Source organism: Rhamphochromis longiceps, linkage group LG3, assembly GCF_057381845.1.
Source record: "Rhamphochromis longiceps isolate RC_006_pf linkage group LG3, R_longiceps_female_GT1.1, whole genome shotgun sequence".
NCBI lineage: Eukaryota > Metazoa > Chordata > Actinopteri > Cichliformes > Cichlidae > Rhamphochromis > Rhamphochromis longiceps.
Genome location: NC_140559.1, coordinates 67,715,097 through 67,776,666, shown reverse-complemented (window position 1 = coordinate 67,776,666; position 61,570 = coordinate 67,715,097). Strand labels below are relative to the sequence as shown.

At 42.6% G+C, this 61,570-nt stretch overlaps 1 protein-coding gene across 12 annotated transcripts; it reads right to left on the bottom strand.

Annotated features, from left to right (window-relative positions):
• Positions 1–12,806: 12,806 nt before the first annotated feature.
• Positions 12,807–58,757, bottom strand: ehbp1l1a (EH domain binding protein 1-like 1a). Of its 12 annotated transcripts, none has more exons than XM_085400771.1 (30): positions 58,464–58,757; positions 50,777–50,834; positions 50,373–50,468; positions 50,238–50,291; positions 48,977–49,155; positions 48,503–48,648; positions 45,086–45,154; positions 43,941–44,186; positions 43,351–43,413; positions 39,814–40,029; positions 39,553–39,696; positions 39,262–39,435; positions 39,084–39,143; positions 38,897–39,002; positions 30,381–35,650; positions 30,240–30,294; positions 29,842–30,045; positions 27,285–27,611; positions 25,392–26,978; positions 24,999–25,149; positions 20,707–20,873; positions 18,994–19,042; positions 18,383–18,895; positions 18,256–18,283; positions 18,108–18,151; positions 17,885–17,996; positions 17,684–17,783; positions 15,408–15,481; positions 14,346–14,460; positions 12,807–13,787 (listed from the first exon to the last, which is right to left on the bottom strand). In XM_085400771.1, the coding sequence occupies exons 1-30, from the start codon at positions 58,565–58,567 to the stop codon at positions 13,694–13,696; spliced, it is 10,605 nt and encodes a 3,534-aa protein (XP_085256897.1). In that variant the 5' UTR covers positions 58,568–58,757; the 3' UTR covers positions 12,807–13,693. The 12 variants fall into 12 exon arrangements, with proteins under 12 accessions (XP_085256897.1, XP_085256898.1, XP_085256900.1 ...); XM_085400772.1 differs by having other exon boundaries at positions 43,941–44,132; XM_085400774.1 differs by lacking the exon at positions 29,842–30,045.
• Between the last annotated feature and the right edge of the window lie 2,813 nt (positions 58,758–61,570).

Here is a 61,570-nt window from a genome sequence, read left to right as displayed (position 1 = left end):
ATGAACAAAAGCATAAGGAACACAAAACACTGAGTCCTCAGACTCAGGACCATGACAGTACCCCCCCCCTCAAGGGCTGGCACCAGACAGCCCAACAGAAACACAAAAACGGACCAAAGCCAAAAAAAACCCCCACGAACCAAAAAACAGAAAACGACCCGACCAGGGCGGGCGGTGGGGGTCCAGGACGGAGGGACATAGTCCGAAAAGGCCCAGACGGACAAGGTCAGGGGGCCGACCCGGAGGCCAAAACAGTTCAGTTCCGGGGGCCGACCGCGTGAAAGGCAGCAGCAGTGGGGCAGGTCCGGAGGCCGGCCACGCAGTAGGCAGTGGTGTGGAAACAGTTCTGGGGGCCGACCGTGCAGACGGCAACAGCGGCGTGGAAACAGCTCTGGGGGCCGACCGTGCGGACGGCAACAGCGGTGTGGAAACAAGTCCGGAGGCCGGCCACGTGGAAGGTAGTGGCGGCGTTCAGGAGGGCGTTCAGGAGGGCGTCCACAGTGGCGGAGATGCCCAACAAGCGGCCTGGCAGATGACCGACGATGTGGAGGTGGTAGTAGGGGACCTGAAGGCTGCGTGGCCCCTGCAGCCCCAGGCGAAGCGGAGGCTGGACCAGACGAGGCGGAGGCGGAGGCTGGACCAGACGAAGCTGATGAGGATGATGAGGATGCGGAGGCTGGACCAGGCGAGGCTGAAGCAGAAGCGGAGGCTGGACCAGGCGAGGCTGATGAGTATGCTGGAGCCGGACCAGGCGAGGCTGATGAGGAGGCTGGAGCCGGACCAGGCGAGGCTGATGAGGAGGCTGGAGCCGGACCAGGCGAGGCTGATGAGGAGGCTGGAGCCGGACCAGGCGAGGCTGATGAGGTGGCTGGACCAGACGAAGCAGCTGACGAGGATGAAGCAGTGGCTGGACCAGACGAAGCAGCTGACGAGGATGAAGCAGTGGCTGGACCAGACGAAGCAGCTGACGAGGATGAAGCAGTGGCTGGACCAGACGAAGCAGCTGACGAGGATGAAGCAGTGGCTGGACCAGACGAAGCAGCTGACGAGGATGAAGCAGTGGCTGGACCAGACGAAGCAGCTGACGAGAAGGAAGCAGTGGCTGGACCAGACGAAGCAGCTGACGAGGAGGAAGCAGTGGCTGGACCAGACGAAGCAGCTGACGAGGAGGAAGCAGTGGCTGGACCAGACGAAGCAGCTGACGAGGAGGAAGCAGTGGCTGGACCAGACGAAGCAGCTGACGAGGAGGAAGCAGTGGCTGGACCAGACGAAGCAGCTGATGAGGAAGCAGTGGCTGGACCAGACGAAGCAGCTGATGAGGAAGCAGTGGCTGGACCAGACGAAGCAGCTGATGAGGAAGCAGTGGCTGGACCAGACGAAGCAGCTGATGCTGAAGCGGATGCTGGACCAGGCGATGCTGAAGCGGATGCTGTACCAGGCGATGCTGAAGCGGATGCTGGACCAGGCGATGCTGAAGCGGATGCTGGACCAGATGCTGGACCAGGCGATGCTGAAGCAGATGCTGGACCAGGCGATGCTGAAGCGGATGCTGGACCAGATGCTGGACCAGGCGATGCTGAAGCAGATGCTGGACCAGGCGATGCTGATGAGGAAGCGGAAGCTGGACCAGGCGAGGGTGATGAGACTGCAGCTGGTGATGAGACTGCAGCTGGTGATGAGACTGCAGCTGAGGGCTGGACGGGCTCCTCGGGCCCCCCAGCTGACGAGGCAGAAGGCTGGACGGGCTCCTCGGGCCCCCCAGCTGACGAGGCAGAAGGCTGGACGGGCTCCTCGGGCCCCCCAGCTGACGAGGCAGAAGGCTGGACGGGCTCCTTGGGCCCCCCAGCTGACGAGGCAGAAAGCTGGACGGGCTCCTCGGGCCCCCCAGCTGACGAGGCAGAAGGCTGGACGGGCTCCTCGGGCCCCCCAGCAAAAACAGTCTCAGAACCAGTGGGCACTAAAGCCCCTGGCACACACAGGACAGAACCAGCAGGTGCGGAGACCTCTGGCAGAGACAGAAAAGAACCAGCAGGCACACGGGCCTCTGGCAGGGACGCAACAGAACCAGCAGGCACACGGGCCTCTGGCAGGGACGCAACAGAACCAGCAGGCGCACGGGCCTCTGGCAGGGACGCAACAGAACCAGCAGGCGCACGGGCCTCTGGCAAACACATGGCAGACTGCAGCTGCACAGAGCATTGGGTCTGCTCAGGCAGCGACGGCCGGGTGTGGTCCTCAGCTGGCTTCTTAACCGCCAGGGGTCCTGAGTCTGCTGGGGGCTGAGACCCAGCCTCTGGGGAGGCCCTGGGGCGAGTAACAGTCTCTAAATTAGCCAGTTTCTGAGAAACTAGAGTGGTTTTAATGCATTTGTCTCTCCGCTCAAAATGGGTGCTAGGAACGAGATTCAAAATGGGTGGCACAGACACAGCCTCCAGTATGGAGGGAACGGGTGATCGGGCTAATGGCATAGATGCAGGCTGGGCTAATGAACTAGCTAAAGGCTGATGTACTGGTTGAAGTGAGACTGGAGTTGGTGGTGGAGTGGATGAAACACAGTCAGCTACTGTTATGGATGTTTTGAAAATGCCAACTTGTGAGAGGTCAGTTACCACGAAGGTAGGTAAACGCCGTGTACTGTCTTTACCCTCCCCATGAACGGCCCCAGAAAACACAGTCCCAGAAGCACCAGCGTCCTTAAAACTCACCACAGCTGGTCGCACAGGAGTCCCTGAATCCGGCTGTGGGGTGAAGCGTCGGTGGCGCGAATGTTTCCTCCCCACCGCTGACGGCTCCGACAGGCAGGGAAAAACCTCTGGGGGGTCGGGCCGTGAAACCTCCGGTGGGTGAATCTGAGACTGATGCTTTGTGGCGGTCGTAGTCCATTGTTGCTGGGCACAATTGGCTACTTCCCGAGCTTGCACCGCTTCCTGGGCTTTATGCAGCTCAGCGATTAAGTCTGTAAATCCCCGGACCTGGTGGAGATAGGGATTTCCGGCCAGGATTGCCTCAACGGCATTTATCCCCACAACTTTCGCTCGTGCATTGGAGGTGTGGGTTACCCAGTCCACCAGGCGTAGGGCACGTGTGAGGTCGCTCTCCCCGGCCAAGACCGCTGGATCCATCTTGTGGTCGCGTCGTACTGTCACGGCTGCACAGCAGTCGTGTGGTGAATTGAGAAAAGGATCCAAGATGCAGGCACTGACTGGGGTGCGAGTGAAAATTTATTTGCAGAGGTGATAAAGTGACAAAACAGGAAGAGCAGAGCGGGGAGTAAACAAACCTAAACTGGGAAAACTAAAGAACAAAACTTAAACCAGACACTCACGGGAGGAGGAGCGAAATGCACAAAGAGAGATGGCAGAGAGACACAGAATGAATACCAGGTAACAGAATAATGCAGACTGACATGGAGTTAAACAGACGACGCGACAGAGAGCACAGGAAAACACAGGGCTTAAATACACGGGGAGTAATCAGGGAATGGGCCACAGGAGGGAGACACAGCTGGGAGCAATAAGGCTAACGAGACAGGGGAGAGGTAAAACTGAACACACTGACATGAGACATGAACTTTCAGAATAAAACAGGAAACTAACAGACACAGAGAACCAGACCGGACACTGAACTTGACAGGCAGACTCATGAGCAGACACAATAACACCATGGACAGACAGAGGGAACACAGAGAAGTGGAAGCAGGCAGGCAAAGAACAGAAACCTAACAAATGGCAAAATCACAACAGAATACACACTCTGAATGAACAAAAGCATAAGGAACACAAAACACTGAGTCCTCAGACTCAGGACCATGACAACACTGGACACTGATGTGTCCCTCCATACCTGCCCCCCACTAGTCAGCCAGTGTTGTCCACCTAAGTGGACATGTAAAAAACTCTTTCAAAAGTATGTTTAGAAAATGAAGTTTAAAAATCTTTCTTTCATGCCTAAAGATCAGTGTTGGGGAGTAACGGAATACATGTACCGCCGTTACGTATTTAAAATACAAAATATGAGTAACTGTATTCCGTTACAGTTACCGTTTAAAAAGGTGGTATTCAGAATACAGTTACTTTGTTGAAATAAATGGATTACACTGCGGTACTTTCCTGTTTCATTTTGTCGCGGGTCAGGACTGTTTGGGTTTTGTTTGACAGCTACGTTCTGTTGTTCCAGGCGGCAGCGTTACGGTTGCCATGGTTACAGGGCGACGCTCTCTCTCTCTCTCTCTGCGACTGTGTGTTTCCTGGGTGAGAGAGCGCATTTTCGTTGTTGTTGTGCTAAGCTAACAGGCAGAATGCTACAAGCATAGCTCTAAAGAATGTAGCATCATGGGCAGAATGGACTGCCATACACGTTATGGGTCTGTGAGTGCGAGGAGGGAGAAAAAGGGGAGTGGAAAGGTACGAGTTGTCATCGAGGAAAAACAGGAGCTGGAAGCATGTAAATATAATAATAACCACTTCAGCCAAGAAGAGTGCCTGACGAGCCCAGTTGTAAGTAAGCTATTAAGACTCGACTGTACACCGTGTTCGTGTTTTCCTCCGAAAACAACAAGTTCCGTTGGAGCAGCCTTTCAACACCTCTCTCTGTCTCTGGCAAGAAAAGTTGACCCACACAACAAAGTAAAGCTATTTTTCGGCTACGAGCCGACAGGGACCCCGCCGTATTAGTCAGAGGTCCCTTTACTACAGTTCGGAGTCGCGGACCTTCAGTAATAGTAATAAATCACACAGCAATAGTACATTCACGTTGTTGTAAAAAGCATGATAATATATTAAGTAATCCAAAGTATTCAGAATACGTTACTGTCATTGAGTAACGTAACGGAATACGTTACAGAATACATTTTAGGGCATGTATTCTGTATTCTGTAATGGAATACATTTTAAAAGTAACCTTCCCAACACTGCTAAAGATGAATAAAAATACTTAAGGAAAAATCCTGATTGAGGTTGTCATAATTCATGCATGAAAAGGTTAATGTATACAAGGTAACAGGTTTACAGATGAGATACAGAAAGCCAAGTGGCCATGGAAAGGTCTGCAATAAGCAGGCAGTGAAACAGCTTTCTCAGGCTAATCTTTAATGGTGTTGAGCCGGCCATGTGCTGCTGATCCAGACCTATTATCTAATTGCAACTGCAGCAACACTGACTGGGCATAACGCATCAATCTTCCCGTTCCCGCTCTCCCCTCTCTCCTTTCCTCTCATATCTGCTGTGTAAGAACAAAACTGTGCACATAACCTTTGTGCACATCATATTTGTTATTTCCTTCTTTCTCTGTTCTGTTCTCTTTATTTTTCTGCAAAATCTTTTTATCTGTGCCTGTCACAGTTTATTACATCTGAAAATAAACCTCGGCAGGCACAAGGATATGTATGTATGCATGATCTAAAATGGCATTTCTGCTTTTTAATCACAAGATATTTGATCTATCTATATTAACTGCTATTTTTAAGTTAAATAATAAGTCCTTTAACTGACATTGCTGTGTGAAGTGCTGCATATTTACCTGAAAGGTACGATACAATATAAAATAGAGCAAAATATGATGTAATGTCTTATTTAGCCACGGTTTAAGCAGTAAAACTGAAATCATCATTCTGGAGGTCAAAGTATAGTCCAGAATTTTTTAGTCTTTAGTCTATAACAAGACAACAGCGACCCCCAGAGACTCCACACAGTATACACTGTAGATTTGTTCAACTAAGTGCATTCACACAAGGGTGTGGACCCATGTTAGAAAACTGTCCGTAGGATTCTTATGGTCAGATTTTTTTAACATGTTGCACCAGCACAAACAGGGTTGTGCCATAAAAACGTTAAAAATAAAAACATAAAATAAAATAGTATGTGTATTTACAAAGTGCTGATTAAACGTAAGGTATGACTTGAAACTGTGACCGGGAATAAACGGACATGGAGACGTGACTGACTGTGGAGACAAAAAAGAGGAAACACAGAGAGATGAACATGGAAACAGGTAGCAAGAAAACAGAGAGACAAACGCATTAACTCGACAAGACAGAGAAAGCACACGGACTGGGAAGATCGGAGCTAAACAACCATGGGGACAAGACACAGAGGTGGGACTAGCAACATACCGGACATGAAAGGGAATTATGTAATCAGGAACCAAGAACTGGAAATAACTGGACTATAAATGATGAAAAGACATTATTAAGAAGTACAAACTAATCCAGTTAGTATTAGTTTAGGGAGGCCTTACATTCCTTAATTCCAAAAGAAAGAATCACAAAAGCAAAACGAAACTCAAAATACTGGAACAAAGATGAGTGCTTCCAAAGACGACACATAATCAGACATTCATTCCAACACACACACACACACATGCAAATAGTTGCAAACTATGTCCAAAAGTGAAGGAAAAGGATTAAATTCAGGAAACACTAATGTTTAAAAATAACTACAATCTTGTTGTTAACATCCTTTGACTGTCGTGGCGTTTATGTTTTGGACTGTTCTGTGTTTGGGTGTAGTACGCTAAGCTGAGTTATACTCTTTGATTGATGCATGGTTGGTTTTGTTAGTGTTTTCTTTTCATCATTTAGTTTCTGTTTCAGTTCTTAGTTTTTCTGTCGACATGTTTAGAGAGTGTTTCTGTTGCCTTCAGTTCTTTGTGATTATATTGTCCCTCCCTCATTGTCTTGTCTCTGTGTCCTCATTCCCCCAGTCATCGTATCAAATCACGTGTCCTATCACGTCTCTTGTTTCCTGTTTTATTTTGATAGTCCTGTGTTAGTGTATTAAGTTTTGCTTAATGACTGCTAAACAAAGTGGATGACTAATGAGTTTGGTTTGATGAACTTGACTTGCATTCAACACAACCTGTCAATCTCAACATGAATAATCACTTACACACACAATAAAAACAATAGCATTACATGAAAGGAAAAATGGGTCCAAATAATGGAAAATAATAAACAAAACACCCCCACAGGGGATTCGACTCTCTGGTGTCATCTCACACCTGTAAGTGTGAGTCCAGCAATAAAGTCTCTCCTTTATTGTGCAAGGGAGCAATGAAGTGCAAAGTCCTACCACTTAAGCAGATTTTGTAAAGACCTAAGCTCAAAACCAATCATCTCAACAAATCCAGAATTCCAGTGGAACAAGTAATCAGATTGCATGGTGTCCGAGTGGAAATAGTGTTTGTCCCCGATTTACTTCTCAGGTGTGGAAGGCTTTCTGCACCGCTCTTGCAGCTAAGCCCTGCCTCAGCTCAGGTTATCAACCAACGGTCAGACAGAACACCTTCATCAGGAACTGGAGGCCACCCTCCGCTGCATCACCGCGCACAACCCGGCAACTTGGTCCACCTATCCTATGAGTATGCTTATAACTCACTCACCTCCTCTGCTACAGACCTGAAGCCTCCTCAGTATCAACTCTCATTGTTTTCAGAACATGAGGTTGAGCTCACAGTACCATCTGTCAAGCACCACCTCCAAGTCTGGAGATGCTGCTTCAGTCCGTCACATCTCTACGCCAATCATCAAAGGGCTCCAGCGCCCACCTACTCTCCTAGACACAAGGCTGGGCTCGCTGCTGAGGACATTCCACTCAGGGCAACTTCTCGCAAGCTGTTGCCACACTACATTGGACATTTCGAAGTGGACAGAATCATCAGCCCTTCAGCGGTTAAGCCAGTGCTTCTGTTTTTCCACAGGGTCGGGGACTCGACCTCTGGGTGGAGTCCAAATCATCACACCTGTCATCCTCACCTGTTTGTGATCCAGTTGGCAGTTTTAAGACCAGCGTACACAACTATTCTTCGCCAGTTCGTCCGCTATCCCACATCTGTGATACTGTAGGCCATTCATGCTTTCATGATTCATCCTAATCTTGTTAATACTTACCCTGTTTTTCCTTGTGCTCTAGTCATACCTCGTCCTCGCAGCTCCCGTGGGAAGAGTACAAACACAATTCACTCACCTCATCTGCTACTAGTCTCTCGTCTTATATCCCTAGGATATCAGCCGCCTCTTTTCCCTGAGGTAGAAGCTGACGTCACAGTTCCATCTGTCCAACATCACCTTTGATGTAGTTGATGCATTTGGGCCCAGACTCAGGAAGCTCTACTCAGAATCGTTCATTGGCAGCGCCACTATTTGGATCGCCTCCAAATGGCCGCTCCCAGATATGAACCTGGACAAAAGGAATGGCTAACAGCTAAGGACATCCCTCTGAAGGCCCTCTCCTCTAAGTTCAGTCCCCATTTTACTGACCCTTCAGTAGTCAGACTCAATCTTCCAGCATCCATGCACATTCACCACATGTTCCATGTCTCCCAGGTCAAGTTAGTCCACAACAATCCATTCCTCGAGGGCAAGCTTGATTGGCAGCTTAATGTCTGACATCATGCTTGTGCTGGGGAGAGACAACAAGAAAAACCACACAGGAATGGTTCCAAACATCCAACATGTACAGTCCTCACTCTCTCGCAGTCAGGCTCAGGCTCACCACACCAGGCATAGAAGTAGAGGAACCTGTTCACAGGGCACAGAGGGCCACAAATCCACAGCAGCAGAGCAAAAACACCCAGCATAACAGGAGCCAAGATTACAACCATTCAGTTCCAGCAAACACTGATCCTTCAGCCACTACCTTAAGTAGTGACCTCCACTAACCCGCGATGAGCACTGCCCATGAACACACACAAAGGAGGAGAGAGAAAAACTAGCATGCGACAAAGCCAGAGATGACTGAGGGACCATGACAGGGCTGAACTTAAACATGCTTACTTAACTCTACATTATAATTATCTAGATCTTTATCGTGTATTATTTTTCCTTATGCTTTGTGCATTTAATTGCAGTCATATACATTGTGCTACAGTGCTGTGTAGGTGTTCGGGGATTTCTACTCCATAAATTAAGACAAGATCGACTGTGGGATTAAAACAATGAGGCAGCTTATTTGCATTCTGACACTTTAAAGTAGCCCAATAATGAACTAAATGCACTGTTTCATCATCTACATTGATCAGAATGTTTTATTCATTCCAGAGGAAATTATTCAAATTTGAAAGTTATATAAGTGAATGTAAAAGTCACCCAGTGGAATTGAACTGGACACTAAATCTGATGAAAAATCTGAGTAATAACATGAAGCTCTTAATAAGATATTTGAAGTTTATACATCTACATTCTCACTTGAAAATATCTCAAAAGTTTATTTTGTGTCACAGAAAGATTATTAAATGAATGCATTTGAGCATATTTTAGAAGTAATCGCTTCACTTTTGGACGTGGGACAGAGTCATTGTGTCTGACGACTCTGTTTGAAACAGGTTGGTTCACATTCTGATGGCTTCAGTTTCAGGCTGCACTTCCTCTTCACAGTCATCTCGTTAGCCAGGGTTCCCAACTGCCTTGGAGGACCTGCTGAGTGACAGCTTACTGGGTTAAGCTGCTGTCCCTGCAGCAGTTACAGGGTCCTGGCTACTGGCCATACTGGTTTATTTTCAAGAGTTCACAGTCTAACTCCAGTTCACTGAGCCTGGCCTCCAAAGCTACAAAAAGGCCACATTTATTACAAGTAACATTAGATTTAAAGAGCATTGTTTTTATCGTTTTGTGTTTTACAATCAGTGAGTTTACAGAGCAGGATTCTTTGTTTTGAGGTTTTAGTGTTTGAAAATGTTTCATTTTAGTTGAGTTTTTATTAGTTTCGGGGGGGGGGCATCCTAACATGTATGTTTGCCTCTTCAAAGCGTGAAATGCATACTCATGCAGAAGTTGCAGTAACAGCAGGGGGAGATATTGTTTAAGTCAACATGAAAATAATCAGAGGAAAGAGTTTAAACACACATTATTTACGCTTTTAGGGAAAAAAAATCTTTGAATGAATCCTTAAACAAACAGAAAGCCAGGGAAGGGAGCCGAGGACGGGACAAATGTACTCGTGTTTGCGAGTTAAAAGACAAGCTGCAGCATCTTGGACAAACAGTAAGGGGATCTTTTCAAAGGTCAAAACAGAGCACATTGCAGTAGTCCAGAGGTACTGTGACAGAAGCATAAATGAAATGTTCAAAGTTTGAAGGTGGATTTGTGCTTGGATAAAAGTCTCAAATGATAAAAAGTAGCTTTGATGATGGATTTTATCTGCGTATCAAGAATAAATCACAGTTTGACACCAAGATTAGTCAGTGTTGGTTTAGCACATGGCTGCAGGGGATCCAGGTCGCAGCACACACACCACTGAACACGATGACTTCAGTATAACTTTCACTGAAATTTTAAAAATATAAAATGCCATTCAGGCTTTGATATCAAATAATTATAAAAAGTTCATGGTGAACTGGACTTTATGCCGAAGCAGAGCGTAAAGTGATTCACGAGCCAGCTGTCCCATGCAGAGTGCATGAGTTTCACATGCAGGTCATATCACACATAAGTGTAACAAACTAATGAGGACTGGAGCATATCCCAGTTGCCACAGGGCAAGAGATGGAGTTCACCCTGGACAGGTCACCAATCTATCGCAGGGCTAACACATCGAAACAGACAACCATTCACATTCACACCTGGGCAAATCAGAATCCCCAGTTAACTTAACCCCGCTAACTGCAGCCTTTCGACTGTGGAGCGAACCCACACAGAGCGAACATGTAAAGTCCACACAGACTGGAACCCAGGACATCGCTGCTGTGCGGCAGCAGTGAGAACCACTGCGTTTCCCCTGTGTTGTATTTATGTCTCCTTATTCATTTCAGTTTTATTCAAATCACAACAGCAGTCACCTCGAGGTGGGGTTGGACGATATGAGGAAAATCTAATATAACAATATTTTTTTGACTATATCACACGATATGTGATATGTTTAAATAACCTCCTAAAACTAATGTTGTTTTCAGCCATATAGTGCTTAACTGGTACACTCATTCAAATAGACCACTCAGTGTTTATTTTCTACTTTAAATACCAAAAATCTGAATTGAAATGTTTTATTTTAACCATTTTTAACCATCAGTTGCAGACAGAGGTTTATTGCAAATGCCTGTACTGTCACACTAAGTCTCTTTCTGTAGTCAACACTGGACCTTTACCAAACAAAAATGGACATTAAGCAATAATTCACAACACAAAATAAAACCATTTTAAATAAAAAGGTGCTCTTTTGTGCTAATAACATATCAAATTTGTAAAATAAAAAATGTGATGAACAAAAATTATAGAAACAAAGCAGGGCTCTGGCATTTGTAGTCGGTGAGGGCCACTTCAGGACAAATGGTAAAAGGCTCCCATAAATACACTTGTGGAAAGAAGATTGGAGGATGTTATAGAAGTAAAGGGCGAGCTGACATTATATTAAACCCTATGGATTAAGAATGGGATGCTACTATGTGCCAAGGTTTTTGAGAGTGTGTCGAGTCATTTGAAGTCGTGCTGGTTCAGGAAGTGTTTCCAGTGCTGTTGGATTTAACTTCCTCTCACATTTCTGTCAAATCTGACCGATTTACAACTTAAAACACTCATAAATATTGTGTTTTACATCTGATTACCTCAAGGCCTTAAAACATCCTCCACACTATGCACTTGAACATATAAAAGTGATGAGCACCACCTTTCATTGAATTTTGAGTGTTTTAATCAACCTTGTTCCATCTGTGTCGTTCCCAGTCAAAAGTGAAATGAATGAGTGACGTCTTTCTTGATTTATTATGTTCACAAGATTATCAAGTTATCAGATTCCCAAACTTTGGGGTCCACACCACTTTCCCGGTGGGGTGACCCTTCAGCCTTCAGCTCCTGAAGCAGCAGCTGAGGGGTAAAAAGGGAAAGTCACCACCACCATCATCACCATCATCATCATCTTTATTTATAAAGCACTTTAAAACAACCACAGCTGAGGTAAAGTCCTGTACATTCTCCCTCGCCCTTCATGTTTCATGTCTGCGTGCCTTGTTTCCTGTTTTATTTTGAAGAGGTCTGGTGTCCTGTTCAGTGTGTTTAGTTTCACTTCCCCTGTGGTGTTATAATCAGCTGTTTCCCCATGTGTTTCCACTTCCGCTGATCACTTCCTGTGTGTTTCCATTCATTCCTCGCCCGTCTGTTTTCCTGCCTTGTGTCCATGCCATGTTTCCAGGGTTTTGAATTCATGCCAGGCCTTCATGTCAGGTTTCTATGTTCTTGTTTCTTTTCCATGATGTTTTTATGTTTAGCCTCAGTTCACCCAGTTTAGGTTTAGTTTTGCCAGCCTTAATAAACGGCTCGTTTTCTGTTACGTCAGGTTTTGTCTCTCTGCACTTGGGTCCACCTCCTCACTCCACACAGTCAGCGTCTCAGCCAAACTGTGACAGTGAGTGTCTGATGAAATTAAAAATAACTTTCATAAACACTTTGATAATGACATGTACACAAAGGTATGTCATTTAGGATTGATATATCTCATTATTACATATGAATTTCTATTATTATCATATTAAAACTTGGGTTGTCTTTGTAGTCGGTGCAAACAGTGTATCTACAGCTTTGGGTTCCTCAGGTTATCTGTAAAATGGCCACACAACAGTCCTAATGTTTGTATGTGAAACAGCAGGTCACTCTATGGTGATGAAGATGACTCATGCTGCATGTTATTGTTCAGTGAGGTTTTACACTGTAATCATACAACTATACATGTATCCACGTACAATTATTTGATATTCTGAAAACCACCCTTGTTGTTTTGAACAAACAAGTCTTTATAAAATCCTCAGCAGTCTTTTACTTTTTGTTGCTAAAGCAACAAGAAGAAGAAGAAAGTGACAACAAAGTAACAAAAGCAGTTTTGTGTCAGGAAGGTTTATTGACGTTGAATTTCTATGGAAGAATGGCAAATATAATCCCACAGTTTAAAACACATTCAAAATTGCATAAAATGTGTATTTAAGCTTTTAGTATTTTCCCGTCTTTACAAATATTTTAAATGTAACAGGTGTTAATAAAACTTTATAAAAGGCACTGCTTTTGGCGAGATGTAAGCTGTAGTACACACGAATGATGAACAGAGAACTGCAAACACAAGATAAAACCTCTGAGACACTTAAATACAAACTTTGATTTGACACGCTGAGCAGCGGGAGAGTGACATCATTCACATTTCAACAGGGCGACTCGCTGTTTCAGTTACATTTGTGTGAAGGCTACTCAGCTCCAATCAGTAGCACCTACATTTGTGAAATTCTCACCTTGACTTTTCTTGTGTTTTTTTTTGTTCAAAGCTGTTGAAAATCACACGTTACACCAAATTCAGCTTGAAACCATTAACTTTAAACAAAACGGACCCACACGGATGCTTTTTGTAATGTTGCAAGGCTGTTGGCTTTGTGCTGCTGGAGCTTCTAGGATCTATAGATCATCCATAGTCTAAGCCAGCTATTCTAGGCTTTCCAACCATTTCCACACTCAAACCCACTTTGCATCATTACAAACAGTTCATGAGGTTTAACTAGTGCATATATCAGGTAACAAAAGGGTTCCTAGTGGCACATGTTGAGACATTAAAAATGCAAAGCAGACCAAAACTTCCACTCAAGCCAAACTTTAATGTGAATTCTGAATCTTCTCAGATTCAGTGTGAATGTGCACTTACTGCTGACCTAAAACCACATCATTCATTCTGATAGCAGGTGACAGAGGAGAGAAAACTGCCTTGGCCCAACATTTGGAAGTTTGCGGTGGTCACTGCATCACACACTTCTCTTTCTGTTGTTTAGCATACTTCCTCCTGCGCTGCTCCAGGCCACGCTCCAGACGCTCATCCTCCTCCACAGCTCTGAGGACCAGAGGAGAGATGGTTACAAGCTGCCTGCACATGCTTTTGTGTTGGGAAAACTGTGGATGTCCATTTTTCTTTAAAAGTGTCTTTCAGTTATTTAGGGTAGTGACTGTGAAGGGAAGGCTGCTGCTGGACAGACCGACAGAGAGGGGGATGAGTGAGGTGACGGCAGCTCGAGAGGAAGAGCAGGTCATCTTCTAACTGGAAGGTTGTGCTTGTATGAACGTATATGAATGGCTGAGACCTTATAAGGCACTCTGACCCAGGTCATTTACCATTTACAACCAGAAGGTGAGGTCAGGTAAACAGGAGTAAATTCCTCATCAGAAACTAGTAAATCTGTTCAAAAACTACTGATGTTATCACCGACTTATTGCTGAGTCAAGAGGTTCAATAAAAATGCAAAAAAGATGGACGTAGAGTTTGAAAGCTGAATATGAAACCGTGATTTGCCTCCAGGCTCGTTGTGTTGTTTCATACAGGCTAATGAAATCCCTTTTTAGTTGAATCTGAAAGTCTAGGAATAGTTTATCATGTGTGTATCGTGAGTCTCACCCTCTCTCCTTGGCATCTATACTGTGGACCAGTTCATCCCTCTGGTTCACCAGTGACACCAGCTCCTGAAGCAGCAGCTGCTCTCTGTGTTTATGGGCCTGAGTCTTCTGCCACTCTGCAGCACACAGACACAGAGGTGGGACAGAGAACAGTTTAGGGAGGAAACGAGCTGTAACGAGCTGCTTCTTACTTTTTTTCTGTATAGATGTGGAACTTACTGTTACAAAGTAAGTTCCACATATCAGGATATCAAGTGGCAACGTTCATACAAAGTCAAGTCAAAAAGGAAATCTGACGTCGAGTTTCACGCTGAATTTAGTGGCTGTCAACTGTGCTTGATAAGACCTGCCAAATGAAAGGCTGACGCTCTGTGCAGGGACGTCACTACACAGGTAATATTTCTAGTGACACAGACACTGAGTGACTCCTGGCTTGGTGTGGAGTGAGAGGTTGAGTGATTAGAGGGTTGTGGCCACTCTGCTGTTGTCGACTCTGCAGCTCTGTTTTGAAAACATGTGCAGTGGAAAACACGTGACGAGTACTGAACTCTCTGAATGCTTCTTCTTTTTTACCAACTGGATTTTCTTGTTGTGCAAATTCTATTTAATTTGTCTCTATTTGTCGAAAAAGTGAGGGAGCTAGTGTCAAAGGTCACAGGAAGCTGTTTGAAGTGAAACATCTTCTGTTTGCACAGCCAAAGTTACTGAGGAAATTCATGTGAATGAGTTTGATGTGATTTAAAATGAAAGCTTTTGTGTCACGGTTTTGTTGAGGTGGGCTGTGAAACATTTCCTCCTGCCAAGTGAGGATGGAAAGGAAAAGTTTACTGACAGGCTAAGTCGGTGGTTCAGCCTGTATGTAGTTATACTGCATGTATTTTGTATTTCGGCTGCCACTACATGTACGCAGCGCACCAAATAGCAGCTGATCTCTCAGTAGAGATTTGCTTTCAAACAGAGGGTGTCAGTTCCCATTTCTTAGCTCTGCTGACACATCTCAGGAGCTAAACTAACCCTAATCAAGGTTTTAACTCCACTATGGGAACATGAAACAGTTTAATACCGTCAATTGCCATCATGTCCCTCAGCTCCTTGTTTAACAGCTCAAATCTTCGTTCCAAGTCTTGTTCTTCAAGCCTGTTAATCAGAACAGATGGAAATGATTTATGACACACAACATTTGTGTTTCATTTAACTTTGTCTTAGGTGGGAACCCCCAGCCAACATGTGAACCAAGATCCTTGCTATAAAGTGTTATGACAGAGTTGACAACTCCACCATCTGCTAATAGAGGTAAAATACCAAAATCCAAGGTGTGTGTGTGTGTGTGTGTGTGTGTGTGTGTGTGTGTGTGTGTGTGTGTGTGTGTGTGTGTGTGTGTGTGTGCGTGTGAATGGGTGAAGGTAGCATGTAGTAAAAAGCACTTTGAGTACTCAGAGTAGAAACGTGCTATAAGAGTATCACTCAATTTACCAAATACACCAATACGACCACCTGCCTAATAATGACGTTCCCGTCGAGACGTGGACTCCACTGCAGCCCTGCAGATGTCCTGTGGTCTCTGCCACCAAGATGTTAGCAACAGATCCTTAAAGTCCTGCTGGGCCTCTGTGGATCTGACTTATTTACTTTCTAATATTTTACACACCAACAGGAGTCATGATGAAGAGATAATCACCTCACCTATCAGTGGTCATAATGTTATGTCTGATTGGTGTACATGAAGCAAGTCAGCAACTTTGTGCTGAGATATACAGTACTATGCAAAAGTCTTGAACCACCCCTTACTCCTTTAAGACTGTCCTGTCATGTCAAAGTGGTTCTTGGGACACTGGCTGCTTTTTCACTTATGTTCAGTTCTGAGCTTGGACCTGACCATTTTCACAGGACTCTTCATTGTAAGGTAAAAACAGACCTACAAAAAATATATTCCTCATATACAATATATCTTAAAGTCACGTCCTTGAGAAAAAGGAAAGATCCCCGTCCGCTGACCCATCAACTGGTTACCAAAGCCTCGTGATAAATGGTGTCAGTGGAAGGCCATGGAGAAACCATTCTTAAGGAAGGAAAACAGGAAGAAAAGGCTGGCATGTGCCAAAATTACACAAGAACTCTCTGACATAGTTTAGGGCTGCATTCAGTAAGTGCTGTCTTAGAGCTCGTCAGAGTGAATGGAATTATTAACACAGATCCACCCTCTGGTAAATGGACTGATTCTTATACAGCACTCTTCTACTCTGCCAGAGTACTCAAAGCACTTCATATAACACGCCACATTCATCTTCTTCTATGATTTTAAGTGCTCACTAACTAACATTCACACACATTCATCAGAGAGCAACTTAGGGTTAACTCATTCACTGCCATTGACGTCTATAGCCGTCAATTGCAGTGAATGAGTCAATGGGTTTAACTCATTCACTGCCAATGGCTGGCAGTGAATGAGTTAATATCTTGCCCAATGACATTTGGCCTGCAGACTGGGATTGATCCACCATCTACCTCGTGAGCTACAGCTGCCTATCTGGAAAGCATCTGTCTGACAACAGCTTCATTAAACAGTAAACCCAAACACACTGCGAGTGCATTAAAAGCATACCTGATAGAAAAACCACACTATCAGGTATGGTTTGGCCTACGCAGAGCTTGGACCTTACTATTATAGAAGCAGTGTGGGATAAGAGAAGAGAACAGATACAACCGAAGAAGAATGTCCTACGTACTAATCCTGAAGATTACATGAAACATTGTGTAGGAGAGTTCAAGCTGTGTTGTAGAATGAAGGTGGTTATACTAAATATTGACTTTCAAGCTTGTTCAATTTGTACAAACTCAGGTTTTTTTGCCTTAAACGCTGTAATTTCATGTATTGTCTGTGAAGGTTCTCAGTCATCCAGGTCATCGTAGTCAAAGGAGCTTGCAAAGAAAACTGGAAAACACTAACATCATGTGGTCTGTTTAGTTGCTATTCTGGAGTTTTCTCAACAACATGGCTACGGTGTGGTGAATGATTATGAATGAACTTTAAAGTTCTCACAGATTAGTACTATTGACTCCTGGTTGTCTGCACCGTCCTGTTATTTTAGGGGAAGTTACAGAGCAGGTCACCTACTAATCAGATAAGTTGGTCGTTTGAACCCTGGCTGCTTCGGCCAGGCACGTCAAATATCCTTGGGCAATATACTAACACATCAAGTATATACATATTTGTAACCTGTCTCTGTGCTGCTAAATGAGCCAAGAGGAGAGATTTTTGTCTTAATGTCAGTGATATACTGGTATTCTACAGTTTCCTCTGCACAATGTGTGCAGTGTGTGTGTGTGTGTGTGTCTTACAGTAGCTGTAGATGGTCCTGCCTCCGGATTAAAGCATTTTTCTTGTTAACCAATGTGAACCATTCCTGAATCAACCGCTCCTCCTCCTCCTTGTCACTGCCTGTGGGGTAAAACCATCATTAATGTCCCGTCTTGGTTATCGTCTTCTTTGTTCTCTTTCTTAGATTAGAACATGGTGGGCAGGTAGAGCGGGTATTTTACCTGTTTCCAGCAACTGTCTGAGTTTCCTCTCCACCACACCTGCTCTGTTATCAACGTGATTTTGTTCTGCTTCCAAGGCTTCCATTTGATTCAGCACGTACTCGCTCGGGTCCTAGATACAACAATAATTACTCACTCTGCAGACGATGAGAGGAGAACAAAAGATTCTCCACAGACTTCCTGACGCACTTTACAAATTACAGTTAAACAGCTGCTTGCTCACCTGGCCCTCTGGTCTTCTGTCCTTTAACGCAGCATCCATTCTCTCTGCATGAAAAAAATGTAAAAATGAGCCACCAATCATTCATCATTATGTCCAAGTTCTGTTGTTGTTGTGTTTTTGCTTTTAGTTTAAGTCAAAGAGAACTAACCAGTTTCTGACTTCCTTTGGGCTTCAGCCTGCAGAGACAAACAACATCCACACACAATGTAGATAAGACAAAGAATGACATTTCAAAGGAATAAACAACTCAGGGGAGGCAACATGAGGTAACATACCGCTGATATGTCTCCTTCTTCGACTGACCCGCTCCTGCGCTGTGACCTACGCTTCTTAACCAGGTCAGCATCTCTGACATGAGAGAAACTAGACTTGAACAGAAAATGAGTCCGTGGTGGCGCCACCGGAGACTGAGCTGCACTCACCCCAGCAACCTGCGAGCGTTTGGTTCTGGGAGGCGGCACCACGTCCCTGCTGGCTTTACTGTCCTTCTCTGCAGTGCTTACACTCCCATTAGTCTCAAGACTTATACCCTCCTCCTGGAGCCTCTGGGCGCAGTAGCGAACAGTTGCCTCGGGGTCGTCTTGGGCTTCCCGGTCCCCTGCCACAGCATAACTGGACTCACTGGTGTCTTTGTCTATGTGAAGCACACTGAGCTCCTGGCCAGTGAAATATGTGCGGATCTGGTTAAGGTAGGTCATGACAATGAGGCGGTCAGGCACTGCAAGCATGACCATGTCTGAAGGCTCCATCAACCTTGAAATTCCAAGTTCAGCAAAGCCATTAAAAGCCTGCAACATGTTCAAATACAAGGACATTATAAGGACTTCCCAAATATTAAGTAATCAGTACTTGTAATTTCATGAGAATATAGGAAACTGTTAACCACCTTTTTGTTGTTTTGCTTGATGTCATATGGATCCAACATTTCAAAATTACTAGAAAAAGACAAAACAGGGCAACATACCACATTTATATCTTTTAAGTTTTCATTGAACCTTTAATTAACCAGTATATGCACTGACAAAGATTATTTTTCAAGGAAACCTCGCCAAGAAAGCAAACCAAAAACTATAAAATCCTGTGCAATGTGTAAAACTAATTTAAAATCAAGCATAAAACGACACGTTAAGACTGAGCAAGCAGTAAGTACAACTAAACAGATAATAAAAAGCTACTCTGTATTGTGTTGGCACATGGGATCCTTAAATTTAGTTAAATCTGTTTCATATAGACTACTAGTATTTTTTTTTCACAGTGTTGTGCAAATAGAAGGCGTGAGTGGACAAGGGATGTGGAATGCTAACATGCAAATAATCCCAGAGGAAGAGGTTGCATGAACGTCACAACGGACATATGGAATCTTGGACACCCAACATCTAGACCAACATCAAAACAACTATTAGTTCAATGTACCAACATTCGAAAGAAGATCACGGGGAGATATCATCATCCCCGCCATCTGAGATTGGGTACCAAGCTCAACAGGTGCGTGAGTGCGAGAGCAGCTGATCTGAGAGATAAGATCGTGGCTAAACTGGAAACCCTCCGTGCCAGATTACCAAGACTATGTAAAGTACCCTCTGATGGACTAGCAGAAGGTGTGAATGCAGCTTTATGGACAATCCCTACTGCGGCCATCACTGAAACCAGCCAGCTGATCTACACCACGGCAGCAGTGATAATTGAGATGCTTGGGTATAAGACACACAGCAACAAGGAGCAGTACCCTCCATGGAGAAGGAAACTAGAGGTCAAGATCAAGGCAGCATGGAGGGAAGTTGGGCAACTATCGGAGATGGGGTGTCTAAGAAGTACAGCAAGCTATTCACACCTGAGGCCTTAGAAACTACCAAGCAAAAACTAATAGCCTTGGCCAGCTGTTTGAAGAGATATACCAGAGAGACAGAATCCAGGAGAATAAACCAGATGTTCTCAGTGAAACCATCCAAGGTGTTCTCTCGGTGGCAGGAGAACAATTTGAGAACAGCTCCACCAAGCCTGGAGACAAATACTCGAAGAGCATATGGGAGAAGGATGCAACCCATAACAACAATGCTCAGTGACTAGATGAGCTAAGAGCAGACCATAGCAACCTCCACGAAAAGAGTCCAGTAACTATCACAGTGGCAGGCATTCAAGAAAGAGTAAAGGAAAAGCAAAGATGCCCCTGACACAATCCAGCACATAACAGCAGGGAGCAAGATGCTAGCAGGCAGGGAATACATGGAACGCCATAACCAAGTGGTCGGAATAGGATACAGGAACATCAGAGCCTGAGGTCGTGAGGTCAAAATGGGACATGCCCATCAGGGCGGTTGAGAATGACCAAGCTTAGATCCAGTAGGACTTCAACATACAGACGGACAAACTGGTGATGGCTAACCAACCAATATAGAATTGGCTGACTACATAACAATCAAAGCACTACATTTTTACATATACAATTAGCATTAAAAGACACAGAGAGGTAGCTAAACATTTGGCCAGTGAGCACCTGGAAAGCTGCACACAATAGCTGTCATTGCTTATAGTCAAGCTAAAAATTAAACTAGCAGTCCACAGTCTATCCAGTAAGGGTGATAGGGCAACTGTTTCTTACATCTTTTCTGGGTGGAAGTGGTGTAAGATGGCACAAAACGCGAGGCCGTTCCTCCAGGAAGTGCTGAAATTGGTAATCTTCACTCCCTTGTGATTCTTTGTGATCTCCTGACACCATTCCAGTAAGGACTGACTTGACGTAACTAAGGTCGGACTTCCCGGTGGATTCTAGAAAACACATTAAGATTATTTTGAAATTATAGTGACACAACTTTTGACATAAAGTGGAGAATTACACATTTTTAATTGAATAGGTTTAATGTGCATTAAACGTTAAGGAGTTTAAAGCTTTTTCAGACACATCCCCCGTTTTTAGGGGTCACATTTATTTAACAACAGTCAGAACCTGTTTTATAGACATGCCGAGGCTACTGTGTCATTAATTAATTAAGTAATTAATTTATTTGGGATTTTCTCCAGTATACAAATTGCCAAAAGTATTTGCTCATCTGTCTCCACATGCATATCACCATAACACCCCATTCTTAATTCATAGGTTCTAATAAGATGTCAGCCCACCCCTTGCAGTTATGACAGCTTCACTTCTTTTGGGCAACCTGGCAACCAACAAACCCAGAGCACATCTCCACTTCACTCTAGAGTCCAGTGGTGCCATGTTTTACACCACAGCATCAAATGGTTTGCATTGCACCTGGTGAGGTAAGGCAAGGATGCAGCGCTCACCCATTGAAACCTATCTCATGACGCTCCCTACGCACTGTTCTTAAGCTAATCTGGAGGCCGCATGAAGTTTGGACGTCTGCTGTGATTGACCTCTGTGCAGTATGCACGTCATTCTCAATCACTTTCACTATGTTATAATATCACCAACAGTCGACTGTGGAATGTTTAGTTGTGAGGAAATGTCATGACTGGACTTGCTGCATGGGTGGCATCCTGTCACACAGCCATGCTGTGATTCACTGAGCTCCTCAGAGTGGCCCATTCTTTCACATATGTCGGTCGAAGCTGTCTGCATGCCTAGGTGCTTGATTACCTGTGGCCAAGGAACACCTGAATTCAATGATTTTAATAGATGAGTCAATATTTGTAGCAATATAAATCACTCTTTTGTTTCTTTAATAGTCTATATCAGGGCAATTGGATTACAAAGATCGTTAGGCCAGATTTTCAAAACAAGGAATTTGTACCAGCCAGTAAGCAGCAGGTTATTATAAATTTCAAACAAACACAATGTTTTGACAAACAAGTAATGTTCTCTCAATGTTTCTCTTTTAAATCTGGTCATAACTCACACGGAAATAAGCATTTTGATCATACCTGACTCAAGTGGAAGTAATACAAACTATTAGTGGTATTTTCCTTTCAAAATAAAATAAATGTTTTGATGACATCAGACCCAGCACATCTTAAAGAGTACTTAACAGAAGTAAAAAAGAGCTATCAATTCTATCAAAGCTATCAGTGCACAAACCCATAGCAGTAACACATAAATACAACATCTACAGCTACACACTGAGGGAACAGGTTTTTTTCTAAATCTACACCTGTGACTGGGCGTGGCTTGTTAGACAAGCCACATTATGTTGATATATAGGATACAGTTACTTTGAAATTCCTAATGGGAGACGTGACAGAAAGCAAATTTTGACTCATAAGCTGAGTCAGTGCAAACCAAAGGAAATGATGAAGAGCACCGTCAGTCAGAGAGCAACGAGAGCTGATTTTTACAGAGTTCATGTGTGAAAAACTCGAGTCACAGCTGGAACTTTCTTAACATCAGGGAACTGGTTTGTGTCAACATCAATCCAAAACTTTATTGGTCCGTTAGCGTGACGCTCTTGTGGAATGGCTCGTCTAGGTAGGGTTAAACTGACGGTTCTCATTCTCAATATTCTGCTTTTGGGTTGACAAACAAATGTTGCATCACAGACTACTTGTGTCACTTGTAGAAATACGTTTAAAACAACACACTGCATTGTGGGTAGAATATTGCACTAAGCTGCAGGAAGTTCTGTTGGAATTACTGAAGGCTTTGAAAACATGTTTTTCTCTGTTTTACTCTGTTTCTGGCAGGACCATGGGCAGCGGCACTTGGAGGTTGCTACTAAGCCACCATTTGAATAGGTTGGGTGTACATACAGCCCAACTCATAGTTGGCTAAAGGTCTTTTAGCTTGGTTGATGGTTTATAACCATCAACAAGCTTCTGGCATAATTCTAACTGAATATTTGGCCACTCTTCTTGTCAGTTAATTTGGTCAGCTTCCTGGCACAGACAGAGCTTTTAAAGTCAACAACTTTTCAGTAGGGTTGAAGTCAGGGGCCAGGGATAACTCAGTAGGTAGCGTGTTCACCCCCATGATCAGAAGATCAGGGGGTCAAATCCTTTGAATGGCTATCCTGAGGTACTCTTGAGCAAGGCAGCATCCCTACACACTGCTCCCTGATTGGTAGATTCACCCTGTCCACTGCTTCACTGAGTGAATGGGTTAAATGCAGATGACTAAACAATTTCCTACGGGACAACATCTTAAAATTAGTTTGCTTTTTCTATCCCAAAACTGGTTTTGACACATGATTGAGATCACTATTGGAACACCCAGTTGTGTGCAAGTGCTACCTATGTACGTGCTGAATTGAGGTAAAGTTGAAGAATTTGAAGGTAGTCCTCCTCCTTAATGTTTACATCCATTTTGTGGAGTGTACCAGTCCCACTGGCAGCAAAACAGTGCTCTTCGGTTAAAAAGCCTCACCTTTAAGCCTCCAAATATATTTCTTATCATTTTGTCCAAGAAGCTCATTCATAACCTCGTCTCACTGTTAAAAAGGGCCTGAAGTTTAGTGGTTCCTTGGTTATTACTGAGCATCTTAACAAGTTTCCTCCCATCTAAGGGTGACAGTTTAGGTCTTCTTCCAGACCTTGACAAAGTGGTATAACTTGTACTAATGTACAGTTATTTGAACTAATAATCTTGGAATCTGCCGTAATTTGGAAAAGGCTCCAAGAGACTCTCCCACATTGAATCTGCAGTTCCTCCTCCTTAGATTCACTAAGTTCCTTCGACTTGGTGAACTGAGTACTGAATATTTTTGTCCATCTGTTTCCTGCACAGGGCAGCACAGTGGTGCAGTGGTTAGCACTATTGCCTCACAGCAAGAAGGTTCAATTTCATGACTTTCTGTGTGGACTCTCTATGTTCTCACTGTGTCTGTGTAGGTTCTCTCCAGCTTCCTCCCACAGTCCAAAGTCACCCAGTTAGTGGGGTTAGGTTAATTGCTGATCAACCACAGGTGTGAGCGGTTCTTTGTCTCAATGTGTTACCCCTGTGACAGACTGGCAGCCTGTCGCATCGGGACCCCGGGACAATATATTGGATAAGCAGAAGAGAATAGGCCTCTGTATTACCTGAGCCAATGCCAGTGACACAATGTGCATTGACCACTGCAGAACCGGAGTACCAAAGGTATCCTCAGTTATCAACCTTGCCCTTGATAGCCTGTGGTAGACCCCTTTATTTTATCCATAACGAGCTGCTTAATCCTCTGGTAAATCTAGTCGTTTAACCTTTAGAGTTTAGAGTCATAATATTTTCACCTCCATGCTTAACTGTGGGATGATGTTCTTTGGGTTATACACAGCATTTCTCTTCTGTCAAACACAGCTGGTCAAGTTGATCCCATGGAGCTCCAGACCAAGACAAATTGATGGTCATTTTATATTTCTTCCATTTTTGAATAACCACACAAACAGTTGTCACCTCATCGCTAAGCTGCAGCACTACAATCTTGTCCTTGACATTTTTTGGCAGCTCTTTGGACTTGTCTATCGTTGTGGCGAGGTTGGAGTGGAAGAAAGTGATTCTGTGGACAGGTGTCCTTTATACACGCGATAAGCTGGGATGTGTCTGTAATAGATGTATTGACTGATTGCAATCTTGATTGTGACCTGCCAGCCAACTGTGGGAGTCACAATTCTAGCTGGGGGTCAAATACTTGTTTATTTCAATGGCATAAATAAGGATTTATGCTTTGGTTGGTGTTCTGTCTCTCTCCATTAGAAACAAACCATAAAAATTTGAGAATGATTATTTCAAATGAGCAACATTTAAAATTCAGCACAGGACCAAATAATTATTTCCACTACCTCATGACTGGCTCGACTACTGGTTGTAGTTTAGTCAAAGGTGCACACCTTCAAACCCAGCAAGAGGCCTTTTGTAAATTTCAAAAGAATTCAGCTAAAATTTCTTTACTCCAAGAAATATATTACACCCAGTTATTTGATCAACTGTTCATATACAAATATACAGGTGAGTAAGCTTAAACGTACCTCCTGAGATGGAGATGTTGTTGGTTTCCTGTCCTGCTTAAGGGCAACAACTTGTGACTTGCTGTCATCTAAGGAAGAACAACTCAAACGCTTCTTATTCCGAGGCATCGGTACAGGCTGACCTGATAATTCTTCTCTTGTTTCCCTTTGCCTGGAATACACACAAATACAAAGCAAATTATAAAAATGTAAGCATCTTTATTCTAAAAGAAATGATCTATTAGTTGCTGATACGTTTCCAGACCATGTTGCTAATTTAAAATCATTTTTGAGTTTAGTTTCATTTTTTTTAAGGGATGCAAACTTTAATGTAAAAAGAGAAAGAAAAATATATACACATCCAAGTTAAAATTTTCCCCCTCACACATCGTAATGCATATTGACTAATCTTACCTGAACTCTGAACAACCTGCAGTGACAGACACAAAGCCAAAGTCCAACTCTTCATCTTTCTTTTCCTTTTTTAGTTCAATTTCCATTTGTTCACTATCTTTATTATCGTCTAGATGCAGCCAGTCATCCTGAGAAGCAACAGTACTTGCAAGGTGCCTATCGGTCTTTGCTTCCTGGACTGTCTCCATTACATACTGTTCAGTTACTGCCTCTACAGCCTTCTCACAGGGATCTGTAAAAACGTGTTCGTCTGTAAAAGTCCAGCCTTCAGTGGTCTCACCGAAAGCGTGCTCTGTATCCTCTCCACCTGACTGACTAAACTCTTCTTGCATTGCTGCTAGAACTTCCTTTTCCAATTGTAATGTATTGTCATATTCTTGATGAATTGTGACAAAACTTAATTCAGATATCGTACTTGAATCCAGTGATGGTGGGCCTTCCTTTGATTCCTTGTTACTGACAGCTGAACTATCTGAGATTTCAGTGTCGTCTGGGAAAAAATCACTAAGACGTTTCTTTACTCTTGGTTTCGGCACTGGCAAACGTGAGAGTTTTACTGGAGATTCTGAAGAATTATTATCCTCTGCTTGAACATTTTCCTCATTGGTTAATCTGCTTTTCCTTAAGTGTACACCAGCCACTACTTCTGGTTGGTAAACTGGGGAAAGAAGAGGAAGGTCTTTATTATGTTCCACCTCTGACAGTTCTTTAGCTGTTGAAGAAATTTGTGAAGGGCTACCATGCCTTGCTGACTGTGCCTGTTCTCCATTATCAGCTTTAGAGGCTCTTTCTGTAGCTGAAAGGTCACCAGAGAAGGTGCCACTGGAATGGATATTCGTACAAGGCTTTGGGATAGAATAAGCTGTTTCTGTTAGGCTTTCAGTTTCTGCAGTGACTGGTGCATCGTCTGACTTTTGAGGAGTTTTAATATTAAGTGCATCAATAGATGCGTCACAAGTTATTGCTGGTTGACTTAGTTCTTGCCTATCACCAACTGCTGCTTTATCAAAGTGGACTGGTTTATCAGAATTCGTAACTGTGACATTTAAATTCTGTGGTGTAATTCCCTTGTCACTCTCAATTGAAGGAAGATGTATCTCCTTAATGAGTGAAATAGTGCCAGTTTTCTCACAAAGCTCTGGTTTTGGGATGATATCGTGAGTTCTTTTGAGTGGGCTTGGGTAGGTAGCAGGTTGTGTAGATATTACTTCCGCATTAGCATCCTTGTTTAATGACTCCACTGGGACAACTTCAGGAAGGCACTTGACAGATACACCATTAAATTTGGGTTTGTGGTCTCGGGTTAAACTATCTTTCTTTCTAAGAGGACGTTTAGGAACTGTGTTTTCACTCTCACACTCGTTCTGTGGCGGGTCTTGAACTTTTCTTCTTTTTGGCTTCTTCCCTCGCTGCGGTACTGAACTGTCACCTTGTGGTCCATCTGAACTAACGTTATGATCACGTGAGGCTTCTTCCAAGGCAACATCCAACATTACTTCTCTATCTTTAGTGGCATCTGTCAGTGTCTCGTTTGATGTGGGCTTCTGGGAGGTAGCATTATTTTCTTCCATGCTTATTTGTTCAGGGCTTAAGAAAAACAAAGGACAAACTTCAGAATCATCTGTTCTTAACTTTGTCACATATTTCTACTGTGCATGCAACCGCCTATTAAGACAAAACCAAATCCTGATACACAACAAGTCATTAGAACAAAGCGGCACATCCAGGAAACAAAGGTTAACCTTAACAAAGCGACCAATATTGCAGTTCCATACTCCAGTGTCAGTACTGGCTGACTTTACCATCACAAGCATCCTGAGCAGTAAGCACTCATAAGCCAAATAATAGAGATGTTATCATCAAAAATGTACACACCATGCAACCAGCACTCACCCTTTTTCCAGCTGACAAGAAGACAACACCACTCTAACCTCATCCTGTTCTACCTCAGTCTGCTGCCTTGGAAGTAAACCTTCAGTGCACATTGGTGTTTGAACAGCGACCTTCCCTGTGAGTAATCTTTCCTCTGTATCCTCCGTAGCATGGCCGATAGAAGCCTCACACCTGTCCTCGATGGGAATGGTGCAATTTGTAAAGACTTGAAAAAACTCATCCGAAGGGGTCATTGTTGCATCCAAAGAAGAGAGAGGCTTGGGTTGGTGATCAGCTTCAGCTAACCCAGAGTTCGATGGCCCCAAGATTGATGCTACAGTTTCGTAACTGAGAAATGAATTCATATATGAGTGAATGAAAACTAGAACTATGTATAATTTGTCTCCTCTATCAGCATGTAGCTCATTACAGAAGCCAGTAAATATTGGCGATGTGTTCCCATGCAAATGCAGCCTAGTAAAGTTTTCACTTCACTTAAAACTACACATTTGAAAATTAAGGGAGTTTAATATTGTGGTGGGATGTTTTCTGTGGCTTGAGTTCAGGAGAGGGGTGGTGGAGTGGGTTCAGGGGTCAGTGCCAGGGGAGGCTGGTTAACCTGGACCTGGAGCGGAGGTGGAGTCAGAGTCACAACGTCACCTGTGCATGTTGGCACAGTGTCAAATAAAGTGAAAACTGCATCAGAAGCACAAGCAGTGTGCAGCATGTCGGGACTACGACAAAACGGAGTATGTTACGGTGGCGCCCAAGTTCCCGACATGCTGTGTACCCATGACCCGTGCAGCCATGGAGATGCTGGCTCAAATGGTAGCTGAGCGAGCAGGACAGGTGCTCTACACCATCGGCCCTCCGACGCCCTCCCCCAGTCCAAGAGCGACGTACAAGGCTGCAGTAAGGTGCTAACGGAGTACACAATGGGCTATGGTGGATTCGAGCTGCAAGCAGACCCTGGTTCACCAAACCTTGTGTTGACCGGGGGCATTGTTGGAAGCAGAGTGGGTGGAATTTAAGAGTGTGGATATCCCTTAATATCCCATAGTGCTGGTGAATTAAATGCACCGACTTAAGGCTGTGGTTAGCTCCCGACTTTCACACCCTGGGACCAGATTTGACTGGATTTAGAAAGCTAATGGGTGTCTGTAGGGGTGACATGTCAGTTTAATTCAATGGAATTGTATTTATATAGTGCCAAATCACAACAACAGTTGCCTCAAGGCACAGCATGCGGACTCTAGCGACATGGAAACAACAGGGCCTTCACTGGAGAACCCGCCGGTTCCAGTGATTCGCTCCATGGAATATTTTCCACTAGAGCATTCTCATAAAGATACTACACTCAGCTTTGACCGAGTGATGAATGGTTTTCTCTGGGTGCCACTTTAGCTCACTGGGATAAGCATGCAGCCATATGCCGTACAGCTGAAAGCAGCTGGCCCTGATTCTGACCCGTGGCCTTTTGCTACATATCTTCCCCTCTCTCTGCTTTCAATTGATACATTAACTGTATCTATTGAATAAAGCCAAAAAAGTGGTCTGCCTAGTCCACAGAATGTCTTCTGGTGAACCAGCCTGATTAATCTGTTAAGGCCAGCGTCTACCACCCTGAGAATGACAAGCTGGTGGAGTCGCTGAACAAGACAAGTCAACGAAGTCAAGACAAGGATGAGAGTAACTGGTATCACTGGCTAGACTCCACCGAGTTTTCTCCCTTTTAGTTGCTGTTTGGCAGAAACCCACAGGGAGTGTTGGACCTGATTAAAGAAAAATGGGATGAAGGTCTCACCCAGGGAAAAATAAAATTCAATACATCCTGGACCTGAGAGCAAGGCTTTAGTCCAGTTTCCACAGGAGAATCGCCCCCCTGCCCAGTAACATCAGCAGTGGCTGTACAATAGAGGGACTAGGCTAAGACATTTTGTATTGCTCCCTTCATCAAGCTCACAATTACTCACCAAGTGGCAAGGACCCTCGGTGGTCACACGGGGAGTGGTTGATATTGACTATGAAGTGGTGCGGTCAGACAGGGGTGAAGCCACACAAATATACCACCTCAACCTCCTAAAAGAATGGAGAGAGGCTGATACTGCTTCTCTGGTGAGCTCGGTTAAGGATTGAGATGAGTTTGAGCCCAGCGTACCAAATTCAACCATTGCCCCAGCTTACCCCATGTCCCAGGTCGACAAACTCCTAGACCAGTTGGGCACTGCTTGCTTTTTCACAATGCTGGATTTAGCCAAAGGCTACTGGCACATTCGCTTGTCTCCAGAGTCTACAGAAAGAAACTGCCTTCTTCTCTTCATATAGATTGTACCAATTTATTACAAGGGCTGGGGGCTTTTAGTCCCAGCAGGTGAGCGGGGTTGACCAACGTGGACGAGGCTGACTAAAAGAGCCAGCCTGTGGATGTTGGCACATAAAGATAAAGTGAAAACTGCACCGTGAGCACAAACAGTGTCACAAGTCTAGAATGACCTGGACACTGAAATATCAGACTCTGTCTAGGATTATTAATAAGCAACCCATGCTTTATGCAGTTGGTTTCAGTTTGAACACTTACCCTTTGTGGAAAACACCCACAATAGCACCCACTAATCCAGAGATATCTTTTTCCTTTTCTGATAGAGAGGATTCTCCTTTTTTTTCTGTTATTGTTCCTTCAGCTTCCAATAGTTCCCAACCTAAGATTCCCACCAGCTCAGATCTTTCCAATGGTTTCTTCACTCTTAGGTCTTCTTCTGCTGTCCTCTCTATTTCAGATTTTCTGAGGACCCGAATATAAAGGATTTTAAAGCCTGGCTGTTAAAACTTAATTAGCACTAAAATTATAATATCATGAAATTCAACGTCATATTTGTTGTCAGTTTACCATGCAATCTAAATTTGCTGGCCGAAGCAGTGCATGTTAGGCAAACACTAAATGCAAAAAACGCAAGAGCATCAGGCACGTCCACTTACCTATTATCTACATTAAGTTCTATGTTTTGCTTGGCACCAATTTTAAGTTTCTCTTCTGTTTAAAAGAAAAATCAAATGGATTAAAATGTATGGCAAAGAAAGATAACTCCGAGCTTTATATTAACATTACAAATGTCTCACCATATGAAAGTTCTGTGCTTGGACTGCTACCAGGTACAAAAGAAACACCAGGATTTCCTGTGTCTTTGAGATATGACTCTGCATGAGGTAATTCTTGCAAGGTTTGCTTCTTAGTTGCAGGTGGCACAGGCATTGTTTTTGCAGTTGGATTCAATTGCAAAATACTGGGGAACCCAGGAGTTTGAGTGAGTTTTGGACACGATGGAGCCATTGCTACCATGTTCTTAACTTCATCTTGCTTATGGTCTTGTTTTGCAGGAAACTCTCCAATGCTAATTCTTTTATTGCGTAGGTTTTTAAACAAGATCTTGTTGAATGTTGCCACGGTTTGTATGTTCATAGATTCAGCACTATGCCTTCTGGCTGATGGAAAACCTGGGATGCATGAAACACATGGAGCAGAAGAGTTTAGGCTGACCATATTTGGTGATTTGTTTGTAATTTGAGCAGACGGAAAACCGGATGCTCTGGCTTTTTTGGGGCAAGACCCCACTTGTGCTATCATGTTTACGTTGAAGCAATCCGACTTGACCTGTTGAGTAAGTACCACAAACATTTCTGCCATTTTCTTCTGAGGTCTTGACAAAATAGATTTTGTTTCACTTAGCCAACCTGTGCTTGGTACTGGAGTCATGGATGCAAATCCCTTGATACATGAAGCACTGGCACAGTAAGGTACAAAACTTATTCTGGATTTATTCTTGGAATTGTAATGGGGCGCAGACTGGAATCCAGGGATTCTGGAGTTTTCTGGGCAAGCTGGCGCCATTAAATGCATAATCTCTGCATTTTGATTTGGAACATCTTTAAGAAAAACTGTCTCCTTTGGATTTTTATGCATAGATCCATAAGTATATGGATCTAAAAGCCACTGGGATTTTAAGCCCACTTTGAGTGAGGCAAACCCTGGCAAACTTGATACTTGCGGGCAAGCGGGTAGGAGAGTTAGGATATTGTATTTAGTGACAGTAGGAAAGCCTGGAATCAATGATGATCTTGTACACGATGGAACTAAAGGAAGCATGTGGCTTGGTTTGTCTATGATCACTGGTGAGCAGATTATGCTAAGATGAGTATTCCTTTGTGGTCTGTGCATCAGTAAATCCGTTTCAGATGGCCATCCCACGTTCAGATGTGATTCAATCGATGAAAATCCAGGTACAGCAGAAATTACTGGACACAAAGGAAGGAGGTTGACCATATTCAGGCCATGAATTTTGGGACATGGAACAGATGGGAAACCAGGAATACTTGAAACTTTGGGACAAGTTGGTAGAAGGAAAACCATTAATTTCATTACTCTCTCATTACTTGTCATTTTGCTCTCTCTGTCCATCTGCTTGTCTTTCATTCTTGGTTCAAACAGTGGTTCCTTGCTTATTATCCAGTCTTTTGAATCATAATATGATGGAAATCCGGCTATTTGTGACAGTTTGGGGCATGAGCATGAAAGACTGACCATATCTGTCATATCTGCAACATTATACAATCTGGGATTTGGCACAGAGGGAAACCCAAAGATGCACGAATTCCTTGAGCAACTTTGTGCAAGAGAAACGATTCCATTCATGTTTTTAGGTATTTTATCGAGCTCCATTACTAACACGAGCTCCCTTTCAGACGGCTTCTTCCACAATGGTTGATGAATGGTGTTCCAGTTTTTGCTGTCAGCTTGTAATGATGGAAAACCAGCTATACTGGAGACAGTGGGGGAAGATGGAAGGAGACTGAGCATTCTAGACTTATTACAGATTACTGTCGGTGCAAAAACAGATGGAAATCCTGGGACAGAAGCTTCTTTTGGACAAATCGAGGCAAAGGTTGACATTGCCTTCATTTCACCATGGTCAAGGCTATATTCAGTCATTATGAGGTTGAGTTTCGCTTGTTTTACTGCTAAAGGTCTAAAATCTGTTATCCAGTTTTTGCTGAAAGGATTCTCCAATAATGAGGGAATGCCTTCAATTAGAGAGATTTTTGGACAAGAACCTAAAATGCTGTTTTTAGCCAATCCACACTTTACTATAGTAGATTGTGGAATCACGGTCATGTCTGTTATTGAGGAATGCTCTGGACATGTTGGCGTCAAAACTCCCGGTTCTTGAATTCCATCCTTCTCTCTTAGTAACACTTCTCTTTCAGTCATGGCACTAAATTCTTCTTGCGACATCTTTGATCTGCTATCAATAACAGATTCTGAGCCAGGTATGCTGCATACATCTGGACCAAAGTGATTTGTATAACTGTATTGAGACACAGATGGGAATCCTGGATTTCTAGCCTTCCTGGGGCAAGAGCGTGCCAGTGAAACCATTTCCTTCTTTTCACTTTCATTCTTCTCTAATGAAGATGGTGGTAATATTCGCTGTATTTGAGATTGTTTCTTCCAGATTAGCTTTCGATCAACACGCCACTGTTTTTCATAATCTGGTGGCATTTTGGATGGCATGCCAGCAATGTTTGTCAACCTGGAACAGGTCCCCAAAAAATTAACCTGTTTATAGCCCGTTTCAGGCGCCACACAACTTTGCACACATTGTGCACTAGGCTGGCAAACATTTTTATCTATTTCTAGATATACGTCTCCTTCTGGGTGAAGAGCAAGTTCTGTGGTTGCAACTTCAAAATCTTTTGATGACTTTTTCCAAGTAGATTCATTGTGCACAAGGGATTCAGATGTTTGTTCAGAAGTAGTAGGAAATCCAAATGTGCTGCTGATGGTTGGGCCAGGCAACAGTATGTTTACGTTGAAGCAATCCGACTTGACCTGTTGAGTAAGTACCACAAACATTTCTGCCATTTTCTTCTGAGGTCTTGACAAAATAGATTTTGTTTCACTTAGCCAACCTGTGCTTGGTACTGGAGTCATGGATGCAAATCCCTTGATACATGAAGCACTGGCACAGTAAGGTACAAAACTTATTCTGGATTTATTCTTGGAATTGTAATGGGGCGCAGACTGGAATCCAGGGATTCTGGAGTTTTCTGGGCAAGCTGGCGCCATTAAATGCATAATCTCTGCATTTTGATTTGGAACATCTTTAAGAAAAACTGTCTCCTTTGGATTTTTATGCATAGATCCATAAGTATATGGATCTAAAAGCCACTGGGATTTTAAGCCCACTTTGAGTGAGGCAAACCCTGGCAAACTTGATACTTGCGGGCAAGCGGGTAGGAGAGTTAGGATATTGTATTTAGTGACAGTAGGAAAGCCTGGAATCAATGATGATCTTGTACACGATGGAACTAAAGGAAGCATGTGGCTTGGTTTGTCTATGATCACTGGTGAGCAGATTATGCTAAGATGAGTATTCCTTTGTGGTCTGTGCATCAGTAAATCCGTTTCAGATGGCCATCCCACGTTCAGATGTGATTCAATCGATGAAAATCCAGGTACAGCAGAAATTACTGGACACAAAGGAAGGAGGTTGACCATATTCAGGCCATGAATTTTGGGACATGGAACAGATGGGAAACCAGGAATACTTGAAACTTTGGGACAAGTTGGTAGAAGGAAAACCATTAATTTCATTACTCTCTCATTACTTGTCATTTTACTCTCTCTGTCCATCTGCTTGTCTTTCATTCTTGGTTCAAACAGTGGTTCCTTGCTTATTATCCAGTCTTTTGAATCATAATATGATGGAAATCCGGCTATTTGTGACAGTTTGGGGCATGAGCATGAAAGACTGACCATATCTGTCATATCTGCAACATTATACAATCTGGGATTTGGCACAGAGGGAAACCCAAAGATGCACGAATTCCTTGAGCAACTTTGTGCAAGAGAAACGATTCCATTCATGTTTTTAGGTATTTTATCGAGCTCCATTACTAACACGAGCTCCCTTTCAGACGGCTTCTTCCACAATGGTTGATGAATGGTGTTCCAGTTTTTGCTGTCAGCTTGTAATGATGGAAAACCAGCTATACTGGAGACAGTGGGGGAAGATGGAAGGAGACTGAGCATTCTAGACTTATTACAGATTACTGTCGGTGCAAAAACAGATGGAAATCCTGGGACAGAAGCTTCTTTTGGACAAATCGAGGCAAAGGTTGACATTGCCTTCATTTCACCATGGTCAAGGCTATATTCAGTCATTATGAGGTTGAGTTTCGCTTGTTTTACTGCTAAAGGTCTAAAATCTGTTATCCAGTTTTTGCTGAAAGGATTCTCCAATAATGAGGGAATGCCTTCAATTAGAGAGATTTTTGGACAAGAACCTAAAATGCTGTTTTTAGCCAATCCACACTTTACTATAGTAGATTGTGGAATCACGGTCATGTCTGTTATTGAGGAATGCTCTGGACATGTTGGCGTCAAAACTCCCGGTTCTTGAATTCCATCCTTCTCTCTTAGTAACACTTCTCTTTCAGTCATGGCACTAAATTCTTCTTGCGACATCTTTGATCTGCTATCAATAACAGATTCTGAGCCAGGTATGCTGCATACATCTGGACCAAAGTGATTTGTATAACTGTATTGAGACACAGATGGGAATCCTGGATTTCTAGCCTTCCTGGGGCAAGAGCGTGCCAGTGAAACCATTTCCTTTTTTTCACTTTCATTCTTCTCTAATGAAGATGGTGGTAATATTCGCTGTATTTGAGATTGTTTCTTCCAGATTAGCTTTCGATCAACACGCCACTGTTTTTCATAATCTGGTGGCATTTTGGATGGCATGCCAGCAATGTTTGTCAACCTGGAACAGGTCCCCAAAAAATTAACCTGTTTATAGCCCGTTTCAGGCGCCACACAACTTTGCACACATTGTGCACTAGGCTGGCAAACATTTTTATCTATTTCTAGATATACGTCTCCTTCTGGGTGAAGAGCAAGTTCTGTGGTTGCAACTTCAAAATCTTTTGATGACTTTTTCCAAGTAGATTCATTGTGCACAAGGGATTCAGATGTTTGTTCAGAAGTAGTAGGAAATCCAAATGTGCTGCTGATGGTTGGGCCAGGCAACAGTATCCCAGCTTTTCTATTTGTCTCCATCTGCGTGTCAGCCATTTCTTTCATCATCTCACTGTCTTTCTGTGGTGCTTTTCTAATTTCCTCTGTAGTCACCTTTGGTAGCTCTTCCCACAGAATGATCCTGTCTGCAGGATAACTTTCTGTAGTCATTTTTGGTAGCTCTTCCCATTGAATGGTGCTACTATTTGGAGGTTTTTGTAGTTGCTGTTCAGCGTTATTTACTTGGGTTTGGGATAGTGGTTTTGCAGCACCAATCGAACATGTTGACTGCAGTAAAACCACGTTTTCATCACTAAAGAAAAGGTAAATACAAAGTCACAGTCAATACTCTACAGTCAAGGAGGAGGATGCCACAATAATATAATAAATATATTAAATCATTTTATTAAAGATCAATGCAATTCAAGTTCATAATCTTCATAATAATACAGTGAAACTCTGGTACAGGGTTACGGTCACTGTGAAGTAGATATAAATCTTTTAAAATCATTTTAAAATCATTTTTTTAAAATAACACGCTTGAATAAAGCACTGTTACTACTCTTTGTTGCTTTAATAACTTCATAATGTCATGCATGGTATTCGACAAATGCATTTCACAACAAACAGTCCAGTACTAAGACACCACACTCAAGAACTGCACCCCACAAACAAAGCACCAAGTCACAACATTTTGCTGATGATGATTCCACAGCGACTGTGCAACTTTTTTTTTTCCATTTCTTCTGACTTTGTTGCAATGCATAGTCTTTGATTACTTTTTTATTTGCTTTATATTCAGTGCTTTTAGCTGCAACCAGTGTTGCTCAGTAACATCACTATTGCTGGAATAGTGACAATAACAACAACTGAAGCTCATCTCATAAAAAGAGCATAATTAATGGCATCCAGAGCAGAGGTCAGGTATCACGCTCACATACACTTACCTGCTCTCACTGTTTCACTGTTCCTAGCATACCAGTAATACCATAATCTGACGTAATGGCAACCAGTGACTCTGAAAGTGACTTCAGTGATCTCAGCTCCTTTGGCAACACTCTCTCTCCTTTGTAACTTTAACTTACTTTATATTTTTAGCAACCACAAAAAAGTTCAAAACTACACAACTGATGCAAACTACAAATAAGAATTCTGCCAGCTGGTGTTTAGCTGTAACAATGTATCACATCACTGCATCACAATGCAAAGCAAGGGACTAGCAATCACAAATAGTGGCCTGTCAGGAATTGAGTGGCACATTTTACAAATCACATTTCTAAAAGCAGAATCAAAAAGCAGAAGTTTCAAAAATTTCACCCAGAAACATCAAACAGGGAACTCAAACACTGTTTTTAAAGCAACCGCTTCATCTTCTTAACATGGAGTCTAAAATCAGATCTAAAATCTGATTGGTCTGGCCTTTTCTCATAACTTTCCAACCCTGTTCAGTTGAGATGATGATTGGTTGACTTGAATTTCAGCAGCCTTGATGGGAAAGGTTCATGACTTCTTATGCAGCTTGATTAGAGACAATATATCAGGCGTAACTCGACTTGACAGAAGCCTTACTAAAGAAATGTTCTTTCAGTGGATGTTGTTGACTGTTTCCTTGAGGTGGATGTAGCTGCTCTGAGGTAGAGCAGGTCATCTACTAAGGTTAAGGAAGGTTAGTGGTTTGATCCCAGGCTGCTCCAGTCTGCACACCAAATATCTTTGGGCAAGATACAAACTCCAAGTTGCTCTCTGATGCGTCCATCTTTCCAAAGCATGCCACGCATTCTGTGAATTTTTTCGGGACTGAAATAGCATGGGGTGGTTTTATATATTGTAATAAAAAATTTCATTTTTGCAATTAGTGCAAACTCAAAAAAAATTTATTGCACTAATTTTTGCAATTAGTGCAATTTATTTTCTTGATCTCGAGGCTGTTTTGTTCATTCTTTCTTGTAGACCGCGTTGTTGCTCAGTAAATACATGTTCTTCTTACAATTATGACACTATTATCATTTATTAAAAGCAACACTTCCTGAGTCACATTAAACATTATGTAATAATAAATAAATACTTTTTTTCTATTCCCCACCAGAATCATCTTCCTGTGTAACTCTTTACAGTTCAGGTGCTATTTTTAAATCACTTAAAGTGAGTCCTGTTTTACCTCCTCTTGTAAAGTTGAATACTTGCAGAAAATAAACTAAATGTGTGTTTTTTCGGTGCAAGATTTCCCGTTGACGATCGCTGCTCATGTGAGTCTCTGAGCTTTCAGCAGGTTATTTGATGAATACATCGTTCCCAGGCCAAAAAAGGAAAATCTCAGTTGCACGGTGAGACCACGAGCATGATCGTTGTTTATTTCAAAATTCACTGGTTTGTTTCCTAAATTTGTCTCACGTGGACAACAGTGAAACTGTTGCATAGCATGCCAGCATGTAATTTTGTTACACTGAAAAATTGGGGATTTGTTGGTCACACAAACACAATCTTTGCACACCTCACTACTCAGATTTGTTTCACTGTGACTTTGTTAAAAAATGAAAATCCAATCAAAAGTTCTGACAAAGCACAAATGGAGAGAACATAACTTCCAGACAATGTCGTTACACAGCAGCTTCAAATAAAGTGGCTCAGAATTACATGAGAATATAACCTTAACCCTCCTGCCATCCTTTAAAAAACTCACACCCATCACCCTAGGGACCATTCTCAGCCACGCCATAAAAAGACCATATATCCATATTTTATTCCACTTTAAATTAGCCAGCCTTGTAAAACTACTTCTCCCTGAAATATTCATGTAAAGTTTTAATTATATTTTCGTTGTTTTAACCCTTCAAATCCCAGTGTTATTACATGAGCGCCCTGTGTTATAAGCCCCAAAAACCAAAAAACGAAACTAAATATTTCCACAAAAAACCAGTTGAAGTAATATGTGATTGTCATTATAAGTAGGCCTTTAGATGGACCAAAGATTGGCACCAACATACATTTTGACCTGCCATTATTTTTTTTGCATTTTTTTTGCAATTTAAAAATTAAAACTTCAAGGCCCTGAGTCTTCATTGACATCCAAGAAAAGAAGAAAAAATAAAATCATATGATGATAATTTGGGGTTGAAAAATAGCGTTTATAATGGAAGTCAATGGGCAGAAAATGGTCCCCAGGGTGATGGGTGTGGGGATTTCTGCTGCTCAGCCATTTTAGGCTGATTTAAGGAATTCACACTGGAATATTAACATTGACAGGTAAAAACTATCCTGTGGCAAGTTTGGTTATATTCCACTGAACACAGTGGAAATGGCAGCCATTTAACACATAGCAGTGGCACAAAAAGGTCCCAAGAAGGCAGGAAGGTTAAAGAGGAAAAACAGTGTTTTTCATTTTTATAGGCCAATTAAACAAGGATAACTACACCTCATGAAGTACTCTCGAAACTACAGTTTGATAGAACCATAAGCAAAAATGTTGTGATATGGGAACGTGGATTATTGTTAGACGATCGTGAAAACACAGCAAATGTTCAGAAGTGCCAAACTCAAGCAGCCTGCAGGAACAACTTACCCTGCTGATGCTTTGGCAGCGTCGAGTCCACACGCTGTATCTCTTTTCCTCTCTGAAGCTCTGACCTTCTCTGACCTTTGGCTGGCTGGGCCTCCAGGGTTAGAGGCTAATAACATACAGTTCAGAGAGTTAGCCATGCAGTCCGTACTGTAGGCCTTACCCCACTGAATGCTGACTTGATGCTTACCTGTGGGTGCTGTGCACTGGTTATCCTCTTCATTCAGGGTGCTCAGCTGTCTTTTGAACTCTAATAAGAAGGAAAAGCAAAGATACGATTTTACAAATCAAGCTAAAAAACGAGGTTCGTGTGCCATCACGCTAGCATAGCAGCTACACTCTTTTCTGTGCTGAACCTAACCATGTACCTGCATCATGTTCACAGACTGAAAGAGAAGGAAACACATGAGCAGAGGAAAGATGTAGAGAAGGTGAGGCGGTCTCTAATGCAGATGTGACCTGAGGTTTCCAAAAAGAAACATATCCAGACCCTCCGCTGGGTTTCTCATCTAAAGGCTGAGCAGTGGGCAGAGAAGATGAAGCTGACAGGAAAGAAAACAAGAAGGGAAAAACAGAGACGAATGAAAGAGAAGTACAGCAAGCAGCCTCTGATCAACATGGCAGAGTACTGGTCTGGGTTTAAAGTAGAGCAGAATTACATGGCATCTCTAGTCTCTGCTTTTTCTGCAGAAGTGCAGCTTGTCCAGGATCACTGACAAAGGGATGCAGAGACGTAGGAGAGTGGGCCAGCTGTGCTAGAGGGACCTGAGATTTAGGAGGCCTCCATTCAGTCTGCCAGGAAGCTGGAAAACAAAGGGGAAAACATGGGAGGACAGAGTAAGGAAAAACCAAAGGTAAAGGTCAAGTAAAGGGTGTGGAAAATATCTGCTTGGTCTACACTTTAATCTCTGTCCCTTTACCTGACTCTGGGGAAAACGGTAGACTGGTAGGTTTGATATGGGCAGACCCCATATCAGACTCTAGCAGAGGTGGGGCAAGCTTTTCAGAGGTGGAGCAGGCTTTGAGAGCAGGACGTGGCGGAGGTATAGGGAAAGAGCTGAGTAGAGCTGAGGATGATGATGAGGAAACAGAGGAAAAAGAAGGACCACTCTGCTCTCTACGTGCACTAGTACAGGCTGAGAAAAGACAAGACAAGAAAAGAAAAGACAAGAAAAGAAAAGAAAAGAAAAGACAAGACAAGACAAGACAAGAAAAGACAAGACAAGAAAAGAAAAGAAAAGAAAAGAAAAGAAAAGAAAAGAAGAGAAAAGAAAAGTTATCGCTGCATTATTGTGATAATCAAGACAGCAAACTTTTCACATGTGAAAATATACAAGGGAAGCTTACCTGTGCATGCAGAGTACTACATATAACATCGGCTGCATGACACACTACTTTGTGTAAAACACTACATTTGGCAGCAGTTTGACAACTTTCCAAGGATACATTTAGTTTTAGTATTTAACATATGAAAGTATTTATTCTGCAGTTATTTTCAAAGCTATGACATCAGAGCTCTGTCAGTGCTTAATGTAATGGTCTGTTCTCAAAATAGATTCAGATCAGTAAGTCTCATTCTCAATATGAAAACTATACTTCTAATGATGGGTCCACACAGGAAGTGACCAGCAGTGACGTGGGGCCAGAGGCCACTGAGACAGGAACAGCCTGTGAAGCAGTGGGTCAACTTTAACACTTTAACCACCTACCAACATGCTCGGCTTCCCTCTATCACATCTCAAGGCCAAACTGGTTTCATCATAGGAAGACATGGATTCTTTGTTTGGAATATTGTGCAAAGAGAAACTGCTGAGATCTATCCTGATTTAAATCCCATGTGTAGGCTGGACGGAGATATTTAAAACACTTTTCAGGTTTTTGGGACTCCTGCCCGTCCCGTCTGCCCAACAGATTGATTTTCCCAAGTGGACCACCACAGCTTTTGCTATAATGGTCCACTTGACTGGCATAGTTTGTTCAATTTTTATTATTTAGATTTTATTACAAACAGAACGTACAGGACTGGGGGGCCAGGAAAGAGAAAGACGAGGGGGAAAGAAAAGAAACTGAAAATCTGCTCGATCACCTGCTGAGAAAAAGAAACAGCACAGCAGGGAAACCACAGCACCAACCAACATGAGCATCAGTTACAGTGAGCAATAAATATCCAGTGTTACTGAGCAGCATACAGAGCTAATAATGCATGATATGTTTAGACCACGATAGTGTGTGTGTGTGTGTGTGTGTGTGTGTGTGTGTGTGTGTGTGTGTGTGTGTGTGTGTGTGTGTGTGTGTGTGTGTGTGTGTGTGAGCTTGTATTCTGCTTGTATTACCACTTGTCCCTTAACCGAATTGATAACTTATTTCCTTGTTAATTTACAGTTAGCCATAATGCTTTAATTTATACATTGCTGGTGTAACTTTGTTTGACACACTATCCTGGGTTTGTTTGTGGTAGCAGCAGTTACATCTATTACATCCATGCATATGTTTTAAAGCAAACACTACTAACCATCAGGTCATTTGAATTTTCTTCTGTTCACAGGCAAATGTCCGGTAAATTATGTTTCTTCATATTGCTTTGGTTATAATTACCATGTTTGTCCATGTATTCAGGTCCTATATTTAAGACGGGTATATGGGAAGGGCCGCCAAGTATTTCCTGTTTATACCCACATAGCAAAGTTGGTATGGCCCTGATCTGGCCCACACAATGTGCTTACACATGGCCCACATGCCGCAAAGAATGACGGCCCTTTGGTGGCCCAGATCTGGTTTGCCAGAGGTGGCCCACACATGGGCCAGCACAAGGCCAGTTGCAGACACACTGCTGGCTCAGATGTCAGCCTAATGTGTACCTTAATCAAGCCATGTAATAACAACATGTGCCGGAACATAATAGTGCAAAAGTAACATAACTCTGTTCTTTTATAGCGCTTTTTTGCTCTCCCAGATTACTCAAAGTGCTCTATGCCACATTCACCCACTTTCTCTAAACTGAGTGCTTCCTAACTGCATTCATTCACATTCACACTCTTGACATGCCGACTGGAGGAGCCAGGGATTGAACCACCAACCTTCCGATCAGTAGCTGACCTGCTCTTCCTCCTGAGCTACAGCCACCCGGTGGTGACCGTGAGTAAACCGTCACTAGGTTTTGCATAAAGTGTAAACTAACAAACCTGTCAAACCTGCATTTGAAACGTTGGCTACCATAGCAGTATAGTATTGCAACAAGGCATTTGGGTCCTCTAACTAAAATAGGAAAACAGGAACATGAATAGTGCCATCATTGCCAGACCTGGCCCACATCTGGTTGACATACACCCTGCCATGACACCAGTCAGTCAGAAGTGCCAGCTTGATGCCGGATCCGGGCCAGACCTGTTTTCTATGAGCATGCAATCACATAGACAGTGCCATCTATGCCAGGCCTGGCCCATATCTGGATGACATACGTCTTATCATGCCAGAGGTCAGCCAGCAGTGCCGGCTTGATACCAGCTCCGGGCCAGACCTGCTTGCTATGTGGGTATAGGGTCATGAGGTCATTAATTGCATCACTGGGTGTAACCAAATGAAGTTTTTTTTCATTTTGTATTGATTATTTTCTTTAAAGTAGCCTTTTGAGTTGTACTTCATGCAGTGTTTTACTTTTCAAACCATTTAGCTGAGTAAATGAGTTTGTCAATTTCATGCATAATCTTATTCCTGTTCTTTGTTTAGAATTGTATTGTTTGGTCCGACCTATTTGTTTCGATGGTAGAGACTAACGAGGTTCAGGTGTGGATAAAATCCTGTATAAAGCAAGTGGGATTTTTTCCTACCAGGTTGATTGTTTTATGGAGATGCCAGAAATAAAGTATATTTAAAAGAAGCTTAAATAGTCTGCTGATGCTGTTTACTTATCACCTTCCTTGCTGCTTACGTTATGCTACTTCACAGTGTCTAATAATGGGCGTGGGGAGCTAGAGGGCACGGGAACTCAGTCCTGAGTTAAACCTTTCTCAATTCCAAGACAAGAAGCAACTGCCAAGATAGCCAGGATAGCATTGGCTGGCTAGGACAGCACATCCATGAAATGGTTACCCAGGCAACCTAAGACAGGAACATCAGCTGAACACCAACTAAGCAACAAAGCAAAGTATCACTTCCTGTGTGGACCCACCTTTAGTTTACCTGTTGCTATCAGATTTTATTTCCTTCATACATTTTATGGTATGTTTGCTTAAATGGATGTTTTACCCTGAAGTGCAGCATTACCCTAAATACATAAATACCAGTTTACATGATGCATCTACTCTAATGTCAATACGAACAGAGCAGAACGGGATTCCTTGCAAACAGCTTTGTTTTTTCCAAAACAAAGCTGTTTGCAAGGAATTTGAGGATTGAGGGAGATAGAAAGATGGATCAGAGGGTAAAGGGGAATTTTGAAGAAATTAAAGAGAGGAAACCTTGGGCCTTCAAGGCTTCAGTTGAAGAGGAGCCAAAATGGAAGCTTTGGGGCCTTTGAGGAGCTGAAATGTCCACGAGACGCCAGCAGAACATGTCCAGGAAGCGCCAGAATCAGAAGAGAAAGGGAGCAGTGTGAAGATAAAAGACAAATAACGAGAGCAAGTGAAAATATGCAGACTGTTAACTACGCTACAACCAGAAGACAGGATTCACAGCATTTATGAAAATGCACATGAGAGGTGAAGGAGAGAGTGCAGGCAGTGGAGATGAGTTTGATGGCAGGAGTAACCTACAGCCTCACCTCAGTTGTTGCAGCATTAGCTATAATAATGACTTCTAGCATTATAATAGGATATAATGAGAAAGAAATATCAACAGTGAGCTGCAGTTTTATCCTAACTTTACTAAGAATAGGTGTAAATCCATGAACATACACTCCTTTAACAGAAAGTGCTTCAGCTCTGCAACTGGTGCAACAGATGCATTGATGCATTAAATCAAATGCAGATAATCCCTTTAAAAATGGGCTCTCAGGGTCAAAGAGAAGAAAGGGAAGCACACAAAACTAGTAACATCTGTTGACGAGTACCTGATCCAACAGTGTGCTGGAAGATTTTGGGGAGTACAGGAAGGTGAGAGTGTGCAAAGGCTGGCAACGAGTAGGCATCGGGAGAGGGCCGAGCTTGCTGGGTAGTGCTCGGTGGTTGTGCGTGGGTTTGCAATGAGAAAGATGGAACAGATGGATCAGGGACTGGCAGTGACAGTAGAGGATAAGATGGTGCTGAAAAGGTGGAAGAAATGCCAGAAGACCTTTTCCTATCAGTCTCTGAGGTCACTGAGTGAAAGATATGACATGCACAGGGATAAGGGAGAAGATGGAAAATAAAGAAATGAAATAAAGGTCAGCAGGAAACAGGAAACAAGCAGAAATGTAAAAACATAATGACATGTGTACTCCCAAACTCCCAAACTGGCTCTAATAAATAAAAAGGTCAGGTTGGACACTGATTTTAACCCATTAAATCAGTTTTAGGCCAAACCTTTAGGTCAAATTAATGTAACTCTTGTTCCAGGGGCACAATCGAAAAATTGCAATGGTTTATAAAAGCACCAACTCTGTGCTTTTCAGTGATATTAGGGTCAGTATGGTCCTCCCAGGCAAGGCGCCACATCCAGATCTTGTCAAATAACACAGAAAACAACAAAAACAAAACAAATTTTTAAAAAAACACAATAAAAAGAACCAAAATGCCTTTAAAATGTCTGTTTTCTGCAGAGCTCCATCACACTGACTCTCTCTTCTTTCAACCAAACTTTAATGCAACACCATGCCTGGCATTACCGTAATTACTCTAATAAAACTGAAAAGCACAAATCGCTGCTTTTAGGAAGCTTTGGAATTTTTTCATTTGAGCAAATGTTTCAGGAGTTACAGATGTTTAAAAAAAAACATTGGAAAATGCACGGCGACAGGTTAGGCTTTAGATCAGGGTGTCAAACTCCAGTCCTCGAGGGATGTTGCAGCAGTGACACATGAAAAGGTTTCAGGACACCGGCCCTCGAGGCCTGGAGTTTGACACCCTGGTTTAGAGGGTTAAAGTAAAGTCGCAGATGCATATATGAAAGTGGGTTTTTGTGTTATTTTTAAGAAAACATATGTGAGTGTGGAAAGTGGAAGAGAGGAACTGAAAGGAGGAAGAGAAATGATAATAAATTCACAGAAGTGAGAATTACCTGTGGGGCCTAATTCAACTACAGGCCTCCAGGCCAGATCATGAACTCTTTCAGTGGGGGAAGCAGAGGCTTTTGTATGAAGAAAGAAAACAGCAGGCAGAGTGATTAAAAGAATGGAAAGCACATTTTATATAGGAAACCAAAAAGGAAGCAGCAACAGTTAAGGAATATAAGTTCAAAGAGAAACAGAATAGAGAGAAGGGGCATAATTTCCTCCCTCCAACATGAGTCTAAGCTAAAAACAGTTTCTAAAATGCTTCGTTCATGTGGCATTGATTCCATATCTACCAGAAACAGAACAAATCTGTTTGGAAGTGCCATGAAAAACATATGAGCCCTTTTCAAGATTTCTTAGTTTTTTCATATTTGTTGTTACAAATCAAGAAAATTTTAATATCAGACAAAGATAAGGAGAATAAATACAAAATACAGTGCAACACAATAAAGTTACGATTTCATTATTGGAACAAAGCCATCCAAACCTACCTGGCCTTCTGTTAAAAAGTAATTGCTGCCTTTATTAAATCATGAATTAACTGCCTCCAAACCTAATAACTGCTCGTGCCACCCTTGGCAGCAAGAACTACAATCAAGTGTTTGCAATAACTGGCAACAAGTCTTTCACATCGCTGTGGAGGAATTCTGGCTCTCTTCCTTGCAGAGTTCAGACTTTTAGCAGATTGTTTTTTTAGTCATTCAGAGGTGGACTTGCTGGTGTGTTTTTCAGATCATAGTCCTGCTGCATTATTCGAGTATGCTTGACTTTCCTGCCCTGAACTGGAGATTATTTGATTTTCTGGATTCATGGTTCCATCAATCATAGTAGTCTCTGCTGGTACAGAAGCTTGAAAGCAGCTCCAGACCATCCCAGTACCACCTCCATTTCTGACTGTTGGTATCATGTTCTTTTTATTAAATATAACACTATATTTAGAGTTTTAGTAGTCAAACCTTCCAAAAAGTTAATCTTTTGTCTCATCAGGTCAGAGAATATTTTCTTAAAAGTCTTGGAGGTCATTCAAGTAGTTTTTTGGCTAATGTGAGACGAGTCGTTGAGGTCTTTGGGGTCAGAAGTGGTTTTTGCCTTGGAACTCTCTCATGGGCTGAGGCAGGTGAGGCCTGCAGTTTTTTAGATGCTGTTCTGGATTCTGTTAAGGCCACCTGAATGAGTCATGATGGTGCACTTAGATCAATGTTGTTGTTATAGGCCGGCCACTCCAAAGAAGGATCGCCTCTGTTGGTTGGCTAGATTCCCAAACCCTTAGAAATGGCTTTGAAACCCTTTCCAGACTGATAGAAGTCAATGACTACGTTGCTCAGCTGTTCTCCAGTTTCTTTCAGTCATGGCATGAAGTCCATTTTTTTCTGGTCAGCATCACTTTGTCACGCAGGTTCTAGTCAAGTGATTTCTTGATTCCTAGGTCTGGCAGTAATAAGGCCTGAGTGTCACGATATCTTACAGCATCCTGCCATGACACTGCGGGGCGACCGTGGCTCAGGGGGTTGGGATGCGTATCTGTAACCGGAAGGTCGCCGATTCGATCCCCGGGCTCTCTGTCCTGGTCGTTGCGTCCTTGGACAAGACACTTTTCCCTACCGCCTACTGGTGTTGGCCAGAGGGGCCGATGGCGCAATATGGCAGCCTCGCTTCTGTCAGTCTGCCCCAGGGCAGCTGTGGCTACAACCGTAGTTTGCCTCCACCAGTGTGTGAATGTGAGAGTGAATGAATAGTGGCATTGTAAACCGCTTTGGGTGCCTTGAAAAGCGCTATATAAATCCAATCCATTATTATTATTTGTCTCTAACCATGAAGAACCCTCACGTTAACTTTTATCGAGTGGAAAAAAGTTAGCATTCATTCTCCAGCTTCGCTGTGTTTATGTTATGGTAGCATAGCTGTGTCGCTAGCGATCACGTAGCACATCATTATATACCAGCTAGCCCAACTTCAGTAACCCTGCAAACGTCACTGCTGTTTAGTTTTCTGTCTTCATTCATGTTGGAAGTGATAGCAGAGCTGTACGTTTGAATTTTGTCAAAAATCTCTCAGTCAGAACATGCTATATCATGTTTAGGTGAAAGCTAGCGAGCTAACTTCCTGCTAGCTTCTAACTCTGTTAAATGTAAATAATCCTGTTTTTATGGATGCCTGGGTGTTAAAATTAATTGTTACACCTGGTAAAGCAGCAATGCTGATCATTTTATTAAAGATGAAAGATTTTAGACAGTTTTTAACTCTCAGTGATGCGGCTGTGTTCGTTTGACTTTGGGACCTGAAGCGGACAGAGTTTAGGACCCAGATTACTCCACGAGGCTCCTGACTACGGTGGCCGTAATGCTCCGACAATCCATCAAGCGGTGCGGCTTCATAGCTTACCAAAGTCGTACTAAAACATTTTTTGACAGATTTTTGAGCGCCGTGTACCACATAAAATCGATTTGAGGTCAGTAAGCACAACCAGAATTCATACATAAGGCGCACTGTTGATTTTTGAGAAAATTAAAGGATTTTAAGTGTGCATTATAGTGCGGAAAATGTGGTATACAGAAGAAAAGAATATATCGCGATATATATCGTTACCGCACGTGCTTCAAATTATACCACGATATGGATTTTAGGCCATATCGCCCAGCCTCAAATGGGAGTAACTACTTGTTCACACCGGGCAGGTAGATCTCCTTAGTTTTTAATAAATGATTCATCATTTAAAAGCTGAATTTTATATTTATTCAGGTCATCTTTGTCTAATCCCAAAAAGTTCATTCTGGTTATCTGGACGTCGCGTTTTCAGTGGGAGAAACATTTCGTCACTCAAACATGCAAAGCACCCAGAAGAAATCAGGAAGGGGACAAATACTTGTTCATGGCACTGTATGTATTAATTCTGGTATTGTCTTTTTAGGTACATATTTGCACTTTAAATCCAATATTTCTAGCTGCAAATTTTAAAACCTAAAAAGCGCAGGCATGCATTGACTCTTGTAGCAGAAAATATTACACAAACAAAAATCACTTGTAGAACTATCTAAGACTACCTCAGGTATTTATCCTGATTCATCAGACCAGACCACCCTATTTCATTGTCTCATCATCTAGTTCTGATGCTGTCAGGCCTTTTAGGTACTTCTGCTGGTGAACATGTACCAGCACTCTGACCAGTACATATCCATGCAGTCCCATATGCAGCAAACACAGAACCTGAACTTTTGGAGATGATATAACTGTTATCTAGCCATCATATCTGGGCCTCATCATTACATTTACTATCTGTAGGCACCTACTAAATGTGTGACACAGGTAAACCACAAGACATCGTTTATCTTCCAGGCTTTGCTTTTACCTAAAAGTTGAGTATTTTGTCTTCTGTCATTTTTAGCCTGGTTGAATCAGTGCACAGGTATCCTCACAAATCTTACCTGTAACATAAGTAACTTGTCCTGTTCCAAAGTTTGACCTTCTCTCTTCGCTGACTTCATCGTCGCTGTCATTAAAGTCATCCAGATTACCAATATCATTCTGTTTTATGCTCATAAGACTGGCCAAACTCTGCATGTCCTCATCTCTGTGATAAAACAAAGAAATCAGCAGACATCACTACCTTTATCCAGCTCCACTAATATTTTCACATACCTAACAGAAAGTTTTAGATTCAATGCAAAGCTGCTGATGTCACACTGGATGTTACACAAACTGCTGATCTGAGCGTGCTGTGCTCAAATGTCCAGATACAAATTTAACCCAACAGATTTTTATAGACCACATACGGCCATAATCCACCCAGTAAAACCTCAACAACTTGGACATTACGTTGGAAATCTGCAGAGAAAAGTAATCCTCACTGCTCCTGGAACGTCATAAAAAATAATAAATAAAAATGCTTCTTGACTTACGTGGCCTTGCCTTCCCTGAGAAAGATGCACGACAGGTTGAGCTTCAGTGTGGCTTCCACCACTTTCACAGAGAGTGGTTTGAGCGTCAGTGTTAAATCGTACTGAGCTGGTGTGGCGCTTGCATACTTCTTCATATTGACATCAGCTGATGCCAGCACTTTTTTACATCCTTTTGTCTCCTGATTTAAAAAAATAGAGTTCAAGTTTGAATGCACACACATTCATTAATCCCAAAGATAATTAGTCACCACTCAACAACAACACAACTCAAGGTCTAACCACAGTATGGCATAACATAACATTGCCCCCGCCATCTTTTTACTCAAAATATTTTTATTGAGTGATCAATACTAACAAACCCTTTCCTTACAAACCCCACAGAAGTTAGCTGCAACACCACTGAGCTTCACGTTCCCATTAACACAGACACAAATCAGACCTCGATGGAATAAGCAAGTCAGTTAGTCAGCAGGAACATCCTGAAGGTTAGGTTAAGGTTAGAGAAGTTTGTCAGAAAAAGACCCCAGATTTGATCAAATGTGCCCTTTTGGTTCTGGATGGAGCAGTGGATCTTTTCAAGACTGAGACACAACATGAGATCAGCCAATGATCGTGGGAGGGCGGGGCAGCAGCCTTCCACCTCAACAACATGGCACGCCTAGCCAGGAGGGAACCAAAAGACCGCAGCCGACGTTTTGCCCAGTAATATACTGATCATCCTCACAAAAATTTGCCAAGGCAGGGTAAGTCCAAAACGTGGGTTAGTTTGGCATCATCAGACCTGCACCTGTTACAGCGAGGGTCTAAGATAGGATAGATTGTAGCTAATTTGGATTTAGATAAGTGGGCCCTGTGGTACTTTGAATTGCAGTAGGGAGTAGCACAGAGCAACGTGGAGTTTACCAAAGGAATGAATCCCAGACGACATCTGCCATAGATATGTCCAACTCCCTCTGCCCCACCATCTTTGATAAGGGATTCGATGTGCTTTGGATCCTAAGCTGTTCTGGTTCTACTTCGTACTTTTCTTGTCCCATCAGTTCGGTACTAGTTAGTCACATAATCATCTTGCTATTGCTACTCAGTATGGTTGGATATGGTGAGAAAATCTTCTAATTTAGTTTGTTGTTCTTCCATTTTGGTCCCGTGTCGTTACCACAGAACACCTCTATGTCCTATTAGCCAGGTAGCCAAGTTTCAGGCCCCAAGTGTTTATGATCATACCACAATATGAAAGCTAGCACAAACAGATCAGACTTACATTCTCAATAACAAAAGTCCATTCTTTGTCTTCAAACTCCTCTGCAGTCGGTTCCTGTCAGAGCATAAATAATTAGCTGAATGACTAAATGACATATTCCCCATCTATAATCCATATAATTAATCAGCTCCATACCTTGAAGAGTGTGACCGTGATATCTAAACTCTCTGGAACCTGCCAAACCACCAAGCCTCTGTAGGGGTTCTGGATTCCTGGCTGCCAGCTGTGCAGCTGACAGAACAGAAACAGGAAGCATCAAGAAAAGGCTGCAAATCACTAAAGAGGATTATATCAGTCCAAAATGGAAAATGTGGTACGTTTTAATTGCTATGCAAATTGGATGTGCAGCCTTCATGTACTAGGTCAAAATATTTAGTAATGACTAATCCCAGTGTAAAAACTACTCCATCTGTCAGATGCTCACGTAGAAACACTGGTTTTATATTATGACAAGTCAAATTTTGTTCTTAAGTAGCGCTGGCACAACTAGCTCCTTTCAGTGCTTTGTAAAGACGCTCGTTTGTTTCTCCTTTTATTACCTTTGTGCTGTGACGTCTGCTCCTTCTGATCCACACCACTCTCAGTTTGTCCGGTTGCCTGAATAACAGCAGAACGTATATTGTATTTTACTGTATTTTACTGATTTTACTGTGTCTGGCAGCATACAATGAGTATATTACAGCAACAACTAAAATCCTTTTTCAACACAGACACTGTCTTACACACAGATAAACAAGTTAACCAGTTTCTGAATGAAAGTTTGACTTTCACTTCAGCCAGGCTGTAGATTTTCTTCTCCAGCTTCATGTTGGTAACAAGTCCCAGGCTGTATGTGAAATCTATTTTTTACAATAGACACTGACTCTGTTGTGAGCAGAAACACTGACATGTTTTGCCTGTTTCATTGCAATCTGTGTGGCAATGATGATGGCACCCACGATTTGGTCAGACCTTGTGTAAAACACACAAGGACACACACACACACACACATACATGCCAAACACACAGAGGACAAAGACAAAAGGGGAACCTAAATGGACAAGAAACTGAAACATACAAGCGCAATCCCAAAAGTAAGGACTCCCGCATCGACCGAAATGGGGATAGAAAGATAAACAGGTCGTGCCCGTGTCATAGCTGCTCACCAGCGCCGCCGCACAATCTTTCAAATGTTCTTTCAACTTTGGGAACAGGTGAAGTCCAGACTGTAGGGTGGATGGGTGATGACGTTTCAACCAAAGTTTTGCAACAGAGCGACAGTTTAACGGGCGACGTGTGGATGCGCGGTGTTGTGGAGAATGCTTACGCTCTTGCTCAGCATTTGTCTTCTCCAGTTCAGAAATGCCCTTCTGAGTTTTTCCAGTGTTTCACAGTGCCAGCCATCAAAGTCAACCAACAAAACCCCCTTTCAGTCCCAAAACACAGCTGAGCACTGTGCGTAAGCATCGTCCACGACACCACACGTCCACACGTCCACACGTCGCCTGTCAAACTGTCACTCTGTTGCAAAACTTTGGTTGAAACTTCATCATCCACCCTACAGTCCAGACTTCATCTGTTCCCAAAGTTGAAAGAACATTTGTTCAGAAGGCGATTCTACAGCATCGGCGATGAGCAGCTATAACATGGGCATTGTAAAACTACCAGGCTGATGCTCAGTGGACTGAGGCATAGTTGCATTATCACAAACAGGCATGGTGCAGGAGAGAGTGTCTCCTTTGAGTGGACTGGTTCTTATACAGCACTTTAACACAACCTGTAGACTCGATCATTCGCAAAAGCACTTTTTTCTACGCTGTTTCCAATCTAACATTCAGTGGATGCATCGAAGAGTAACATGGAGTTAGTATCTTTCCTGAGGATTTGGCATGCAGACTGGAGCACCATCCAACCATCAACCTAGTTAGTAAGTGACCACCTGAGCTACATCCCTCAACCCTCAGTGAGCGACTAAGCCCGTAAACTCATCAGAAAAGAGTTTACAAGGTCAAGGTTCAGGGCAGCTTTCCCATAGACATCTATGGGTTACGGTCAGGTAGGTTTGGTATACTTAAACAGGATGTTTTCAGGTTTAAGGCACCTTCATGTTCCTTTCAGTTTTCAGGCTGAAGCTGAGCCCATTGTTTCTACAGCCTGGGGTAAGACACATGCATGGGTGTGGGCGAATCATTTAAGCTTGCCATAAATGACATTTCTGTGGCATCACAATCATTGTACAAGTCTATCAGAAGAATGTTTTAAATATGGATCAGCTAGGCTGTATGCTCCTCAAACTGTGAAGCCTCCTCTAATATGGTTACACTGTAACACTGTGCATTTTAAAATGAGGTCGTTATACATCATTCCTGGTACCTGTGAATGTTTTCTTTCAGGCGCTTTTGTCTCTACAAACCACTGAGTTACTCACCACCACAGGCCTGTACATTTATAGGTCAGCACAGAAACATGTCTGTTATAAATAGTGCAGCAGGTGTTGCTCTAAGCTCTGTGAAGCGTGTTGTCCATGTCTGTTCTCTGTCCGTTGCTTTCATTCTCACTCATCGCTCACAGTCTCTTACCAAAAGCAGCTGGTTAGTTGATCATTTGGGCAAGTGTTCAACAGTTTTCTGCTTTACTCACTGTATTTGTTTTTGATTTAGAGCAATTTGGTTAAGCTTTATGACAACTTGACAACTTGTAGTTCTGGGAATCTTTTCTATTAGTTATGATCAAAATAGTTTTCATCAAAGCCAAATCAGTCCAGTTTTGGGTGTTTACATGATGAATCTGCCTATAAAAAACATTTATTGAGATCATTTTAGTCGGAGGTCAAACTGAAGCATGTTGTTAACTCTTGTTGCAAATTAGACAGTGTGACTGGGTGGTAGACGACCTCGGGGTCACATCTGGCCCTTTAGTTGTCTGCGTGCATATCTGCATGTTCAATGTCCTACTGTCGTTGTCTGGTTCTCACTGTACATGTCACTTCCTGTCTTACTTTGAAGGTGCCTCGTCTCATGCGTCTGATTGGCCCCAGCTGTGTTTCCCCCCGTTTCTCGTTCCCTCATTATCCTTGTATACTTCAGCCCTTCGTTTCACTCTGTCCGTTGTCGCGACCTCCTTCATTTCCCTGCTGTGTGTTCTGCCTGCCTGATTAGTTCAGGCGTCGTCCCAGTTTACTTAGTTTTATATTTCACAGCTGTGTCTTCTAAAATAAAGGCCTGTCTGTGAGTCTGCAGTGGGATCCTGTCCTGCCTGCTTCACACAGCAATTCATGACCCTGACATCAACAAATACACAGATTCTCCTTCAGCCCCCTTTCACTGGTCTGAATTGGCCCGATGTTTTCAGAAAGAAATACAGACGTATGTAAACCGTCTGCTTACTACATTACTCACTCCTTCACTGAGTGTCCTCGATCTGAGCTGCTAATCTGCATTACTCCTGGTATAAAACTGGTTACTATTGACATGAACTGGCTGCATCTTTGTCCTACAGACATGACCAAACATTTTAGCAGTGACACAAAGTTTGTTTCTTATGCACTTTGCTGCTTCAGTTTTTGTTTCAAATAACAAGAAGAAGAAGAAGAAGAAGAAGAAGAAGAAGAAGAAGAAGAAGAAGAAGAAGAAGAAGAAGAAGAAGAAGAAGAAATGTACAATTATAGATCATAAGTTTCAAAAACTTTTTGCTGGGAAAGAAATAAAAGTTTAGTTTTAGTCGTGGTGTCAAAATCTTTGTCACCGTTTTAGCTTTGACATTTAACTTATTTCAGTGTTAAACTTTTGTGTGTGGTTTTATTGTTCCGGTGAATATCGGCTTTGATCTAATTGTCTTGGGATGAAATCCAGAAAAGAAAATCCTATGGGACAAAATAAGGGATGCTTAAAACCACCTCGGGCACTCTGACCTCAGAGATTCCTTCAGAGCCCAAAAAGAAAGGACGTGATTACATGATAATTACCTTTTACAGTGTGCTGTCATTAGATTTCCAGTAACACTGCCTTAACAGACACCACTGACCCCAGTACAGAGCATGCAAAATGTGACAAATCTCTCTAAACTACCACAAAGCACAAACAGTGTGAAAGGAAGGCCGGCCAAAATACAAGCCAGGGCCAGAAGACTGAAAACACATGTTGACTGAACAATGACTAACGCCAGTGGAATTAAAGGAACTCCTACATGCCGAACCTAAAACAGCAGCTCTAAAGCTAAGCACAATATCCTCTGTATACATAAACTGGAAATGGCCAAGAGGAACATGTTTCAAGCTTGTCCTGAACACTGAAAACCAGACTAATCATCCAATCTGTTCACGAGAAGAGAAATGCCGAGCAAATACCAAGATTTTAGATGTTTTCTGGAAGAGGCCAATGGGGACTGATGGTTCATCCATGAAGATGTCTCTGGCTCGTAGAGTCAGTTATAGATCTACCTCCTAAAGAATTTTCTTCACTTTGCAAAATATTGTAGTTTTTCTTAAAGAATTTGGCAATCATCATCCTAATCATGTACTCCTTTATACTCCTTTATTCTCATACTCAAGTTCAACATCTGGGATCAGGTCCAAATATCTGATCTGATTAATCTGTCGTGGAATAATGAGAGAAAAAAAGGTCCTTATCTTGCCAAAACAAAACTTTTAGTGACTGGGCCAGTCGGCTTTTTGGGTTCATTTAAGGCCCCGTCTCTCACTGGTAGACTCATTTAATAATTCTGTTATTTAGATTTGTGCACCATTACATGCTGATGTTTCACAATCACAACAACAGTGGTCAGTTATATTGTAAGGTAAAGACCCTCCACCCTATAAGAATAGTCAGATGACACTAAATAGTAACAGTGGGAAGGAAACAAACTCCCTTTTAACAGGAAGAACCCTTCAGCAGCATCAGGCTCAGGGAGGGACAGCTACCAGCTAACAGCCAGGACTCGCTGGAGGTGAAAGGAGGGAGACAGGACAAAAGCAAGCCAGCCCTTGCAGCCTGCGTCTATTGCAGTGTAACTAAGGGAGGATTCAGGGTCACCTGGTCCAGCCCTAACTATATGCTTTAGCAAAAAGGAAAGTTTGAAGCCTAATCTTGAAAGTAGAGATAGTGTCTGTCTCCTGAATCCAAACTGGAAGCTGGTTCCACAGAAGAGGGGCCTGAAAACTGAAGGCTCTGCCTCCCATTCTACTTTTAAATACTCTAGGAACAACAAGTAGGCCTGCAGAGCGAGAGCGAAGTGCTCTAATAGGGTGATATGGTACTACAAGGTCATTAAGATAAGATGGGGCCTGATTATTTAAGACCTTGTATGTGAGGAGCAGGATTTTGAATTCTGGATTTAACAGGAAGCCAATGAAGGGAAGCCAAAACAGGAGAAATCTGCTCTCTCTTTCTAGTCCCTGTCAGGACTCTTGCTGCAGCATTTTGGATCAGCTGAAGGCTTTTCGGGGAGTTTTAAGCCTTTAAAAAAAAAATTAAGGACAAACGGCCATAATTCATATTTGTTTTTGCTTAATTCTTAATTGCCAATATATATAATCAGTGTGTGGGTGTGACACCAAGGAGCCACTAATCTGAGAGAATGTCTGACTTTATAAATGTATGATTAAATAAAAGAAAATGTATTGAGTATTCAGTTTTAAAGAAAAACAGCAAAAGAAAGTATTCCTGTAACTGGATTAAAAGGGATTATGCTAAAAGATGTTCATGTAAGAATAAGATCATGACAGAGAGGTTGTATAAACTAATGGAACATAAGGAGAAATATGCGACTGAATGTTCATATACAATGAAACTTTCTATGGTAAGAATAACATGGAAAAAAAGAAACTGTAATGAAGTGATTTTAACTTTTAAAGTTAGTTTTAAATCATGTATGATGACAACTCAGACAGACAGGGAGAGGATGATGAGGTACGGGTGGACAGTGATTCCACAGGTGAGACCAGACGTTATCTTAGACGATGTGACGTAAAAAGGGGGAGAAAGGAGGAGCAGGTATAAAAGCTTTGTGCAGAATAGATAAGAAGAGCAGTTCAGAGGATTGGACCTAAGATGTTCACAGCTGGAAGCTCCTCCTCATGCCTGGGTGTGCCCATCTCTCCAACCTCCTTCTTCACAAGGATCCGAACAAGCTCAGCATTAGCTTACAATGGGTTCATTAGACACATGTAACCGAGGTGATTTGATTAATATTTTCTGATTAGTATTATTTGGTTCTGCTTTTGTTTTGCTCCTATTATATTGCTTTAATAAAATATCCTTCGTTAAATGGTTTTAATTGTGGGCCTTTACAAAGGGACTGGTAAAGTATTCATCTACATCACCATGAATGACTCTTACAGGTTAATCCAGCCCTCCTCAGTCTTCCAGGACACTAAATTTAACCCAGTTAGTTACCAAGTGCACCAATCTAGAGGGGAGCTGCAGTAACAAACGGGGCTGCTGGCAGCTGGGCCTGTACTGGCTCTGTCACAGGAAGAAGGGTAGGCATTCAGGGCTTTTCAGGCAGTTAGTACTGGGCTAATCCCCACACCCAGTAGCTCCATCTAAGCACTGCTTACTGGGTAAGACTCACAGCACCAGAGATTGGGGTTGGTTTTTCCCTCTACAAATAAAACAAGCTTTTTTACACTGACTCTTTGGAGATGTTTTGAGCTAAAGGATGATTGGAGATCGACCTGCAATTAGCTAAGACAGCTGAGGCTGAGGCTGTTTGAGTAACGCTGCCATCATAGGCCTGTGGTTCGTAGGTGATGATTGAGACAGATTAATCATATTTTAAAATTGAAGCACTAATTTATGGTAGGACATATTATAGCAGTCTTGAAGTAATTGGTTTTAATAGACACATGATGATTGCTGAGGTTAATGCAGTAGGATCAGTCAGATAAAGACTAAATAAATATAAATAGTATTGAAAGTAGCTGAACATATTATATATCTGTGGTCAGTTATTTTTTCTCTAATTGTTAAAATGTTATTAGTAAAGAAATTAGTGAATTCAATACTTTCTTCAATTAATGATGAGGAGTGAGATGTCACAGCTTTACTGAGGGCTTTTAAATAGAGCAACAAACTATCTTTCCTGGGAAAATGAAGGTATTCTAAATTAGTGAGATACCACTTCATCTCAAGGTGCATGTTTGAGAGTTATACCATGGAGTCCACTTCTGATTTGAGGCTTTCTTTCACAGAGGGGCCACAGTACCCAACAATCACATGACCCCCTATGAGCAAGCACAACAATGGGAAGGAAAAACTCCCTTTTAACAGGAAGAAACCTCCAGCAGAACCAGGCTCAGGGAGCACAGTACTCTCTGCAATGAGGAATTATGTTACAGCACCTTCCAAAAGATACTGTAATGAAATCTATTCCCCAGCTGTCTTTATTGTAAATGTAAATTTTGTTAAAGTGGTGACTGATTTCTTATACAGCCCAGCCTCACAAAATGTGACCAGTTAGTGTAAAGTCAGCTGGTGGTGGCCCAGCACTCACCCAGAATCACATTATGAGCCACAAAAACACAAGTGTTTGAATCTGGTTGAAGCGCTACTTTACCGGAACAACTGTTTGCCTTCATAAAAAGGTTTCCTCGTGTTTTTAACTCCTCCCAACAGTTATTGCAGACCTGGGCCTGCCACAGATTTCTTATAAGAGGGGAAGTTTTTATCCATGACCTCAGTGTCCAGAAGTCTACTTTCAGCCACTGATGACGGCGTAGATGCTTCATCCTTCCACCAGCACACGTGACACCAGCAGTGACACTAAACTGCACCACCACTCACTCCCACAGCCACGACAGTTTTTTGGCTTGACCCGTTGCCATGGTTATTAGGATGCCGCATGGTAACAATTACAGTTCTCTTATCAAGAAAACAAACACGGAAGTAATGGGGCGGGCTCTCTCTGCAGCAAAACAAAGCATTTAGCATTATTTTTTCTGAACATTAAAACCTGAGGTATTGTGCCGACGACCTGTAATTACACGGAGTAATTGTATTAAGTCTGTCAATAAGACGTTAATGCGCAGTGATGAATACGCCGGCTCGTGTAAACTGAGTGTGGATGATACACTTAGTTTCACAGGCTTTACTCGCCGAAATGAGAAGTTCACACGCCTGACCGGAGTTTGGCATCACTCTCTCTGTCAGCCTCTTTAACGCTCAGAGAGCACACCACGGAGCAGTGCCGGGGTGCGCAACAAATCCACAGTTATCAAATACTGACAAATATAAGAATTATATCACTCACCATTTATGTGTACATTCTATGATCAGCTCTTGAAACGAAGCCGCAAACTGGAATTTCGACGCCTTCTTTCCTACCCGCTGGAGCCGTTTCCAAACCGAAGTCATGCTCGACCCTGTCACACACGCTGAAGTTAAATTACACGGAGGGCAGGCGTGTCCCCTCTTCCGTGTTCCTTCACCGGGGAGTGGATGGGAGACTCCACCTGCCTCGATGACAGATCCTCACCAGTGCTCGATCCGTAGACACGGTACAAAACAAATACTCCGGTCACATATCGTGAAGTTAACGCGGACAAACCGGAACCCATCGTCACTGGGACTTTCAAAATAAAATCAGATGTCTCTTCCAACTTCCACCCATCAACAAAGGAGGAAGTTTACAGTTTAAATCTCATCGTGAGCATTTAAAACAAAGGTTTTAACAAAAATAATGATACATTTTCCACTAGAATGCTTATATTTTGGCACAAATACATAAATAAATAAGAGGAAGTCAAAGGAGAGCGTCACAGGGCGAGCAGCCAAAGCACACAGAAGAGCCCCACCCAGTGTTTACACTGTGGTTTCACTGCTAATCACACTGCCAGTAAAAGTTTGGACACACCTTTTTATTTAATGTTTTTTCTTTATTTTCATGAATGTTTACGCTGTAGATTCTCACTGAAGGCATCAAAACTATGAATAAACACATGAAATTCTGTAGTAAACAAGAAAAGTGTGAAATAACTCAGAACATGTTTGATATTTCAGATTCTTCCAAACAGCCTTTGCTTTGAGTCCTGCTTTGCTCACTCTTGGCGTTCTCTCCATGAGCTTCATGAGGTCGTCTCCTGAAATGGTTTCCAACAGTCTTGAAGGAGTTCCCAGAGATGCTGAGCACTTGTTGGTCCTTTGCCTTCACTCTGAGCTCCATCTCAACCCAAACCATCTCCACTGGGTTTAGGTCAGGTGACTGTGGAGGCCAGACCATCTGGTCAGCACTCCATCACTCTCCTTCTTGGTCAAACAGCCCTGACACAGCCTGGAGGTGTGTTTGGAAAACAAATGATGGTCCAACTAAACACAAACTGGATGGGATGCATGTGGCTGCAGGATGCTGTGGTAGCCATGCTGGTTCCGATGAATGCGTCCTCAGCAGCAGAGGTGACTCTTGTGACCATGTCAGGTGATGACATCACGAAGCTCACTGAGAGAAGGCCGAGGGTTTGCAGCGCTGCCAACAAAGCAAAGGGTGCTGCTTTCAGGAATCTAAAATACAAGACAGACAGATATTTATTAATGTGTTTTGCTACATAATATCTTGCTTCATATATTTGAGTTGTTCGGTTTCTATCTACTATCCATCTTAAGTATCTTAAGTAGTAAAAATAAAGAAAAACCATTGAATGAGAAGATGTGTCCAAACTTTTAGCTGGTAGTGTAACTTATCTAATTTGGAGATGTGTTATTTAATGAAAGCTGTTCTCTAACCTATTAAACTTCCTGTTTCACTACAGTTATAACTATGGGTGCCTTGACATAGCTCAGATTAATTTAACACGTCACACATGCAGTGGCTTCATATCCTGGAGGATAATCTGATAATAATAACATTGTTGCTGTTGTTCAGATGTTTTAGCAAGGAGTAAATGTGAAGCACAAACTAACTGGCAGGAAACCTTTCCCTCTGTCATGAGCCCCCCTCAGCTGGGGGGACTTTTCCACTTTAGGTGTCAGTCTATTTATAATCTGTTGCTTGCACATGAAGGATGTAATGCAGCTTCTGAGGCACACACAGGCATTAGCCTTTTATATTTGTTACATGCAGAGTCTAAAGAATGATGACATTGGGAAATTATTTTTTTTAAAAACATTTGAGAGCTAAAAGTAACCTATTTTATCATTTGTAAAAACATTTAAAGAAGAACTTCGACTAGGGGATTTTCACCTTTTATTACGTTTATGCCAATGTATGTATCATGACTTCCTTTTTTCCAAATCCAGCAGACCCAAATCACTATACTGGCAGAGTAATGCCCAACTTTAGTGGCAATCAGGGATTGGACCAGTAAGGCCTCCAGCGACCTCAGATAGGATGAGGAGCTTGGTCATTTAGGAGAGTCTCAGACTAGAGCCACTGCTCTTCCATCCATCCATCCATCCATCCATCCATCCATCCATCCATCCATCCATCCATCCATCCATCCATCCATCCATCCATCCTTTTCCACTTATCCTTATGTTCCACAACAAAAAAAAATATCTGGTCAGGTTAGATGTTTTGGGCATGTGTAACTGGGAGGAGACACTAGACCCAGGACCCGTTGGGCAGATATTTTGCCCACCTTATAAATGTCTCAGGGTCCCACCAGAAGAGCTGGAAAACATGGCTGCAGAGAGGGATGTCTGAGAATCTCTGCCTAGACCACTGTTCCCACAATCTGGACAAGGGTAAGCGAAAGAAAATAGATTACTGTGTGGATATCAAATGCTCCAGTGGTCTGTAGAGTGGCTTTTTACTGCTTTTTACTGTAAACAGAACAATTATAACACCAAAGCTTTAAGATCAGGGAAAAGCTGACTGCACAGTTTGAGTTGACACAGTTGACCGTGGTATCCATTTAACCCATCTTGATAATAGGTTGGTTTCTAAATGTGCTCTTATCTAGATCCAAACATGTAACACGTTACAGAGAGGAACGTGTTACATGTGAATAGTCTTAGTTTGGACTTTTGTTTTGGAGTTGCATGAGGAAACTGGCTGGGAGCCCTGCTTTTTTCACTACATGTAGATATTATCAGACAGTACAATGATCATTCTTTTCCACACCCACAGTACACAGCTGTACCACAGGAGTTTTAAAACACGTCACCCTCCATGTCCCAGGTCAAACAGAGCAGTATGTTTTCTTAATCTGATGAACTGAACACAAACGTCTACACCATAAAGCTTTGTAGAGGTAAATTATAGAAACACTATACAAATATATGCGGATAATATTTAAAAATGCTCTTCTGCCTAAAGTGTGTTACAGTAATGAATACGAAATGAACAGTGAGTCACTATAATCCATCTGCATGTGTTGTTTTACAGAGGCTTGGTGCTCTGCTGCTTACCAGCAGGAAAGC

Excerpts from the sequence above, each read along its gene's own strand:
- ehbp1l1a (XM_085400771.1), bottom strand. The coding sequence starts at position 58,567 with ATGACTTCGGTTTGGAAACGGCTCCAGCGGGTAGGAAAGAAGGCGTCG. Across the intron at positions 48,649-48,976 it reads CTCAGGGAAGGCAAGGCCAC|AGATGAGGACATGCAGAGTT; the intron begins GTAAGTCAAGAA and ends GTTTTATCACAG. Across the intron at positions 26,979-27,284 it reads TCTTGTCAGCTGGAAAAAGG|CCCTGAACAAATAAGCATGG; the intron begins GTGAGTGCTGGT and ends GTTTTTCTTAAG.